Below are 72,089 nucleotides of genomic sequence, written 5' to 3'. Positions count from 1 at the left end.
TATCGACCTAGCTTGTGGCGTAGGTCCTGTAACTACGAACACATCAGGCGGAAGTCTTCTTCTCTTTCGTTGCTCGTATCCTTGCTTCGCATTATCGGAGTAGGGTGTCGTCAACGGATTTAGAGGATAAAGAAGGCTATCTTCCAAGTCGCCCCGATCTTTTAGGACGGGGACCTTACACTCCAGTAGGCATTTGTATTATAGATTCTCCCATCAAGACAGACTTGGTACAATACAATCTTTGTGTTCCTTGTGTTGGGCCCTGGCTAGGGTGGATGCTCATGTGAAGCATTCATAGTGAGTGTGTGCGAGTGTAAATGAGAATGTACACAATAGAGAAAGAGAATGCAACCTTCTATTATGTAAATGAGAGATTGAGTTACATGCTTGAGAGCCTTCTCTTATATAGGCTTATGATGGAAGGCCTAGAATGTTCTAGGGATAGAGATTGTTCCCGCATGGTTTAGGTAAGAGTGTGAGTGTGAGGTTGTGTTTATACTCTTCAATCTCCCCCTTAAACACATGCTTACACACAAGCTAAGGTTCTCAACAGGAAGAAGTTAAGAGTCATGATGGTTCTCAATTGGATTCATCATTCATGCTCTTTACAACATAGAGAGATGGATTCAACACTTAAGGTTCTAATGTGATCATGAGTGGTTCTCAATTGGATTCATCACTCATGTCTACAAAGATACAACATAAGAGGTTCTCACATGAGAAATGCAACTTCACAATTGAGATTCAACATAGTGTGTTTAGGGTAGCATCCGTCTTTCTAATAAATATCATTTCCTTCACTGTAGCTATATTTGAGTTGGCCCTTAGCATGTTTATTTGAAGAAGAAATAGAAGTAGAGGGTGAAGAGAAAGCGGAAGTTACCATATTCACTTCATCATTGTCGGAGTGAGCTCTTTGATCTTCATCATCACTATCATCACTTTCACTTTGCACATAGTTGACACGTTTACCTTTGAAGGTAACCTTCTTGCCACCATTGTCACCATTGCCGCCATTGCCTTTGGTACAAAATTGAGGTGGATGCCCCAATTTCCCGCACTTCACACATTTTTTGATTTTGTAGCATTCGGAAGATAAGTGGTTGTACTTCCCGCAATGCTTGCAAGCCTTAGTGTGCTTTGAACTTGAAACATAGAGTGCTTTTGATGCATTAGTTTCATTGTGTGGGTGCTTGTTGTTATGGTCCTCTTGGAGAGAGTTGATTACACTTTCTAGTGTAGGGATAGGCTCTTTTTCCTTAAGTACGGTTACAATATTGTCATATGTAGAAGGAAGTGCTTTTAGAAGAACCGCAACTTTATCATCATCATCTATGTGACACTCAATGTATGAAAGTTGAGTGCATAAGCTTTTTAGCCTATTAACAAGACTAGATAGTGTTTCATTTTCATACATTGCTAGACCATATAATTGCATTTTGAGAGATATTTTAGAGTGCTTAGATTTTGCCCCAAATGTGCGTTCTAAAGTCTCCCATGCTTGCTTGGCCGATGTGGCTTCATCTAAGTGGTGAATGATATCATCCGCCACACTAGTGATGAGAATGCCTAGGGCTTTCTCATCCTTGGCTTGCCGCTCTCGGATTTGTTGTGCCGTGAGGTTTTGTGCATCAGTGGTTATGATACTCCATAGCCCTTTTTTCATTAGATAACCCTTGAGTTTCACTTGCCATGTGTGAAATCCGATGCCATTGAACATAGCTATCTCCTTGTTACCCATAATGCTTAGTGATATGTGAAAATGCAAGCAAGCGGGTCCTATTTCAAGACTCTTGAAATGGTGTCTACCCTTTTACAAAAGCATGTGAGAAATGGGAGATGCGGTAATGAAAAAGGGATTATGAATAAGCACAAAAATGACCAATATGATTACCAAAATATACTCCAAATGTGCCGGAGTAGATGGGGATGATATAACTCAGCCTTGCCTTGAGATTTGATGTTGAATTTGGAGTCAAATCTGAAATTCTATTTGCTATTTTGAACTCCACCAATAGTTGTAGCCAAAAGTGCCTTCAAAATGCCTCCAAAATGAGCTAAAATGACCGCAAAATTGATGTAGAATGACACCAAATGAAGCACCGAGGTTGCCCGAGCTTTGATAAAGTTTCTCGAGGCCGTAAACCACCAATTTGTTGAGCTAATGTGGGCTGGAAATTTTCTGTTATGAAACAGAAAATTAAAACATGTACTTCTTGATTTGACTAGTTTTGTGGTACTAGTCTTCACCGCATTGCCCGCAATGTGTAGAGAACTTATGGTAGACTAATGATGGATTAATGATGAGATTTTAGTGATATTATGAGGCTGAGAATGCTCAAATTACAGCAGCAAATCTCAAACTTTGGTTATGAGAAAGAGTTTAGAGAGAGAAAATGAGAGCTAGTGAGGTAGGAGATGCATTGAAATGATGTAGGAAAGGGTGGATATGAGCTATGGGCTGAGTATGAAGTTGAGAAAGCTTTCCATTAAAGCTTGAGGAGCTAAGGAAGAAGAAGAATCAGCCCCAAAGCCCCACGCCTAGATTTGGGCACCCTTGAGGAGAGAGAAGAGAGAGAAAGTGGCAAAAAGTCAAAAGTAGGTAGAAGAGGTGGCAAGTGGGCATGTGGGCTAGTGCCCAACTTTTCCTAAAGGAAAGGGAGAGCTGAAAAATCGTGGGTTTAGACAGAGAGACTCCTAGAGAGAAGGGAAGTTCACATGAGTAGGCCAAGGATCATTCAAAGCTCTGATACCAGTTGTTGGGCCCTGGCTAGGGTGGATGCTCATGTGAAGCATTCATAGTGAGTGTGTGCGAGTGTAAATGAGAATGTACACAATAGAGAAAGAGAATGCAACCTTCTATTATGCAAATGAGAGATTGAGTTACATGCTTGAGAGCCTTCTCTTATATAGGCTTTGAAGTCGCGGAGCGGAGCGTGGGTCGACTCTCTCTCTCACACACACACACAGCTTACACAGTACACAGTACACAGAGATCTGTTAGAAGGGTTATCTCCCAAATCCTTAGTATTCACAAAGAATATGTTAGTATATACAAAGAGTTAGAGGTAAGTGAGTTAGGCGGGCGGCCGGCCATATCCGCATAAGAGGCCACTTGGGCTTTAATCCCAACAACCTCCCACTTAAAGTCCAATGTGGCACTTTAAGTACCTGTAAATCTATGAACATAAATGTACAAAGATTTACATGGCTGCCATCTATCCAATGCCCAATAACTCACGACAATGCACAAAGCCCTCTCCTGGAAGTCCCTTTGTGAGTAGATCAGCAGGATTGTCCTTGGTGTGGATCTTCAGCAGTTGTATCTGCTTGTCTTCAAGTACTTCCCTAATGAAGTGATACTTCACATCAATATGCTTAGTCTTCAAATGGAACACTGGATTCTTTGCCAATTGTATAGCACTTTGACTATCACAATATAACTCTGGCATATCTGCATTGATTCCCAAGTCTACAACCAATCTACCAAGCCAAATAGCTTCTTTGCATGCCTCATTTGCTGCAACATACTCAGCTTCTGTAGTAGACTGCGTAACACAATCTTGTAATCGAGATCGCCATGATATGGCACCTCCAGCCAATGTAAAGACATAGCCTGATGTAGATCTCCTCTTATCCAAGTCTCCTGCATAATCTGAGTCAGTGTATCCTCTGACACTCAAATCCTGACTACCATAGCATATGCGCATACTCTTTGTATGTTTTAAGTATCTCATGATACCTTTCACTGCCTCCCAATGTTTCTTGCCGGGATTTGACATATATCTGCTAACCACTCCCACTGCAAATGCAATATCCGGACGTGTAGCAATCATTGCATACATCAAACTACCCACTGCAGACGCATATGGAATCTTATCCATTTCAGCCTTTTCTTCCTCAGACACAGGACAATCTTGTTTGCTAAGTTTCACATATGGTGGCAATGGAACACTCAATGCCTTTCCCTTCTCCATATTGAAACGTTGCAAAACCTTGTCAATATACTCTGTTTGAGATAACCAAATCAACTTCTTTGATCTGTCTCTCTCAATGCGCATACCAAGTATATGACTTGCCTCACCCATGTCTTTCATGTCAAACGATTTTGCCATCTTTGACTTCAAAGCTGAAATTTCTTCCAAGTGTTTGCCGGCAATCAACATGTCATCCACATACAAAATAAGGATCAGCCAACTGCCATCCTTAGCCTTCTTTGTATATAGACAGTGATCGAACTCACTACGTTTGTAGCCTTGAGAAAGCATAAACTGGTGGAACTTATGGTACCATGCCCTCGGTGATTGTTTTAAGCCATAAAGACTCTTTAACAACTGGCATACCAAATGTTCCATGCCTTTCTCAACAAACCCTTCTGGCTGCTGCATGTAAATTTCCACATCTAAATCACCATGCAAGAACGCTGTCTTGACATCCATTTGGTGCAACACCAAATCCAATATAGCAACCAATGCAAGAAAGCATCTCAATGTAATCATCTTGACCACTGGAGAGAAGACTTCATCAAAGTCAATGCCTTGTTCTTGCTTAAAGCCCTTGGCAACAAGCCTTGCTTTGTACTTTGGCTGACTATCATGAGCGGTGATCTTATACCTGTAAACCCATTTACAAGGTAGAGCCTTTTTGCCCTGTGGTAATTTAACCAACTTCCATGTCTGGTTTTTATGCAGAGCTGTCATCTCTGACTGCATGGCCAACTGCCATTTTTTCGAGTCAACCACTTGTAATGCTTCCTTGTAACAAGATGGTTCTCCGCAATCTGTGAGCATGACATAATTTAGAGATGGCACATAACGATCAGGTGGTTTGGAGACACGCTCAGAACGTCTCACCACAACTGATTCTGCCTCTCTAGCCACTATAGGCTGTTCTTGAGCCTGACCATGCTGTCTTGATGTGCTAGCACTAGGTCCATCTTCCCTAAAGACAACTCTTCTGATCTCCTCTGTCTTCTCTGGCTTAGCGTGAAACTTGGCTTCATTGAAATGCACATCATTGCTACGAATAAGCTTTCTGGACTCAGGATCCCAAAGCCGGTAACCCATCTCGCCCGATTCTCCGTAGCCAAGAAATATACACTTCTTGCTCTTTGGTTCTAACTTATTTCTGAACTCCTTAGGAATATGGCTATAAGCTTCACAACCAAAGACTCTGAGATGCTTATACGAAGGTGCCTTGCCTGTCCATAGCATCTCGGCCACTGCACTCTTATCCAGAACCCTACTAGGAGACCTATTGATCAAATGGACTGCTGTAGCCACTGCTTCCGCCCAAAATCCATCAGGCAACTCAGCATTTGACAACATGCTTCTGACCTTCTCTTGTATGGTCCTATTCATACGTTCTGCAACCCCATTCTGTGAAGGATTATATGGTGCAGTAAGTTCCCGCTTAATCCCTTTTGCTTCACAAAAGTCTTGAAAAGCTTTGGAAACGTACTCTCCACCATTGTCAGTTCTCAAGCACTTCAGCTTCTGACCACTCTGATTCTCCACCAGCTGCAAGAATGTCTTAAAGACCTTGAGCACCTCATCCTTGTGCTTCAAGAAGTAAACCCATACTTTGCGAGAATAGTCATCGATGAATGTACAAAAGTACGCTGCTCCCCCTAGTGACAAACTAGGCATTGGTCCGCATAGGTCACTGTGTACAAGAGCTAACCGTTCGTCCCTACGATTCCTCTTTGATCTGTGCGGTTCCTGTGTTTGCTTACCATAAACACAATGCTCACAAAACTCGAAATCTTGAAATGAAAAGCCAGGCAAATAACCATAATGAGAAAGTATTTCCATTCCTCTTTTTGACATATGTCCCAACCTACGATGCCACAGTGACACACTTGGCTGCTCAATCACATTAATTACATGGTTTTTAACCTCTGAAACATGTAAAGTGTACAGAGTTCCTGACTTGCTGCCATGTGCTACAGTCATCGAACCTTTGGAGATCTTCCAAGCGCTGTTCCCAAAAACTGTCACATAACCCGCATCATCCAACTTCCCTGTACTAATCAAGCTCTTTCGGATTGCTGGAACATGTCTGACATTCTTGAGCCATAAAGAAGAGCCATTCTGAAACTTCAACTGCACATCTTCCACTCCAAGTATGTCACAAACCTGCTCATTGCCAAGTCTGACATAATCTTTAGTAGCCACATATGATGTAAACCACTCTTTGTGCGGAGAAACATGTAAAGATGCCCCTGAGTCGATAATCCAATCACTCATAGCATGTCCATCCTCTGCAGTCAAGAAAACAGAATCAAGATTGCTTGTAAGGAAGATGTCACCAGCTGCTATACCAGAATCACTGTCTGAACCAGATCCTGTGACATTCACCTCTTCAATCTTCACTAAACTCTTCTTTTCATCTTGCTCAGAACTCTTTGTTTTGCCTTTTTCTTGTTTCCACTTCGTACAGTCTCGCTTCATGTGACCCTTCTTGCCACAATGGTAGCATTCTATGTCATCCTTTGACTTTGAATCACGAGACTTACTTCGGTTTTGTGCCTTCTTACCCTTCTTCTCTTTAAACTGTTGTCTCCCTCGAACGACCAAAGCACTATTGCCTTTGCCTTTGTCAATGTTCTTCCTGTTCACTTCCTCTGTGAGCAAGCTGCCTTCTACATTGGCACTTGTAAGACCTTCTGGCACGACAGAATTACTTAACGCTGTACGAAAAGTATCCCAACTGTCTGGCAAAGTGATTAAGAGAAACATAGCCTTCACTGAATCTGGAAAGACTATCTCCTGTGCTGTTAACTGGCTGAAAATTGAGTGAAATTCATTCAGATGATTTGACATGGCTGTCCCTTCCTTCATCTTCAAATCCACCAATTTCTTGAGCCAGTAAATCTGAGAAGCAGCACTTTGTTTCTCGTACATATCACATAGCTTTTGCCATACGCCATACGCTGTAGTCTCTTCTGCTACGTTGAAGTAAACATTTTCTGCCAGTGTCAGCATGATTGTGGAACAAGCTAACTCGTCAAGCTCTTCCCACTCATCTTGAGCCATAAATTCTGGTCTCTCCCCTTTGAGCTTCAATGGCTTCACTTGTTTTTTCTGCACCAAAACCTGTCAAATCTGCTTCTTCCAGAATGGAAAGTTTGTGCCATCCAGCTTCTTTATGTTGTAAAGAGTCTCACTGTGAGAAGATGCCATATCTACCAAACTGTTTACTCCTGAGAAAAATCCGGCAGAGTTTCCCCTGTAAACTGGCCTCTGTACACAGTAAACAAGCTGTAATCAACAAGCTGAACACCTCTCCTCAGGAACTGTCAGTATTTTGAAAATTTTTGACAGAGTCTCCCCTGTAAACTGAGCTCTGGGAACCAAAAGATAGCTCAAAAAACAATCATAAATAGCTGACCAGTGACAAATCCTGTAAGCATACACTGTCTCCTCTCTGGGCGATGACAGAACCTGTATCTGTCTCAAGACTGAACTCTGAACAATGCCTCAACGGCCTGACGCATAAGATGCAATCCAGTGTCTACACAAAGTCATACATCCTAAGGGATAAAAGTCGCCGAAGAGGATGCGTGTAGAGGGGAACTCCAGCAACCTAATCCACCTCACACTGGGTAACCCAGCCCCCAGTGCTTGGCTTCAAAAAACCTCACACACGACCCTCTCAGATGGCTCAGCAAACTGCCCAGAACTAGCATACATCCTATAATAGACCAATCACTGTCCTATGACCGCTGCGGCGGTCTGTCTGCTAGCGTGACTCACAACTAGCAGACCCACAATCACAGTACATCAATCTGCAATACATGCCAATGGTGTCAAGCCGTCGTATGGCCACACCTCCCCTGGAACCTGGCAAGCACAAGAAGTAGCAATGCAGACTGCAATATATATATCTGATGATATATATGTGTACCTGGTCTATAGATGATGCTCTGAAGACGAATAAGTGATGTATGTCGATGTCGATATTGATGTCGACCACCTCCTGCTTGCCAATCTACACAAGACGGATTTCTTTGCGGCTGAAATCTATCTTCTGTTGTAGTGCTCAGAACGAAATTCTGAGGGCATCAACGGCTTCGAAAGGGGGGTAAAACCCCAGGTCGCCTGATGGAAACGCTCCCGGAACGCCGAGTGTGAATTTTCGAACTCCGGATCCAGAATCTACCAGAAAAGTGCGCGCGCGCGCGATTGCGCAAATCCGCACTGAACCAAGGCTCTGATACCAATTGAAGTCGCGGAGCGGAGCGTGGGTCGACTCTCTCTCTCACACACACACACAGCTTACACAGTACACAGTACACAGAGATCTGTTAGAAGGGTTATCTCCCAAATCCTTAGTATTCACAAAGAATATGTTAGTATATACAAAGAGTTAGAGGTAAGTGAGTTAGGCGGGCGGCCGGCCATATCCGCATAAGAGGCCACTTGGGCTTTAATCCCAACAGGCTTATGATGGAAGGCCTAGAATGTTCTAGGGATAGAGATTGTTCCCGCATGGTTTAGGTAAGAGTGTGAGTGTGAGGTTGTGTATACTCTTCACCTTGTGACCTAGGTGATGCAATTAATATGGAAAGCTTCATGCATGATGATCGTAACATAGACTTTGTAAAAAACATTAACTATTTCAAGCCTCATCCCCAAGACCTCAAACACCTTTGAAGGTGGAGAGAGCTAGCTGGGAATGAGGGTAGGGAAGAGGAAGAAGAAATAGTTCCTCACTTATCATCACTCTTTTTTCTAGAATACATAATAGCATACTAATGAAGATGGAGAAGAAGGTAAGCTTAAGCATTGAAGCATGGATCTTGGTTGGATTTGCATTCCATAGCCAAGAGTGTTGTGTAGTCTCTCAACGTCTCAAAGGATATGGAGTTGCACTTTGCACTTCACACAATGAGATTGTGTGAGTGTGTGTGGGAGAGTATACTCCCCAAGCAACCCCCCTCCTTGGTTTGGTCGACCCCATCTTCTAGCACTACCTCGCATATGATTGGACCTCCTTATGCTTGGCCAATCACAAGCTTAGTGCATATTAAGCAAAAAGGGTAGTCTTGGGACAAGTGTCCCCCTTTCCCCTTTGAGAGAGAGGACTTGATAAATACAAAATCAATTAATTAAATCAACTAAATTATCAGTGGACCCCTTGGGAGGCTATCCAATAGGATTCAAGCACACCTTGAGGGCAACATGGGTAGGGGCTTGACATGTGTCCTTGCTACATCTTGAGGCTTGGGCTTACCTTGTGTGTGTGTGTGTGTGTGTGTGTGTGTGTGTGTGTGTGTGTGTGTGTGTGTGTGTGTGTGTGTGTGTGTGTGTTTTCTCTCTCATCCCCCGTAGCTTTAGGGATCACCCCCTCCTTTGAAGGGACTTTGTTGACTTTTGGAACACAAGCACCTTAGTCAGCAAGCACAACAAAGCACCTCAAGCATCTTAGCCATCAAGCACGACAAGCACCTCAAGCTTGGGCAAGGTTCCCACCTCAAGCTCGAGCTTACCTAGGTTGGTAACCTAACAGGACATAAAAGTGTTCTTTCAAGGTTTTGAAAAAAGCCTCCAAAACCATAGTAGATCCACCCATTTTGTAAAATCCTTTCATGAGGTTATAGTTCAAGGCCTACTACACATGGAAAAAATAAGAAACTTGTAAAATTTCTCATCTTTTGGTCACACCAAGCCTCCAAATTGATGAACCAGTACATTTTTATCAAAACAGTCATTTCTTACGTTTTGTTGCATAAAAATAAGATTAGGGATTTTTGTAGGACTTGAGATAAATTCCCTATTTAACTTCAATGGGTTGGTGATAAACTTCAATGGGTTGGTGATCAGAACATATGATTGCTCCTCACTCACTAGTTTTTGTTTTGCCAAAAGAAATAGCCACAAAAATGTTGAATTTTTACCATTCTGCAAACCTATCATCAAAGTTTCTATAGCCACGCTCAATACAAATAATATATGCACGTTTTTTTAGTTCCCTATTGTCCTTTAGGTTCATAAGGAGCCATGGAGCATGTCAAAAGAATAATACATCTCTTACCAAGGGGAATCTTGGGGACAAAGATGAAGTGCTAAATACAGCAAACATGAAAAAATTGGGTTCAACATTATGAGTTGTAGAATCCCATAGAAACTATTTAATATCTAGCCAAATTTGATCCTTATGACTAGATGTGGTTACTACCTACAAAATGCATGTATTTTTCACAAGAAACTAACAATATTGAAAAGGCTATACTTGATATACTAGAATGTTTCGTTTTCTTCTATAACTGAAAAAATCAACCATCGTTGTCTACTATGCAAAATAGGGTATTAGGTGCCCCAAAACTCAAGGAATATTAGCCTTATGTTACAATATGTGACATAGAAAATCAAAACTGCATTTGGATATTATGAAAGCCACCAAAAAAATCATAGAAGAGCTAAAATTGGCTGAAAACCAGGATTTGACAATTTTTGTAATTTGGTCATAACTTACAACTTTAAAATTTATTTATCCCTAGAAGCATCAAGACATGCTTAGGACTACTAAAGATAGTTCTCTAGCATTATAAACCTCACAAACATGAATTCTAGAGTGGTATAGTTGCAAAAAGTTGAATAAAGCCAAAAACAGGACCTGTTTTTTCACACAGTTTAGGTTGTGAAATGTTGTGCAAGGACAAGGTTAAAGATGGAATTGATATTCCAAAAAAATGTCGAGTTTTTTTCAGCTCATGAGACAACTTCTTAGACAGATAGCACCTCAAAATCCATTTTGAAACTCTTGACATAATTCAAGGAAAATGGTCACTTAACAGGACATAAAAGTGTCCCATTACCAACCTAGTGTTAAAGGAATTTTAACACTAACCATTGGTGGTCTTTAATGAAGCTAACCCTAAGGTATTTTAAGTTCCATTAGCTAGGTTTCTCTTTGACAGATCATCTCTCATTTGGACCCCTTTACCATTGGCCTTGTGTTGAGATAGACCTGTAAGCAAATGTCTATATTCTAACCCTTGTTCCCGTCTAATCTCCCACATTAAATGATCAGTTTAATATGAGAAAATAATTTGGGTTGGTTAGATATTAGATTTTATAACAACTCCAGTGATGAGCCATGTATTTTGGTCAAGAGTAGGTGGTAAGTTGTCTATCATCCCCACCGCATGGTAGGCTATCCTTGTGAGGACTTCTGATGCCCCAAGTACTTGACACATGCACTCTTTTTTGTGCTCTTGAGTGCATTGAGGACATAGTTTGCATGGTCAAGCGATATCGTTAACTTGGTCTTAAAAACTGTTGTAAACGTCAAGGCCACTGCATGGTTTGAAATTGTATACATGCTTAGCTTCTTTGCTGTGAAATGGAAATGCTGAGTGAAAAGACGAGTTGGTTCTTCATCTAGTTTATGGACCATATCGGAAAATGTTGTTGCTGGTGTATTTTTGGAGAAGAAACCTATCCTTTTCTTTTTCATTGACATCAAATGTGCGCCTAATGCAGGTAGCTTCAGGGCTTTTCCAATAATCTCCTTGTGTGATTAATAGCTACGTTCAATTTTTGTTGACTTTTTGGCACTTTGAAGTTATGGGGTGTTTGGTCATGATGTCCCAAAGCATTGAATGTAATTTGATTATTTTTTGACACATAAGTTGTATTTTGTGTCAGATTTTGACTTTGCACCGCATTTTTTGGTCTTCGAGTCAGTGAACAAGTGCTTTTGTGTTTTTGGCTTGAACTCAACATGTGAAACAATGCTAAATATGAAAAGTGAAAAAAGATGTCAAATTTAGCCTCATACCTATTAATCGTGATGCTTGAGTGCAATTTTGATGATCCACAAGTTGTCACATAGCCTTAGCAAGTAATACTTAGCTCCTACTTGGGGTTCTTTTGATCTACTAGCACCTCTTAGCACTTGATACTCTAACTTTGGTGGTTCTTGGGCCTTGAATTTTGTGGCGGTTGTTTCTGCACTCCATGCATAGGGACCTTCCCATAGGTCATCCTGACTTAACCTGTTGACTTTCGTCCAATTTGGAGCTGATTTGTGGCCATAGGTCAAAAATGAGACTTTGTGACCATCCAAGCCGATTTCTCGTATTTGGGGCATCAAACGAGCTTTGCTCTTGGTTCCATCTAGGTACATTGGTTATAAACCTATGGGGAAGCCGTTTGTAAAGTCAAAATGGAATTCTGACTCTGAATCAAAATTGAGATTAATACCTATAGACCCTCCCCAGACCTTGGTCAATTGGTCATCTAGTTAGATGGGAATGTTCTATAGGTATTTGCTCTGCCCCATATCACTTTTGGTCATATATGGTTGGTCGGTATGGTCATTTTTGCACTCACTTTGTTTGTGGGGATTTTACTAACCTAGGGGTTTTTTTGTATTTCTCGACCTCAAGGACATGAACAAAAATAATCGTTAGTAGGTTAGGAACTTACCCCCCATGTTGCGTGTGAGATGATGTACTATGTTGTCACTGGAAGTCACAGAAGGCGTGCACCAGAAGGTCTCCCGAAGCTCTCTCTAACTCAACAAGTGAAAATGAGACTACTTTTAGCCTACCTTGACTATACATACCCAAGCTTCCTGACTCATTTCCCCCCAAACTGCCCATTTAGTCCTACTAGACCTCACAGTATACTTCCCTTTCAAAAAATTTGAATTTGGATTTCGGTTGTCCCATTTCCAAAGGTTTTGCAGAATCAGGCCTTATGGACCTAATTTATGCTTTCCGTCGCCATCCATAGGATCGTACAAGATTTGACATAGTTGTACATATCTGCTTCCTATTTATCATGGTTCCTTTCACTTTTCCATCTGAATTTGTTTGGCATTTATTAATTATTTGTGACCTTTTTATTAGGGAGATTAGCAAAAATCAACAAAATCACTCTAGAAATAGAATTTCAAACCCAAAAATACAAAAACATACCTAATTTCAATACTTGGCCATATTTTGTGGATTACTCCATTTTGATTGTATTTTTGGCCCAAAAACACACAAAAAGAGTAAAATTATAATATTTTTTGCTTTTTTGACATGTATATACAATAAATACACATGCTTAGGGGTTATCATATTACCTTCTCCCCTTTATCTTAGTTATTAATGCATTTTTATCTGATTTTTCTAGAAAAATTCACACATTAACACACAATTACTTCAAACATTTCCCTTTCTCTATCAATTCATATGCTTGGGTCCATGTTCATAATTCCTCTCCCCCTCCTTTTTCGAGTCCTCTAGGATGATAGAGTATAGCCTGGGTTGTGCAATGCATGGGTGATAAAATCGTGTTTATCCATGACCAAGATTGGCCTTATCATGCTACTGATGTCAATACAATTAGAAAAACTAAGGGGTGCAAGAGGTGAATCTTGAGTAGTGTACTCAAGGGTTTTGTGTAACGAGGCCGTCTATTTTTTAACTCTCTTGAAGTCTAAATCCTGTAGCAGTTTAGTTTGTTCTTTGATAGTGCTATATGTGCTAGTCACAGCCATTATACTAGGATTGGTTGACTTTCTTGGTACTGGTGGAGTCGGGTACCATCAGCTTGTTGGAGTTTGATTTTATAGTGGTTGTTAAGAAGGGCACCATGCATTAACAAAGCAGATCACCTATCACATATCACCTCTAGAGAACCTCCCAAATGAATTGATGATGACTTCCTAGATGCATATCTGTTCTTGATCGAGATGATTTCTAGATGGTCCAAGGATCTAGTCACTCTGATGACTATAGCCCAAGTATATTCATAGATACCACTTTCTATAACACCATGACTAATTAAGAAATCGGCCATGTATCACTTGTTGGTAGGGAGATTGTATCAAAAAAGCAAGGGTAGAATTCTACTTTTGTGCATGAGCCTAGAGAAACAAGTTAACTACTTAAATCATGCTCGTATAATAGTAGTGGATACTGGTGGAGTCGGGTACCATCACCTTGTTGGAGTTTGATTTTATAGTGGTTGTTAAGAAGGGAACCATGCATTAACAAAGCAGATCACCTATCACAAATCACCTCTAGAGAACCTCCCAAATGAATTGATGATGACTTCCTAGATGCATATCTGTTCTTGATCGAGATGATTTCTAGATGGTCCAAGGATCTAGTCACTCTGATGACTATAGCCCAAGTAGATTCATAGATACCACTTTCTATAACACCATGACTAATTAAGAAATCGGCGATGTATCACTTGTTGGTAGGGAGATTATATCAAAAAAGCAAGGATAGAATTCTACTTTTGTGCATAAGCCTAGAGAAACAAGTTAACTACTTAAATCATGTTCATATAATAGTGGTGGGAATCCATTTTGTAGAAGGCCAAACACTGAGATGACTTATGGGGCTAGGAATTTACTAGCAAAACATGAAAAGAGATGTTCATGCCCATGTAGACAATTGCTCCCAATGCAGAGAGACAGTAGTAACACCATATGCTACCTTATTCTAGGTATCTAATGCACCAAGATGAAGTAGATGTCTAGTAGAGTACTTTTTGAATATAATAATCTCTAAATACTTGAGTAAACAAAGACAAAGAGCGATCAAAGTAGAGCCACCAAATTACACCACGATCGGCCAATAGCTATATAGGAGAGGAAAGGACCAATAGTTTTGATTGTGTGCAAATGAAGTTGAGTACTCTTGGAACACGCACATGGGTTTCTAGCAAGGGGCCATTTTTCTTAGAGACTACAGATAGAGCAATACTGATGGCTGGCGCATATGGTGGCCAACTCTATTTATAGATGCAAAAGGATTTGTTAAATAGATGTTACTCTTGCTAGAGATCTAAAATGCTCACTAGAATGGATAGCATGCCATTGCGACCAATGATGGGAGAGAGAATTTGCTAAAAGGGGTATAGACTTTGTTGGTCCTATATAGCTACCTGCTTACAAGACTCAATCATAATATATTATTGCAACCAATGATTATCTTATTAAGTGGGTGGAAGCTAGAGTCACTAGGAAGAATGATGCACAAACCATGGTGGAGTTCTTGTACGAAGGCATATTTATAAGATGCAGACATCCTACTGAGCTCGTTAGCAATTGAGGGACACATTTCCTCAAATGAGGTAATAGAGAACTTTCTTAATAATTTTATGGTTATCCGTAACAAATCCTTTCCCTATCATCCTCAAGCAAATGGACAAGCTTAACATACAAATAAAATCCTTATCTTTGTGATTACAAAGATTATAAGCTAAATAAGAACAGACTGGGAGATGAATATTCATTCATCTCTATGGGCTTATAGGGTTTCATACAAAAAATCTTTGAATGGCACTCCATTTAATTTGGTCTATGGACTGGACGATATATTGTCAATGGAGTTTTTACTGCCAACCCTTAGAGTTTCACATGAAATCGAGTGGACGGGTCATGAACTATCAGAGAAACTACAAAATCTTGAGCAATTAGATGAGCGCACACTATTGCATACATTTATGCTTACAAAAGAAACACCATCTCTTGATAAACATCTTCAAGCAAGGAGATTTGGTATTAGTCTTCCTTGAATCACCACATCCCTAAGTTTAAAAAAAGGGACATGGTCCTTTTGTAAATGAAAGTGTTTCACCAAGCGGGGCTATTGAATTGGCGACCTTGGATTGCAAAATAATAGAAAATTGGATTAGTGAATGCCATTTGCAAAATTATAGTATGCCATTGGAAACAAACGTGGTCGTTGTTGCTACGCCATCGCTATCCCCCCCCCCCCCCCCCGCTCCCCCTGCCCACCTGCTTTCCTTCTTTTCGGTAGCTTCCTACAATTTGGCACCTACATCACTGATTTTTTGGGGCAGTGCTCGGTGCACCCAGTTGCAGAATCTCCCCGCCTCCCGTTCTTACGCCACAGCAGTAGACACAGATGGAGGCTCCAACTCCGCCATAGAGGGACTCGCCCGAAGCCCCCTCGCCCGACCCTGCTGAGCCTACCATTCCACTTTCTCTTTCGTCGACAAAGCAGCGAGTCTAGCCACAGAGGTAAAGCGATTGCAGGTGACCTCTGTCATCTGAAATATTCTCGGCACCCGACCTAGCAGAGGAGAGCTGCGTGACCTTCTCCATGCCCGCCTTCTCACAGAGGTGGGCAAGATCTTGGACGCACAGATTCTTGGACAAGGTTACTATCAGATCAAGTTTGAGACCTCCGAGATGGCATCCAAGGTCATCACCATGAGTCCACTGACCATCCAAGCAGCACGTGCCCACTTTCGACAGTGGATACATGGTTTCGACCCTGCTTCGGATGTTCAAGTAGAGGAGGCAGACATCCCCATCTCGGTCTACTTTTCGGTTTTGCGGAGGGAGTACTTACCACTTTTATCCATGATCGGCTCAGCCATTGGGACTGTCCTGGAGACACCTCGTACAGCAGCCTCAATAGCTACCAAGGTGGCTGGCATTCCCTCAGTTTGAGTTTTGGTCAGAGACACTCACACACTCCTAAAGGCTATTCTTATGCCTCGGGTGAGTGGGGTTGGTTTAGACAGAGTGTGGAGTATTCATGCCTCCCGAACAAGTGCTTCATTTGTCGACAGATGGGCCATCTAGCGAAGGCCTGTCCACGGAGGAGGCATCGACCTACGCCACAGCCTCAGCCCCAGCCTGCAAGGGTTGGCCAGCAGCACAAACAAAGACACAGCGTACACATGCAGAGCCACCCTTTGAGCCTGGGCCTCCAGCGGAGGAGGGATGACAGGGACCACAGCGTCATCCTGGCACTAAAAGTGGTCCTCAGACGCCTACTGAGCAGCAGTGTGTTCCCACGGGGAACTGTTTTGGTCCTCTTGAGCAGGAGGAGGTCCCTGCTCCATCCCCCACCCTAGCTTCACCCTCGACAGCCCCTTGCCCCCCAGAGTTCCCCCCCCCCCCCCCCCCCCCCCCCCCCCCTTCCTCATCCTCCCCCCCCGCCTCCTTCTCCCACCGCCTCTTCCGCCCGCCCCTTTGCCTCTGTTGCCCCCTCCCACCCCTCTTCTCCACCACTCCCCCCAGCTCCTTCTCCCCCCCCCCCCCCCCCCCCCCCCCCCCCCCTCTTGCTCCAGTTCCACAGTCGACCTAGGAGGTAGGGCTTTCTCTAGCGGCTAGGGGATCTCTTGGCAGTTCCTTTGCCAAGAGTTGCCTAACGAGAGAGAGTCAACCTTTGTTACGGCCCCCTCTACAGGTACAAGCATCTTCTCTTGCAGCTATCCCTCGTGGTCCAACGAGCGTTGACATCCGGCACCGATGGGACTTCTTCGACTACGTCTTCACTCATTTTCTCGGTGACCCCTCAGTAGACCATGAGGCAGCCTGCTTCAAGGTCCATGTTCTGTTCCTTGCTGCTAGGGGTACAGAGGCCTTGGACTCAACATTTGGTTTCTCCTTCCCCCTTTGCGCGGCAGGGCCCAGACAGAGTAGACTCTCGACTCAGTGTTGGTATGGTTGCACACACAGGTCCTAGAGTTCTCTCACCACATGGGAGAACTAGGAGTTACAGACATGCTCCACACTTTGTGGCCATTGGCCAAGTTTGTGGTGACACCTCCAGACTCAGCAGGATGTAGGCACATTGTGGTTTACTTCTTTGCTGATACACAGTGCTTGCCATGCTATGTATACATTCATGAGGACTCTTGGACAGAGGAGGTTGCTTTACGTATGGCTCGCTCTGCTTGGGCTTGGGACAGACACTCGTTGCAGTCACGCCTATCTAGAGGACGCTCGGATGCGGATTACTCCGCATCCAAGCCAGCCTCGAAGATAGCCCGTCTAGCTGTTGCGGCAGCATCTGTTCTCTCTCGCTCCCCATGAGGATCATCTCATGGAATTTGCAGGGACTAGGGGGGCCCAGTTTCAGCGTCAGCAAGGCCAACCTTGTCAAGAGCTTCAGTGTTGCCTTGTGGGAGGAGAGATTGATCTCCTTATGCTTCAGGAGCACCATCTTTGTGAGAGCCGAATTAGACATTGTCGTTAGCTCTTGCGTGGACGATATGATACTTTTTGGTCAGCTGATGTTGGACTTGGAGGTATCCAGGGTGGGGTATGTATGACTATTGCGGACTCATTGCAATAGTCCATTGTGGGAAGAGGGATTATTGTGCCAGGCAGGGCTCAATGGATTACTATACAGCTTCAGGGTGTCCTAGTGGGTTTCCTGAACATCTATGTGGCCAATGTGGCGAGTGCTCGTGCAGAGTTTTGGTCACAGATTGTTGAGTCTCTACCGCAGGCAGAACATTGGTGCATAAGAGGGGACTTCAACATGTTGGAGGACCCTTCTGACAGGATTAGTGGTAGCCATGCTATTGTGCATGGAGTTCAGTTGGCAGCTTGGAAGAGGTTTTGTATGACTATGAGGGTCTCGGATGCGTGGCAGCACTCTGGTTTTGTGAGGCCCCCAGACAATCTTGCCTTCTCTCGATCGACTATAGAGTGGGAGGATTGAATCTATTGCGGATAGATCGCTTCTACACTAGTGACCACTTCAGTGACTTGGGAGGGTCAGTGGGCATCCTCGTAGGGACCTCCTTCTCGGACCATGCACCGGTGATCCTCACAATGGAAGACAGGCAGAGGAGTAGGAGCACGATGCTTCGCATCCTAGAGAGGGTCTTGCTGGACTCAGCACTCAGTGAGGGGGTAGAGGCTCTCTGGACAGAGGGCTTGAACATGCAGGATTCTCCTGCTGACATAGTGGCCTCAGGCCTAGCTTAGATTAGCTATTTTTTTCTCCAGGAGTCTCTGGCTCATCAGGCTGCAGCAAGAGAGGTGGAGTAGCATCTCAGACGGGGCATTGCTTTGTTACAAAGGATGCAGGAGTAGCATCCAGAAAATCCTTGGTTGGAGGAGCAATGATAGCAGGCTCGACAGGAGCTTGCTAGCATAGAGGAGAGGCAACATGAGTTTGCTTTCCACCGATAGGCATCTCAGTGGACCCAGGTGGGTGACAGAGTGACTGGTGCTTTCTTTGAGGTAGTGGGACCTCGGCACTCGCATGCCAAGGTCAGTCAGTTGAGGAGGCCCGATGGGTCAGTTGCTTCTGAGCCCGAGGATATGCGTGCAGTTTCTACTAACTTTTATTGTGAGTTATTGTCTACAGAGCCCAATCAGAGCATCACGATGCATGGAGGGAGTAGGTTTGGCCACAGATTCCTTGTCTTGTGACTAAGGAGATGCGTTAGAGGCTAGAGCTACCACTTTAGCTTGAGGAGCTGCACACGGCTCTTAGGGCCCTCCCCCGTGGTAGCTGTCCAGGTGAGGATGGGTTGACTCCGAGTTTTTTCTTGGAATACTGGGACTTGCTTGGCCCAGATCTTTGTAGTGCTTTTCAATACATTTTGCACACAAGAGAGAGTGAGGGCCTGATCTACCTCATTCCCAAGGAGGGTGGCTCCTTCGATGAGATTCCAGAGTGGCGCCCCATCACCATCCTCAACTCAGCCTACAAAATTCTTGCAAAGGCTCTGAGTTTGAGGATTCATCCACTTCTAGAGAGACTTATACATGGGACCCAGACAGGTTTTGTCAAGGAACGCAGTATCCTTGACAACATCTTTACTTTTTGGGAGTCTTCAGCCCTAGCACAGCTCCGTGGTGAGCACCTCGTGATTCTTCTTCTCGATTTTGAGAAGGCATATGACAGAGTTGACTGGGACTTTCTAGAGGGCACTCTACACAAGATGGGCTTCTCAGATGCTTGGATCAGAGGGGTGTCAGCCTTGTACAGACAGGCTCATAGTCAGGTACTTTTGGTAGGAGGTAGAGGTGATCGCTTCATGCTTACACGCTCGGTCAGACAGGGTTGTCCTCTTTCCCCCTTCCTCTTTCTGTTCTATGCAGAGGTGATGACCAGGTTTTTGGTGTCGTAGCAGGTTGTTCTACAGGGCTTAGCACTCCCTATTTGGGGAGATGAGCTATTGGACGCTGAGTTTTTCGACGACTCAGCCTTGTACTTAGATGGCCAGGAGGCCAACCTCCACAGGTGTGAGCAGGCTCTGGAGACCTTCTGTTGTGCATCGGGCGCACTGATCAACTGGAGAAAGACAGTGGATTTCTCGGTTGGTAGTGCTCCTGTGCCAGATTGGATGCCAGGAGAGGGTTTTAGGTGGATTCCCTAGGGATTTCAGTTCGGTACTTGGGCTGTCAAGTTGGTTTGGACTTGTCTCTTGAGCAGCAGATTGATCCCCTTCTCCTGTCTATCACGAGAAAGTTGTTACATTGGCGCTCAACACGACTTTCTTTGGCTGGCAGAGTAGTAGTTGCCAACCAGGTGTTGTTGGCAACTATTGAAGGGTAAACACATGTTGCTCTCACTCTCTACTTAGCCGTGCGAGAACACTACCTAGAACTCTCTAGAACTCCACCTCAAACCTACATAAGAGGACCTCCTCTCATGCTTGTAACCAATTTCCATTTTTCTCATAATCTAAGCTCTGTAGCTCTATTTACTCATACGTGTATTTTTCTCTCTCTTACTAGTCTTCATGCAATGAATGGTTCTAGTGTGTATCCACCGTAGAAATCCCTACAACTGGTATCAGAGCCATAGGATCAAGGCCAATCTAAATCCTCATCATTAGATCTAAGAGTAGGTGGCCTCCTTTCTCTCTCTCTCTACCTTTAGTGACTCCACTAGTCAAGTAAGTAGGTGGCCTCCTTTCTTTCTCTCTCTTCACCCACTTTACCTCTTCTTCCTTGGCTGAGAATAAGCCTCAAAACAGCTCGTGGGCTGCTCTAGAATCTCTCCATTGTTGCACTTCATCCTCTCCATTTTCTCTCAACCCTCTCTACACACTCTACTAGCATCTCTACTAGCTAGCGACCCCATCTCTTGCATCCGTGAGCTACATCATTGAAGAAATCTCAAATCTGGAATTTATGTACTGTTGCAGACCAGCAAGCTTTCCATTAAATCTTGAGGTCATTCATTGCCTCCCCAAGCCCTCATATGCACTAGGAAGCCATTGGCAACGGACTAGCTAGTATTACTAGCTATTTGCCTTGTTCCATTGAGCCTTCTATAGCCATTCTCAAGGTCACTTTCATTTTCAGATCTGGAATTTCAGCAAGCCAACCTTGGAGTTTTGAGGCCATAGCTCATCAAGAAAGGTGTTTTTTAACACCTCCGGCAAGCTCTCTACTACTAGCAACTAGTCTACATCAAGGAAGGAGCTATTTGAGGAGCAAATACACCATTGAAGGACTGATTTGAAGAGATTTTTCAGCACTCGAGAAGGCAAGGAAGCTTCAAATCAAGAGGGAGCTTCAACTCAAAAAAACCAAGCTCACTACACAAGGCATTCAAGACGGGTAACTTTGCTATCATTCTCCATTGTCGCATTGCCATTTGCTTCATTGTAAAGGGTTAGACACCATCAAGAGAGTCTCTTGATAGGACCTCCCTTGCATTACAAGTTCATTGCCACACACATCATGGGCAAAGACAGCATATGCATGTTTCATGGTGTAGGTTTTCATACATGGCAAGTCAAGGTAAAAGGTTATCTAATGAGAAAGGGCTTATGGAATGTAATCACCAAAGAGGGGGAAGATGAAACTCAACTCACTCGTGCACAACAAAGGGAATTGCAAATTAAAGATGAAAAGGCATTGGGCATTCTCCTCACTAGTGTAGCGGATGATATCATACACCATCTAGATCAAGCTACCTCTTCTAGAGATGCATGGGAGATTTTAGAGAGAACCTTTGGTGCTAAATCAAAGCATTCAAAAATATCTCTAAAAATGCAATTATATGGGCTTACTATGCAAAATGATGAGAGCCTATCAAGCCTAGTAAGTAAGCTTAAGAGCATTTGCACTCAACTTTCATATATCCAATGCAACATAGAAGAAGAAGATAAGATAGCCGTATTACTTAAATCACTCCCATTGCATTATGATAAAATTGTAACGGTGCTTAAAGAAAAGGAGCCCATTCCTTCTCTTGAAATCATAGTACATTCACTTCAAGAAGAAGAAAAGAAGCACACAAATCAAGAGGTAATTGCTAATAATGCACTTTATGTATCATCTACCAAGCACACCTCTCCATGCAAGCATTGTGGCAAGACAAACCATTTGTCCCCCAATTGCTACAAAGTCAAGAAGTGCACCAAGTGTGGCAAAACGGGGCATGCACCTCAATTTTGCAACACCAACACTCGAGTCCCCAACACCAACAATACCTCCAACGTCAACCAAAGAGGTAAAAGCATTCCCAACAATCTCCACTACACAAATAGTGGTGATGATGATGAAAGTGATGGCGACTATTGTAATGAAGGTGAACAAGTCAACTTTATTGCTCCCATATCTACTTCTACTTCCGCATCCTCTTCTCCAACCATCTCTATTGCTTCTACTTCTAATAAAAAACATGCTAGAGGGAGTTCCAAACACGGCTCATTGAAAGTCTTTGAATATGATGACATTTTGTAGTTTCCCAACTCCTATGTTGGATCCTTGTATTGAAGTCTTAATCTTTTGTGAACCATCATGTTGTATCAATGTAGATCATAGATGTTGTATCCATTGAGAACCATCATCACATTTGAACCTTGATCTTGTATCCAATCTTTTGTATCAATGTTGGTCATAGGTGTTGTATCCATTGAGAACCACCATGAACCGCATTTCTTCTTGCAAGTGAACCTTAGGAAGTTCAAGCATGTGTTTAAGAGGGAGATTGAAGGGTAAACACATGTTGCTCTCACTCTCTACTTAGTCGTGCGAGAACACTACCTAGAACTCTCTAGAACTCCACCTCAAACCTACATAAGAGGACCTCCTCTCATGCTTGTAACCAATTTCCATTTTTCTCATAATCTAAGCTCTGTAGCTCTATTTACTCATACGTGTATTTTTCTCTCTCTTACTAGTCTTCATGCAATGAATGGTTCTAGTGTGTATCCACCGTAGAAATCCCTACAACTATGTGGTACATCACTTCTTGCTAATCTTCTCAAGTTCTTGTATCATCCAGGTAGAGAGGCTAATCAGGAACTTCCTTTGGTCAGGACGTGACACTCAGATAGCCCGAGCCAAGGTGGCTTGGCAGGTCATCACTCTTCCTTGTTCAGCACAGGGAGGGCTTGGGATCATTGATGCAGCACAGCAGAGCAGAGCCCTTCTTGGGAAGTTCATCATCAGAGGACTTCTTCCAGGTGAGGAGCCCTGGAAGGAGTTCTTGCTACAGCGGCTTCATGCTAGGGTTCCTCGGTCAAGAGGCCCTTGGCAACCTTCGACCAGATGGATCTTTACAGAGATGCGGAGAGTTGGTTTGAGCAGGAGAGTGGAGGACCACTTTGCTATGAGTTTTCTTTGATCTTCGGAGCTCTTACGGCGTGGCCTGGAGCAGAGACAGTCTACGTGCACAGAGGAGCGCCTACAGCATCCTGTTGACAGGTCAACCTTTCAACAACGCTTCCACAAAGATTCCATGAAGATTCCTCAAATATTCTCTAAAGATTCCAAATAAAGATGCTGATGAAGTTATGAAGACAAAGATGGATGCTGTAATGTGAAGATACAAGCTCATGGACATCATCGAATATCCCATTATTATTATTTTGAGCCATTACGGCCACTTTTGTAATGTTTACGGGAACTTCATATTTTAAGTCGGCAATTGTATTTTGGCCAAAGATGCTTGTTGGATGAGCAAAGCCAGCTCACAGTGTTGTAATTAAGCTCTATAGAAGCCTAGAGACAAATCAGGTCATTTTGGTCGTACATTAGGTTTTCTAAGGCTTAGTATATAAGCCAAAACCTAAAGCTTTGTAAGGGGACTTTGAATAATCTGATCTACTGTCTGTGAGTGAGCGTACTGTGTACGAGAGAGAGTGAGAGCTTCTTCTTGATGCTACGTGCATACCAGTGGTTGGAATCGAGTGCGGAGAAGTGCAGCGTGTTGCCCCCGATGAGAGCTACGCGCCAATACCTACATTGCGCGCGTACGGTCCGATTTTGCGAGCTCCATCTACGAGCTTCATCTGGTGATTTGGTGAGCATACGTTCTCCGTTTCTGCATTTCAACACATCCACGCGTTTGCATTGAGTAGAGCTACACATTAGGCACTTAAGCTTTTGAAAACGACGACCTGCAAATTTTGGTCAGACATCCTACACGATTTTGCATCGGGTGTTTTGGGTTGACATTTTGGTTCATGGACCTTAGGGAGAGCGACCTATTGGTGTTAGTAGGGTCTCCTTCAAGTTCGATGGCATTTCAAGACTGTTTGATGGTTTTTCACGTGCGTTCGTCTGTGTTTTGGCAGATTCACCCGTGAGCTACTTTTGGAGTTTCGGTGAGTAAATGTTGTCCGTTTTTGCATTTCAGCATATCCACGCGATCAGAGCGAGTAGAGCTACACATTAGGCACTTTAGTTTTTGGAAACGGTGACCTACATATTTTGACCAAACATCCTACGCGATTTTGCACCAGGTGTTTAGGGTTGGGATTTTGGTTCATGGACCTTAGGGACCTATTGGTGTTAGTAGGGTCTCCTTCAAGTTCTGTGGCATTTCGAGATCGTCTAATGGGCTTTTGGCTTGTGGTAGCGGAGACTCTCACATTCACAGAACCGATGGCATGTAGATTTGATATCTCTGTAGAAAGTAGTCACATTAGTCGGTCGAGTAGAGGTTGACACCCTTTGCTTGCTTCCACGCGCCTGCGGGTCGAGCTCCGTCCTCAGTTGACATTATATGTTAGGTGAGTTCTCGCTATGCTGCCATCCGTCGCAGCGTATCCATCCAACACAACCCCTCGTCTAGAACCCCATGGTTAGCACTCAAAGAGGCCACTTGGTTGGTAGTCGGCCTTATGTTTCCTGGGGTCCCATGGCAGCAGGTCCAGTGCGCTCTTTAGGTGACTGGCTAGAGTTCACATGTTTGTCAGAGGAGGCGGAGGGGCTCCAGCTCTACAGGGCTTGAAAGGGGTGCAAAGCATGTGTCAGGACATCTCAGAGTTAGTTCAAGCTGAGTGGCTCACGCCTCTTGAGCCAATAGCACCCCAGTGGATGGGAGCCTTCACACGACTAGAGGTCCTCATATCAGTCAGGGCCTGCTCAGAGACTGTCGCAGCCCTTGTCTTCGAGCTTCAGGGTGGGGGACGCCTACAGCGAGTTGCAGTAGAGGCCCCGCAGGTAGCAGAGTGCTATTTTCAGAGGATCCGAGTAGTGGACATCTGTGGGAGGACTTGTGTCATAGACCCTGACCCAACAGCTCTTGAGACTGGACACTGAAGGTTGTGGGCTTGGGAGTGTTGTCCACTGGCACAGGTACAGTGGGATCCTGGTGAGTGGCTATGGAGGGACCCCTTCTCTTCTACAGACCACCCAGTAGTCCCGTTCTTTCAGTACACTATTCGACTGGGATGTCATATACTAGCAGCCCAGAGAGAGGTCCGCCCCGCTCTGCAGCACCTCATTAGCAAGAGGAGGGTCTCACAGTTAAGTTCTTGGCAGCCTTTTGGGAGAGGTTGTGGGACTCTAGACAGCCGAGGCAAGTCATCTTGTTTCAGTGGGGGTTGGTCGCACACAGAGTTACAGCAGTAGGGAGCTGGCTTGCATAGTGGTCTCTCGGCCGCAAGTGTAGCTTGTGACCATTTGGTGGAGATTCAGCGTCACTATCTTTGGGACTTTCCCTCAGTCCAGCAGGTGTGGCTACGAGTTCTTCGGTTGATGCCTAATCTCTCTACGGCTCGACAGTACACTTGGGGGGTAGCGGCTTGGTCCACCCTCACGGGCCCAGCACTTCAGTTTGAGCTATCTTCCACCAACAAGATGAAAGTGATGCAGGAGGGGTGACATATACTCCAGCTTGCTACAGAGCTTACTCCAAAGGAGTGGTGTAGTGAGAGAGAGGAGTGTTCGAGCTCATCAGTGGCCTGACACTCTGGTTCATCTGGCGGCCCCATTGCTTCCGCATCTTTGACACTCGCCCTGTGCCACCAGCAGAGACTGTTAGTCATTTTTTGCTAAAGCTGATCCATACTCTCAGAGGAAAGCTTGAGGGACTACAGGGCAGCTCCGACTGCATGCGGGAGCGCCGCGAGGCTTTCCTTCGACTCTGGCGTCTGGGGCCTTTTTACACCATAGTTCAGGGTGTACTCCGATGGCATTACCAACCACCTGTGTGGCTCTTCGCTCCCCCATTCTTGATTTAGCCCCATTGTACATATACTGGTTTTTTCATTGGGAGAGTCTCCCACCATGGTTGTCGTAGCCCTCTCTTGAAGAGGTGGTTGTAGCCCTATGGGCAGTTTTAGTAACTAATAGAAGGATCTTTTTCTCGAAAAAAAAATATATATTATGCTAATGACTAATGATGTCTTAGAGAGGATGCATGCAACAAAGGTACGCAAGGTCAAGCAACAACAAGTCATAAAAGTAACTCAAGAAGCAACCAGACCTTGAAATAATACCATCAAATATGCTTCAAATTCAAACTCTACATTTCATTTAGGCTTTAGTAGAAGATAAGATTAAATTAGACGATGAATGGTCAAATGTACTATATATGAGGATTAAGATTAAGATAGACGATGAATGGTCGAATGGACTATATATGAGGATATTACTAACCTTGAAAGATCAATTCAAAGTCCAAGCATTAGCAAATATAGGTGCCATGATAAATTGCAATGGTCAAATGTGTGGGTGACAAAATACACAAAACTCTATGCTACAAATGATCAAATCCACAGATCTATATCCGTGGAGATGCATATACACACAATATCCAGAGCAAGGCTGATATGAGAGAGAAAGAGTGGGAGAGAGGAGAGAAGAGAACGTGCAAGTGCACTTCCTAGAGTAGAGTGCTACAAAGGCACAAAGTGAAGCGGGGTGAGAGAAGAGAGGAATGGCATAGAGCACTAGGTGCAATCTCCCCCCATGCAAGAGTTAGCATTCTTCTCTTGCACTATTTATTTACAGATTTTTTGAATGCTCAAAATGACTATAGACTATCCGCCTAGATATAATGTGACAATAGCACTTTAACAATGAAATATCCATATACTTGCTATTGCATAGTCCATAGCTTTTGCCACTTTTTACTTTATTAAATACATATTTATCCATTTCCATTAGATACCTCTCCATTAGAAAAGAAAGTCCTTAGTTTCTATGTTAGCAATTGTCCTCAGTTTCTAAGTTAAGAATCTGCAAATTATAGTTGTCAAACATAATGGTTAAAACTCATTATCAAAAATATCATGGAACAAAATAAATATTCATAACTTAAAGAAAGGCTTTTACTTATGCATTTTGTCATCCACATACTACATATTTTAGTGTCACATACCACTAGAATAAGCAGTATATGTCATATCGTGATGTATCAAAATATCATTGGTCACATTCATCGTTCAATAATCAATTATCATAAATTTCAAATCCAATGCCATACGTAGTGTTTCATCCAATCATCATAAACCAAATCCAAATCATTTTCATTATATATCTCAAGATAATAAAATCATACTAGGGGCAATGATGACCATCCATTACAGCATGATTTTGTAATCATTGTTGCCTAAATTGATGAATTAACACCAATGAGGATGTTGCCTTGCAAATCTGCACTTGTGCTACCTATAGTAGTAAATCCACGTTGATATTGTTTAAATTAATGAATTTAGTAGTTGTTGATGTGCTTCCTAAATTAGTGAATCTGCAAAATTAATTGGTGTTTCCTGAATTGAAAAATGTATGCCAAGGTGAGCATATACACACTGCCTAAATTGGCAAATATGTGTGCACATACCAAAACGGACTAGGCAAGGCATAAAAGACAAAACATTTACTACCTATCGACACAAAATTGAAGTATGTTTATGTAGAGAAGTACTTACAAACTATTGCTCACTGTCACAAAGAACCTTAGCTTATGTGAATATCTATATAGCTTAAAAACAAATCATCTCAAATAGAAGTTCCGTTCAGTGCAAGACAAAGGAAAGAATCTCTTGCATCTAAAAATCCCATTAGAGGAAATAAGTTTGAACACATTGTCATTGAAATATATATTTTAAACATGGCATGTTGCAAGCCTACAGTCACAAATTTTATGAGAATTCTTATAAATCTTGAGGAGAGAATAATTTTAAGCACATTGTCACTGAAAGATACATTCTAAACATAACATCTTGCAAGCCTATAGTCACAAAAGTTATGAGAACTCTTATAAACCTCAATGAGGGGCCTATCTATTGGAAAAATTATTGATGCAAGTTCCATTAGTTTTAATATCTAAAGAAAAAAAAAATGTGTGTGTGTGTGTGTGCATAAGACAAGGATCAAAGGAAGGTGAGAGATAGAATATGACAAACCAAGTGTAGAGTCTGAGAATCGATTGGATATGAGTTGGATATAAAGTGTAACATACCCAAGATTTTTTTATTAAAAAATATTTCTATTACTTTGCAAAATTATTTAAGGTTCCCAATTTTTAGTAAGTCATAAAGAGTTTTAACGGAACAATTGGATCAAAAGTCGAACTTCGGAACTAATAATTATGGCCCTTACTCACTTGAGAACAATAGGTTTCTATGGGAAATTTAACGCTTAAGACTATCTTGGAATATAAGAGTTGATCCTTAAGAAAGAAAGAGAAACTTTTGACAAAGTTTTAGGAACAAAGGAGCATTTTTAGGAAAGAAAGGCTATTTTTGGAAAAGAAAAGAGTGTTTTAAAGAAAGAAGGAGTCTTTTTTAGCGGAAGAGTAATTTTGGAGAAGCAAGTCAAGATTACAGCTTCTTTTCTTCTTTTTCTCAAATTAGACAAGCTTCTCCTAAAATTAGACTCTCCAAATCGTGCTTGATTGCGGCCTTGATTGTTATTTTGATGTTGTGCTTGGTAAGTGCCCCTTCCTTGGCATCATCCACGGCCTGTACCACATCCTCTTTCTCTTCCTCTATTGTCGAAAAGGTCCTATTCAAAAAGGATTCCATCCTGCATAGACGAGTCTTCCTCAAGTTCCTTCTCTTCCACAATCAATAAGGTGACACCAATTTTGAATTTTTTGTATTCTAGACCCAAACCTCGCAGAAAAACTTCTACTTTATCACCATCATCAATTGTAACATCAATCAATGCAAGTGACCCACATATGTTCTTTATCTTCAGTGATGGACATGATTTTCTTTGTCCTACTAGTATTTAGCTCAGTCTTCAGCTGCAACTTCCTTGCCATTGTGTTGTTCGCATTCAATGATAGTAAAGTGTCCCAAGCCTCTTTAAGGGTATGAGCATCGTGTATATGCCCAATCATAATATCATGCACACTCACTAAAAGCCCAGTACATGCCCTTACAAGCTCCCTGGTTCCAATCTTTAAATGTCTTTACTTGTGCAGCATTCACACCTACCTTTGGTAGTGGTGGCGATGTCTCATGTTCTCCATCAATGTAGTCCCAATAACCTTTGCCCATAAGGAAATTGGTCATTCTAAACTTCCAAGCAAGGAAGTTGTTCTTGTCTAGCTTCTCACTGACAATTTGGTTAAGCCCATGATTGATGGAGGACATGTTTCCAACCCTTCACCAAGTCTCTGAGCACTCTGCTAAAAATAGTCAGTTACCACATGTATCCACAATCTGCGTACATACACATGTTTCATTGTGCCAAACTGTATCTATGCACATTGCAGTTCCCAACCAAAGTTTTCTGCACCACAAATATGCAGATAGGTAGGACCCAAACCTTAGTGTTTTTGCATGCGAATGCACTCTAACTCCAAAACAGGTGTCAAAATGCATTCAAGATGGAAATTTGGATGCACAATTATAGTCCAAAGGATTGTTTAAAAACCTTGAAATTTACAATCTCCAAAGGAAGTCATCTCAATTGGAGACCTTTGACAATGTCTCTCGAGAATATCGAGGCCGCTTCCTAGGTTGCTCCTACTTGCTGCTCCAAGCTTCTCACACACAACCAAGCTCTGATACTAAGTCAACAGGTAGAGAAGGAGAGAGCTTAAGCTCTTGCACGCACACACACACACACACACATAAAGATAGAAGCAAAAATATTGTAATTATTCTTCTTTACTAACTCAAGATAAGAGGTCTACAAAACATAAGGGAAAGTACAACATAAAAAGGGAACTAGTACAATGGTCTAGTGTAAAACGCTACTAAGTGAGGTGAGTAGATAAGTGTGCCATCACTCAAGCAGGTAGACCAACTTGGTATAGTATAGTTGTAGTATCACTCATGAAGATATGTGTATCCACCAAGGTGCGCCCAGTGATTATGATTGTCTGTGGTAGTCATCCAAGCGTCATACATGTTGAGCTTGACATCTCAACACCTCATCCCTAGCAACGGCACCACAGTGTGAGCTCATTGGTTTCCAAGTTTCGTCATCTTATTGTAGAGATAGTGAGAACCATCACATAAATATCATACCATGGGAGGGTACCTTCTCACATGATTCCTCTATTTTCATTTTTCTTATATGTATCATATTTTATCTCCATCATCATGGACCCCATGTCATTATCATTACAAATTTTATGAATAGTCCATGTACTAGCTTATTTGGTCCTTTCATCATGTATATATTATATTCATCAATAATCCTTGTCCATGCATATTTTCAAGCCCTTTAGAATCTCTTAGGTCATGCAATGATTCATGGAGGGGCTCACTTATGGAACCATAAGAAAGTTGAAACCCAAAAGGTGCCCACTTCAAGACCTTTTGAAGAGAGAAAAGACACATGTTTTGGTGGAATTTTTTGTCATCCACTTTACATCCAAATTTGAAGAAGTTGTGACATGAAAACAATATTCCATAAGGTCAGCATTATGCCTAATTTTATTTCTTTTTTTTGGAGCTCATGGTTTTGAGATAGGATTTTTTTGGTGGATCTTTGTAGCGCACCGCATGCACACAAAAACACCTAGTCTTCTCTCTAGTCCTTCTACACTTCCAATCACACATACACACTCATCCTCTTCATCCCTCACCCACCAAGCCTAAAATCTTTCTACACTTCCAATCACACACACACACTCATCCTCTTCATCCCTCACCCACCAAGCCTAAAATCTTAATGCTTTCTCTCACCCTCTTCACCATTTCCATTTATCCCTTGCCTCCATAAATCTCATGCACCATTTCTATACATATGTAACTCCATATCTCTCTCTAAAGTACTTCCATCTTACCATTCCCTCTTCACCCATTCCAAAACTGCAAAAAGCAGTAAAAATACCCAAATTAACCTTTGAAAAGGGATAATTTTCAGCATCAAGCACTCCAGATTCTTCACCTCAATGGGACTTTGACAACAAATGTAACTATTTTGAAGTTGTCTACACTTACCGCTTTATCAATCGATGTACATAGGTGAAATTTTCCAGTTCTTTCATAGCTTTCACACACTCCATGTGATTGCTCATCCCTCTTGATGACTTACCCATTGTAAATTCCCATGTAATGCACCTTATGTGTATACATTAGTCATCTCACAAGCTACTAACCTACTGACACAAATATCCATTGATGTAACTATAGAAGGCACCTAGCCTCAAGAAAGGTACATGGTGAAATGCATCTCTCTCTCTCTCTCTCTCTCTCTCTCTCTCTCTCTCTCTCTCTCTCTCTCTCTCTCTCTCTCTCTCTCTCTCTCTCTCTCTAATTTTATCTTCTTCTACCATCAATAATACCCTTGTCTTGAGCTCACATCCATGACTCAAGAAGATAAGGAAGACCCGCCATATTTTGATATTCAAAAAATCCTAATCTTGGTTTGTTAGTTTATTAAACAGGATTATCAATGAGCTTAATGAGGGCTCTCCAACCTATAAATGGGACCCTCTAAATCCTTGCAAATCATCTCTCAGATAGCATCCCAACACTATATGTGTGAGAAGAGACTAGGTGTAGTCACCATATTGTGAGTTTCACGCAAAGCTACACATTGCAAGTGAGAGAGTGAGTACCACATCTCAAGATCACTATTGTACATGCTCTTCCATCATCTCAACAAAATTGAGGTTTGGTTCTTCAAAGATGTGATTTGGATTTTATATCTTCCTACATCTACTTATGCAGGGAACCCTTTGTAATGACCTCACCAAAAATCTAGAGGCCAATCATACCAACAATGGATCACAATCCATCACCCCTGGAGTCCAAATTATAAAAGATTGTAGGTATAGTCTCTAGACATAGTGTGTAGTTACATGCCAAAACCTCAAGTCTATCTCTTGCTATTGATGGATTGCAGTCCATCATTAGCAAAAATCTCAAGTCTATCTCTTTCTAATGATGGATTGAAATCCATCACCCTTATAGTGGTTTCTAGCGAGAAAAGAACTCATCCTATAGAGGACTATCATAGAGAAGTATGACTAAGAAGTTGATTCATTAGAGAAGCTTTTACACCAACATGATAAGTGTCCTTCTATTTTGTCACACTTGTGTGCACTCGTACACATACTCACCTATATACAAACACAAAAAATATTACCCATAGCAGGACACACACACTCTTTTCAAACATCATGATATACACCATGGAACATGATTAGCCATCAATCGACAGACAATTATACATGCACAAAAATGTTCACAACAAGCCTATTTGAACGGTTAACACTCCATAACAATCAATTTTAATTTTGAACAACGTTTAAAGACTATAATAACAAAACCACATTTTGGTATTAACAGGGTTTTAAGTACACAACTCAAAACAATGTAACTACAATAAGATAGATGTGGACCAGAACAAAACATTACAATATGCTAATATGGTGTCAAGGGTTTATTTCTCTAACATTATTGAGGAAATGTGAAATGTAGTTGTCCTCATTGCTAGTGTCATTGTTGTCATTGTTGGCTTTGTTGTTGTTGGCTCCATTGGTTTCTCCTCGCTCGTGCAGTAATGTATGTCATCCACACTTCTACCCAAGCCTCCACATGTTATTTGAAGGTTGCACGCTCCTATGGGGTGCAAAAACCATGTTCCTTCCAAATCAGGATTGCATTGTTGGCTAGAGTGTCAACTTGCTCAATATCCCCTTTCATTGGATGTACATTGAAATCAAGGTCTTGCTTGGCGTTGAATATGACCCATGCGGCCTTGTTGATTGCACGGAGATCATGTGGTCTCGTTGAGTGCATGGAGAGCGTCCGTGTAGTTGTGTGCACTTTGTGATGTGCATACAACATTCATAGAATATACATTATTGAGAATGTAATTAGCGTGCACATTGTTGATGGGGTCAACATGGAGGGGTGGTTGGACATGCTGATCACGTTGTCCGCAATTTCCCCTAGGCATGGTAAATATGTGAATGAGAGAAAAATAAAGGAATAAATTTTGAAAATAGATAACCTACTTTTTGCAAAAAAGCGCCAAAAACAAAAAAAAAGGAAGAAAAAGGAAAATTTTCAAAAACTAAACCAAGTGTCTATCTAACTTAATAAAGATTGTAAATGGCCTTTCTTTCCACTTGATACATTACAAGATTTCACAAGAAGCATTTCATATCAAAATTGATGGAGTTAAAAATATCCACACCTAGGAAATCCTTTATCTTACTTTTCAAAAGGGACCCAAAAATTGAAGATCTTACAAAATGATTGATACTAAGAGGTAGCTATAGTGAACACTCTTGTGTAGAGAAACACAAGTAGTTGAATTTCAATTTTGAAAAGTAATCAAGGAGTTTTCCTTTCGTAGTTGGTGTAGAAGCCTTTCAGGGCATGACTATGCTACATGAAGAGAAAAAGTACTATGTCTTATTCTTGTATCTACTTCTTTCTCTTTATCTACAGTTCTCTTGTCTTGTTGAGTGTTTGAAGGCTTGGGATTGAGATAACGATGTGTTTTGATGTGATAAAAGTAAAAGAGTTATGCTAATGGATCATTAGGTATTCCCAAAATGTTCATGATGTGATTATCAAAGTTGTATTAGTCTAATGACTCTTTTTGGGAGGTATTAATTCAATCCTTTTGGAGGGGAGGTAAAATCTAGAAAAAATTATCCCTCAATTTGTTTCAGTTTTTCTCTCTTGATTTTTATCAATGTGTATGTGATTGTGTGTAGATTCAAATGATATGTGTGTTGTAAATGGACCTACACCAATGTAAGTAAACCATAGGGTCAATCACTTAATCAAGTTACTTTTGTGCTATTATAATGTGAAAAAATAGAAGTTTGTACAGATCTTTGTGGCAAGATGTATGAGAGAAGGAGAACCAATAATCAAATCATCAATAGAGATAATGGTATGTAAGAGGAATAACTTTATTTGTAAGAAACTACCTTGGATACAATGTTGGTACCCTCGTGTACCAACACTGGTACTATAGATAACCAAACTTAGTACTATATTAATAGAATTTGAATAGTACCAATAATAGAGAGCTAATAGTACCAAATATATAATTTGGGACTTTGGAAGTACAAAAGTTTGGTACTCTTAAGTACCAAAGTAGGCACTATGAACCACTTAGATGCACAGTACTAGTACTGAGAGAGATATTGAAAGGATGATCCCCAAACCCAATGCTAAGGCTATAGAACCAAGTACAAGGAGTGTATCTCTTAACTAAAACACTATAGAAGATCTTATAATGCCTTACAAGGTCTCTCAGCTATCTCTCTATCTTCACTCTCTTTGTTTATCTCTGCAAAAACTAGTGTAGTGATACATTTTAATATAGATGTATTTCGCCATTTTGAGCATAGCTTGTGGATCCCTTTGGTAGGTATATTCCCCATGATATGGAGAACATTTTTTCTAAACAATTTAGTAAGAGATCATTGTTGTATCTCTTGGTAGGTAGCTCCCAAGTTGGTGTGTGGGCTCGTCTCTATAGTCTACTGCTCTGTAGGCAGCCAACTTGGCACCTTCACCAAAAATGGTAGGAGTGGAATTAGGATTAACCTATTGATCACATTGTAGTACATATTGGGTAGATAAACTTCTCTTTCTATTGCTCCAGGAGGTCCCTATTGTAAGTGGATGATATCACGCCTACAAATCTTCCTGCTAAACCTGTTGAAATTGCTCCTACCTTTTAGGAACCATTGATACTTTTGGTACTTAATTACCCATGCCTAGAGCTAATGATGAAGATGATTTTAAACATCCAAAGTGATGTCAAATCATCATGACAAACCTTCATTCCATCATGTTACCATTTTAACATAATCGACTGCCTTATTGAAGGAGATGTGTTGGACTTGAACTTTAACACCTTCCCTCAAGTCCACAAGAATATCTAATGAGAAAAATAAAATTGTAAAACCCAAAAAGGATTGAAGAAACCAAATCTCTAACATTGAAATTGAAGACTTTCTAAACAACTTCCCATATTCATGAACCTTCAATGAGGAGCCTTCCCTTACTATTCAACTCCTTCCCTTAAAGGAAGCTCCAGCATGCCAAGTGCATGTCTATGCTTGAATAAAATATCCTTCCCTAGATCTTTAGTGAAGATATCACAAAAATTCTCCTTTGTGTTGCAATGGAATAGACTATGTCTCCCGTTTTCACCTTCTCCCTTATGAAATGCTCTCGAACTACAATGTACCTGGTCCTTTGATGCATCATTGGATCTTGGCTAAAGCTTCAGCTGAGGTGTTGTCACACATGATAGTGTAGGTTTTCCACTTTCATAGAAACTTAATTCCTACAAGAATCTTTGCAATCAAATAGCTTCACAAGCTAATGTAGTAAGAGCTTTATATTCTGCCTTAGTTTGAGGAAAGGCTAATGGTGTTTTCTTCTTGGAGACCCATAAAATTGTTCCAATACCCAGAAAGGAATCATTTCCAAGAGGGAGTACCTTTCAAGTACCTTAGTACTCTCTTGGCTGAATTCCAACAAGATACCTTTGGTGCTTGCATGTATTGAGCAAGTGAGTTGACTGCAAAAACAAATGTTAGGCCTAATGATTGTCAAGTAGATAAGAGATCTTATGAGCTGCCTGTAGATTGCAGCATCATAATTTTATAGGAAACACCATGCTCATCCTTGGTGATCTTGAGAGTGGACTCCATGGTGTATGTGCCCGAAATGTACCGCACATGACCGCATTGGGAGTGTCGAGCATGCCTCGTGTACCTTCATGTGGGAATGCACTCTTAGTAGAGGGGATCTCAAAAGGTGTAACTAAAGGGGCATCGGGGATTCAAAGGGTGTTCTTATTTTCCTATAAAAGGGAGGAGTCCTCCTTGTACGCATCATTGGATGTTCAACCATTAACAGAGAACATGTCTTGGGATGTGTGGATAACCCTCTCTCTCATCTTCTCTCGCCATATCTCTGTGTGTTCTATTACTCATCAATTAAGGGTGTGTGTGTGTGTGTGAGCCCCTTACCACTTGGCGACCACGCAGTTGATCGAACCTCCACGACCTTTGGTGATGATGACCATTTCCGAGAGCAAGAGATTGAGGGGCCACCATGAACGACGGGCGCTGGCTGAATTCACAAGATATGCAGTGGATGAGCAATTGTGAAGGGAGAGCAAATACACAGTGAGATTGTGAGCCGGAGGTTATTGACAAAGGCACAGAAAGTGCTCAATGAGTTTCCTACACAGGATGTTGATCTCTTGGTCTGCACTGATTGCGGGGTTCCTTCAGCCTGCAGGGGTGTGCTGCATTGCGGGGTTCTTCCACTATGCGGAACTTTATGCATGGTTATGATATGACTCCCTCTCCAGATTGCGGCATTGAGGAGGTGCCAAAGAAGGGTGGGGAATCAGAGCGGTCTGTGTTACTGCTGCGAATCAAGATTGAAAAGCCGATATGCAGGGATGGCAAAGAACACAGGTGAGAAGAAGGCAGCCATGGCCAGAGCGGGCAAGAGGAGGAGTGAGATGTGCACCATGAGAAAAGGAAGCAAGAAGGGTGTTGTGCGAGTGGGTTACGCCAGAAAGGAGTTGATTGGGTTTTGCAGGGGCGTCCAAGAGGGAGAAATAGTGGGCATGTAGAGGGGATGACGAAGATGTGGCAGGAGCCGGTGAGATGAGACACGAGCAGTGGATGCAAGATTGTAGAGCCGAATGGGTCGGGAGTGAAGCAGAGAAGATGGTTAAGGGTCACATGAAGCAAGCAGAGAAGGTTTTTAGAGAGGGGTTGCTTGATCTTGTCCATGAAAATCCAAAGCGAGCCTCAAGGAGGTGTGATGATCTCGCATCATAGAAGGAGAAGCGGTGCAAAAGCTCGAGCCTGTGACTCACTGAGTTCTGCAACTCAACACTAGGCAAGAACCGCATGCCTACGATGCCTGTTGTGTAGGAATTATCGTGACTACATCGGGCAAATATATGTTGTGTGTGGTGGCTGCCTGTGTGGTGGCAAATCAACAAGATAAGTCATCAAAATAATCCATAATTACCTTTTTACACAAACACTTAACTATTAAGCAGGGATTCACACAGTTCTAGATGCGGCAATTAAATAAGCATTTCGCTTCATAAATAAAACATGTGTGCATGTCGACGGCAAAATGTGGAACAAGGCGGCAAGGGGTTCACAAAGTTTGCGGCCAATTACGGGAAACATTTTACCGAATCCAAGATGCGGGTAGATGAAGATGGTTTCTCCAGGAGCCGTCCAGGAGCAAAGAGCCAAACAGCCAGGAAGCGGCCTCGACGATCATTCTTGCGTCACACTTCTCGAATTCCAAACAAACCAATCAAGGGATGCACTTGTGGGTTCGCACAGTCCACCGTGCGTGCCAGGTGTATGTGTCCGAAATGTACCGCACATGACCGCATTGGGAGTGTCGAGCATGCCTCGTGTACCTTCATGTGGGAATGCACTCTTAGTAGAGGGGATCTCAAAAGATGTAACTAAAGGGGCATCGGGGATTCAAAGGGTGTTCTTATTTTCCTATAAAAGGGAGGAGTCCTCCTTGTACGCATCATTGGATGTTCAATCATTAACAGAGAACATGTCTTGGGATGTGTGGATAACCATCTCTCTCATCTTCTCTCGCCATATCTCTGTGTGTTCTATTACTCATCAATTAAGGGTGTGTGTGTGTGTGAGAGACCCTTAACACATGGGCGTAGAAACTGGTTTCGATCTAATCATGCCATGCCTATCAAGAATAGAGTGAAGGTACTTTTGTTGTTAGATAAAGATGTCTCCCTTTGTCAATTTAGAGACTTAAATGCCAAGAATGTAGAGTAATTCACCAAGTTCCTTCATCTCAAAATCCTGAAAGAGTTGAGATTGAAAATCCTCCTCCATAGATTCATTGCTTTCCTCTCAAAATAAGGTCATCCACATAAAGGATAACCCGAACAATATCTATGCCTTAAACCTTTGAATAGATAGTGTGATTAGCATGGCTTCTTTGGAATCCTTGGGAGTGAAGATGATCATCAATTCTCCCATACCAAGCTCTTGCGAATTGTTTTAATCCATAAAAACTCTTCTCAAGCTTGCATACAATGTCTTCCATACCTCCAACAACATATCCTTTAGGTTGCTTCATATAAACTTCCTCCTCAAGTAGCCCATTGAGGAAGGAATCGTTGACATCCATTTTCTCAAGCTTCCATCTAAAGATAGATGCTAAAGCAAGAAAGAACTTGATGGAGCTCATCTTGGCTACAAGAGAGGATTTTAGTTTTGCAAGATTCTTGTTTCATGCTTTTGTAATTAGTTTATTTTGTCGTTGTTTTGCTATGCAACATGGCCTAAATGAGCTTGTCCAAGACAAAAATTGCGCACAGATATAGACTAAAAGTAAACAATATGAATTTAGAACCAAATTTTCAATTACAAAAAACCAAAAAAATTTGACAGAGTTTCCTTTGTTTTAGCTTTAAAAATCCAAAAAAGTACCTCTCCACCTTTATCACAAAGGCCTCTACAAGAGATTAAGTACGTCCAAAAATTTAAAAAGTATGGCATATAGCCTCACCATGTGATTTAAATCCCTCTCAAACCAACATAGAGACATGCCAAACATAGTGGCACCAACCATGAAGTCACACATTGTTACCATCCAAAAAATTGTGACAAAGAAGTACATAATTCTTAAATCATAGAGACAAAATCAAATGTATAGATATTCTTAAAAAACAAACCCCTCCTCTTAGCTTGGCACGGGTCCACACACTATGGGAGAAAGACACCGCTCATAGAGTACATCATCTATCTCTAAACACATGCAATGTCTTAGGTCCTCTACGTTTGCCTTCCCCAAACCACCACACCCTGCAAACACATCTAGGACATAGTCGCAATGTGCTGTGAATGCTGCCAGCAACCACCTGACATAGAAATAAACACCATTACTCTTGCAAGTGGAAATAATGTGTCAAAATTAATACAAAGAACATTCAAATCAACATCATACAAGATTAGTGACTTACCAAAAAAACACTACTTCTCTCCGCACCACCTCTAACAATTTCAACATCAACTTCTGTGGGGAAAATGCAATCATCTAATATATAGCTTCAGTATGCTGGAAACAATCTCTCGTGAAATATTCTCCCCACTCTCTCTGTCATAGATAGGCATAGCTTTTGACCAACACGGTGCCAAAGACACATTGTAAGATCAAGCACCTATTTGGATATGCAAATTGTAAATATGACATTACAAGATTAAGAAGCTCGCCATAGAATAAATGAAAACAAGATTCACTAAAACATCAGTGATCTTACCGCCTCTCTAGTGACAAGATGTCGATATGCCTTGGAGTCACACATAGGTATCCAAGTACGATGAAGCACAAGCCCCACTCTCGATGCATCTACAAGAAACTCCCTATGTGCTCAGCTAAGCACAAGGTGACCAAGAAGCCCTCGTCGGCGAAATACTCACAAGCGAGATCCATGCAACCCTTTACCAAACCCAACGAGAACATTGTATTCCACTTGGGAAAATTCATGCCCTGTACAAAAATTAAAATTTCAATAGGACAAATTACGTCCCTTTTATCCTTTGAAATCAAAAGTGTATACTTACCCCAAGGGATAGGACCAAGGGAGTACACCAATAAGCCTGTAGGAAAATTTGCAAATATCAATTGAGCTACCTCTCGACATGGCACTCCATCTTTGCTATAAAGATGAGTCTTTTGAGTGGCAAAAAACTTCTTGATGCTATTTAAACAACATTCCATAGTCATGTACTGAAAAAAATACTAAATTTAATGTTTTGTGGTCGTTGCATTTACCTATTTATAGCAAATCTATCCATTTGGGTCACATCAACAAAGTAGAGCACGACAAAAGTTTGGTACTAAAATCCTCCAATTATTATTTATAGTGGTAACTTTCTAACAATCTTTACATGCAAGAAACTTTAAATTCAAATTCATTCAGGACAACTCACCAGCAGAACAAGTCATAAGTCATCTCTCCCAACTCTCTCGGCCTAGAGAGGACTTTGCAACAAATGAGATAGTAGGTGCTATAGAGACTTCAATCACATTCATACACTTTGGATCACTTGAGGTGCTAGGAGGTCCCATAAGCCCTTTACCTTTCTTGTCCTAAATGCTAGCAAAAGAGGTAGAATTAGCTCCAGTGATTGTTTGAGTGGTCTACACATTTGAGTGTGAACCTTGGGCAGTTTTTGTGGCATCCTTACTATCTTCAATGTCTGCACTCCCTTTGCTTGCTTGATGCTCCATAGAAGAGGGCATGGTAAGTGTGTCCAAGTCTCTACTACTATGGGTCTCTTGATTGAATTCTACAAGCATCATTGTCTCTATCATCATATGCATGGCTCCAAAATTCTTTTATACATTCATGAATTAATCATGGTTTTAAAAACCTACTCTCATAAAGATCCTTCTCTTGCTTTGGGATGACACCAATTGGATAATCGATCCACCAAGGACATAACCGTGCTTCCCATGGTGTCAAATTTTTTCAACGTCAAACCACTCTCTTGTGAATTCTAGAATTTCACCCAATCTTCCCTCTTCAACACATTGCAAAATCCACCTACAAAAATTCTCAAAAAACAAAGGAAACTAGAAGTATTAAGTAAGAAAAGTAACAAGAAGCCACAAATTTTTCAATAGAGTCTCCCTTATTTTAGAAAACATATCTCAAAAAATAATCATTAAATACACCCTATCTTGGGCTTCCATGTAGAATTTATGGCAATGTAATGATGGTGAAAATCAAGACATTTACTTTTTTTTATAGTCAATGAACATCAATCAATGAAGTACACAATACAATAATCATCATTAATAGCCTAGAAGTAATCTTCGATTCAAACCTATACACCATTCGTTTTGTTGAAAACACAAGCTCAGGCATCTTCTCTGCAACATCCAAAGACTTCACAAAAGCCATAAGATACACAAAATCTTGCATACATTTATCTCACAATTACTGTTCATGTAAACATATTCATAAATTCTAAGTTATCGTTCACTTTATGTATACCTGCACAACATGATTCTTCAAGCTTATCTTGAAGAATTCATCAAATGAATCCGGTAACTGTGGCCCTTCAACTTGTATCCTTTGGATTAAAAGAGAAGCTTCAGAGTGCAAATGAGCCCAATATGTCTCTTTCTTCATGTAGGTCCGAAATGACTTATAATCTTGAAATTGAGAACATAGGGAATCTTTTGACTTTGTCAAACTCATGAGCTGTAGCAATATTTTCTTCCTACAAATATGAAAAAACTTAAAGAGACCATTGAACAAGAACAAATAGGGACATATAAATGCATCCAAAATACCTCTCAAGAGAGATTTTAGAGCTTGTAAGGCAATCCAACTTGTCTCTTGTAATTTTACACATGCTTGTGTCCTCCCACTTTATGCCAATAAACACTTTGAAAAAATCCTCTCCATTGTGGGGATTTGCAATGCATAGGTACTTGTAGCCTCTATGTTTGAGCCGCTCCTTGTGCGCTCCTTGCCGCACTGTCGAAGCAAGGGACTTGCCAATACACCGTGTGCGAGCCACAAACGGCTCCAAGCACACAACAAGCCTAAACTAGCAAGCTCAAGAAAACAAAGCGTGTGTCACTCACCGCTCTACGCTCGCCTTCGTGGTGGATTCCTCGCCGCGATGAAGAAGAAGCTGCAGTCGTTCCGCGCTCAACCGCTTCGCCGCCGTCGTGCCTTCGTAATGCTCGATCGCACACACACTCTCCCTCTCTCTCTCTCTCACACACACACACACAAGGAGGTGAAGAAGAAGAAGATGGAGATGGAGCAAGAGCACTCTTCAATTGCACAAATGAGAGAATGAGTAAAAATTAGGTTTAGTTGGCTTTTATAGGAGCCCACCCCATTCACACTTGGGTGCCCATGCTTAACCAACTAATCCCTTGAATGTCCAAGTTAAAGTGCGCCTCTCATCGGCGATCACTCTACCTTTCCCTATTGGTCCGACAAGCCCGGTACCTGACTCTAAATAATACATAATACGCGTCCATCGTAGGTGATGGGGTGTCCGTGAGCCGTGAGGGTTAACATGCCCCCCTTCCTGATGTAGATTCTGTCCTCGGAAGCTATTAAGTTAAAGCTGGTTCGTCGAGGTGGAAGAGCATTTGAGATGAATGTCCTTAGCCTTCTTCAGTCACTGCAAAATCAAACAACATTGGCACAGTAATTGCATTCTCTTAAAAAGCATATGCAGTTTTAGGTAGACACATTGATTGGTCAAACAATTTGTTAGCAATGAACATTAAATTGCAATGTAATCAAATGCATAAACAGATGTAAAGGTAGAAAATTAAACAAGTCCGGGGTCGCTAATTTGACGGTCGAAAGGCACTAGAGATCGAATATTAATACCATGGGTAAGCTTCTTAATTTTCTGTGGTCAATTAAGTTGTTTAATCGCGAGAGCCAAGTATTCATGTTCGAGGGCTGACTAGAGGCTATATCTAGAAAACCTTGTAGTTAAGCTACCATAAAAGGAATTTCTCATGAAATCATCGCCTGTCTGATTACTTTTTCTTTGACTCCCCAAAGTCTTTTCACAGTGATTCAATTATGATGTGTGTGCTTATTTTGTATGCCTTGGGTTTTTTGCTTTTCAAGGAAAAGCGCCCACACTGGGAACCTCTAGGGCTCTAGTACCATAGGCAATCAAGTGAGTGAAGTACCAAATCAAGCTGAGATTTCTCTTCCAGCGTAAAATTTTACATTGTGGCACTTTGATTTTTTGTTTGTTCATTTTCATCATTTTAATTTTGTAACTTTGGGGGGTCATATAACACTGTTACCCTCCCCAGGCTCATCACATTAGTAAACTCCCTTTATAATACTTACGCTAAAGGTCAATAGGGTTAAGCCCACTAGAAAGCCCTAGTACATTTCATACAATGCTGCCTAAATCGGATTAAGAACCTAAGTAACCATTGCTTATTAGGAAGGCATTCCCCATGGTATTAAGAGAAGATTTCTAATATCTAGCTTGGTCAAACTAGCTTAGTCGGACTGCTTGATTTTTACCCCTAAACAAGTGACTATGACAAAACACTACATTGAATTAAATGTTTGATACTAACCAATGCGCTGAATATTATGCTACCAATCACAATCAAAGCAGACAAACATGGATGCAAAAAAGATAAGGGCAATGCTAATGGACAAGAAACACCTGTTTGTGTTGATGGTCGCGCTTGATTTGAAGGTTCCATGAAGGTCCAAACCCTATCAATAGCAACACGCTCCTGTACACACTATGAAACAAAAGGAATACCTCCAGGAGGCACATTAGTGGGAAAAGAGAACTTTGCTAATCACTCAACTCTAAAACAGAAACACTCCTATCGTACTAATCTTACCTACCCTCCATCACTCAAGTGATGAGGATCAAAGGTGTTTTATGGCATAGGTTTCTGTTTCACTGTACCAAATGTGACATGTGTAGGTCTGAGTCAATGTTTTGACTTTAATGTGCATACTCGTTTGCTAATTGCTCTTGCTCTTTTTTTTCTTTTTTTTTTGTGAGTATAAAGCTTTATATGTACATTCCCTAAGATTGGAATTGAGAGGTCAGGGAAAAAGGTTGAGAGGGAAACAAATGAATGATGACTGTCAGCAAACACTCCCCCCTTCCTTGGGTAGATCATACCGTTTGAAATGAGCTTGTCACCCTCTGAAACCAATTGTTCCAGTTGGTAATAGGTGAGGATTTTTGCCAGTAGTTTTCTATTACCCTAGGTGCCTCGTCAAGCTGCAAGGGTGGTAAGGTACTCTCCCAGGATCGAACTTGAAGTGGTTCATCAGGTGATTCTTGAACACTGGGAGGTGTGGATTCTTTTGTAGCTTCATGGAGGTCCACTACTATAGATGGAGGCTGTGTAGAAGCTTTTACCTCTATGGATGTATTACATGAGGAGCTAAAAGCTTCATGGGACTCCCCCCTTCCTGAGCTAGGTGGAACAAATGGTTCTTTCTTTGGCACCCAAACTAGCTCTGGACTAGGTGTGTAGCATTCTGTGATTTTTTCCTTTCCACGATCATTGATTTGTTTTGGAGCTACGGGATTGGGCTCACTTGGGTCAGGTGATAGGTAAGAGCACAATCTACGTTTTGGCACCCAGATTTGATCATTTCCTTGATAGTAGCCTTGGGCTTCCAATAGTTGTTTAGGGATCCATCGCAACATTTTCTTACTTTTCTTGGAGCGAGTGGTACGTTTCTTACAAGGCTTCTGTTTTTTAGCACTAGCTATGGTCACTAAAGAATCTTTAGGGACCCACTTGTATGTTTTCTTCTTTACCTTAGGATGAGTCTTGTCGGAAGCGATATGCATTGCTTGTAGCATATTTAAGGGTATAGGAATTTCATCCCCCTCAGGTGTTACCCAGGTCGTCCCCCTATTTCCCCAAGTGTCTATGGTTGATGCTAGGTGGACCCAGTCTACATTGTCCGACTCAGTCATCCCAGGTAGGATATCCATATAAGGAGAATCTTGGCCAATGTCTGTATCCTTCTTACAAGTGTAACAATATTGTAGTGGGGCCGAGTGAACTGTGGTGTCAGAGCGATGATCAATAATGATTTTACTCCCTAAGGGGTGTACCTTACCATTCACCAAATCCACTCTAAGGACAGAGTCTTGGAATTGCAAATAGACATGATTTTTAGACCAATCGTGAACCATTTGTGCTTCCCTCATGAATGGTCGTCCTAAAATCATTTCATATGACATAAGGTGTTTAGAGAAATCCATTACAATGAACGTATGTCGTACCTTGTGTCCTAGAACTTTGATCTTAAGATCCTTGAGCATCCCCATAGGTTTGGCTATGGTACCATTTGCCATCTTTACCACAATGTTAGTAACACTGAGGCGGGGTTTTCCCATTGATTCCCAACAATCTTTTGTAACGATGCTAACTCCCGCACCACCATCAAGAATTCCCTTTATAGTTAATCCCTTGGTAGTGATGGGTAGGGTCGCATTAGACTCGTCGCCTTCAAAATACTGCCCTAATTCGTTAATGGGTACCTCAATCACAGACTCGTGTCCATCTGAGTCAAGTGATTGCACATGATTTTCCTCATCAATCATAATCGAGTCAGGCCTATTTGGTTGCTCAAACTGCGGTAATCCCGTTCGTAGCTCTCCGTTAAGGAATGCTCGAAGTGCAAGGAATAACTCAGGATCTCCATACAGCTTTGCCACTAGTTTGGCAACATTCATTGGCGTTTTGCAGGGTGTAGGTCCTTGACTAGGAACTAGTGAGGATGGAATCTCATATTCCTCAATGGGATCAGGTATTCCTTCGTTAAACATCCTTTCCAACAAGAAAGGTGTATGCTCACTTTCTGATGTCCCGTCCTCACTCCCTTCTTGGATGATACTAGATATGGCTAACGGTCTATGGTTCATGTGGGGTGGATGAACTTGTGTGGGAAACACTGTGTCATGAATTTTGACCTGCATGGGTTCTGGTTCTAGTTTCCTTTGAGTCTCCTCCACTAAACCTCTTAGATGTTTCACCTGCTTAATCTCGTCTACTAGGTTTGGGTACGTCCCAATCTTCTTTTTACGATTTTTCCCTTTTTGCCCCTGCGGTTTATCTTGGGGGTCTTGGATTGGATTTGGAAACACTTGTGGTGTTTTCAGAGGATCTTTATGATTTTCTCTTATTCGGTTTTCATTTGGTTCCATGTTACGGTTTTCTTTGTCGGTCTTTCCCTTTGTGGTATTGGTTCTAGTCTCCATTGTCTCGACTGAATCTGAATCATCCTCGAGGTCATTCATATACACGGGGTCATCTCCTGTTCCTATGTTTGTTTTGGAACTTGGCTTTGAATTTTCCGTATTCTGCGACTTCTTCCTTCGTGCCTTCTTTTTCTTTGCTTGGATAACTGACGCAGTATCTCTCTCTTCGAGGATATGTCCTGGCCCTTGAAGCATGGACCGTGTAATCGCATAAGCAGGTGCGACGGGTGGTATTGGTGATGTCACACTAGCAATTTTGACCAAATTTAGGGGTGTGATTTTAGGCGCATTTGGGTTATAGGGGCATTGGGCAATCAAGTGATCTATGCCACAACGATTACATGTGAGTATTGGCATTGCAGACGTGCTCCCTTGATTCACTTGCATCTGTGCAGCATTCTTTTGCAACCTAATAGGGCACTCCGCTACTCGATGTGGTCCACCACACTCGTAGCATTGAAGAGGTGGCCTCCTAGCCTGGGTGTTGATATTTTGACCTCTGGATGCGAGAGCAGCAGCTTGATAAACCGGCTTGACTTGTCCCCAACAATCTTCCATGTAGTATATAGGACATTCTTCCAATGTATCAAGACCGTAGGCAATACTAGTGTCTATTTCCTCCTCACAACCATCTGGATAAGCATTAGATGGCTCGCAACCCACTTGGTTCATAGGGGCGACTCTTGGATGCGGGGGCTGCGGTCCTAGCACAGGAGGTGGTAGCGGTGTAGCTTGTACAACATTTTGAGGTCTAGGGACCATGTGTTGCGGTAGTTGCTTAACATGTGGAGTAGGCATCAATACAGGAGCTCGAGGTGCATCCGTCCAGGCTACAGGTGGTCTATTTGCCATCATACGTTTGATCATTAAACAATCCTTAGCTTGGTGACCATACCTACCACATGCGTTGCAAGTTCCATTAAATTTTACTCTAAACGTAGGGCACTCACTAGTGCTATGTGGACCTAAGCAAATGGAACACCATTGTTGCTCCCTTCTTGGATACATGTGACTATTTTGAGGGGGTCGATTATCCTTAAGAGACTCTTGGATTGCCTTGGTGAGGTCTGTCAAGAATGTCTCAAATACCTTTGGCTCATTGGCAATGGGCTTTGCAGTCATGGGTTCATACTCAATGGCTTGTGAGCTAGTGGATCTCGTGTCAGTAGACACCCTCATGCCTGCTATCATCAAGTTGTCCTCTAGTTGGATTGCATTGGCAGTGACATCTTCCCAGGTTGTGATACCTCTAATCACTAGTCCATTATAGATTCCTTCATTCCTCAACCCTCGAATGAATCGATCAAGCAGTTGGTTATTGTTGAAGCGCTCATTTACAGGGCAGCGAGAGTTTAAGTGCTTTAGACGACTAATGAAGTCCCTTACTGACTCTCCTTCCTTACGTTCGGCCTTCTGTAGCTGAGATGCTACACCCCAAAGCACACCTTCTCGTATGTACTCCTTTAGAAACAACCTTCGAAGGGTAGGGTAGATTGTTTTCTCGTCCACCCTTAGGGTCCTATACCAATCTCCAGCCTTCCCACTTAATGTCAAGCTTAAGGCATTGCACTTATGTAGTTCGTTGCGTTCCCCTAAGGAATCACATACTTGTTCAAACACTTCAATGTGTTTCCTAGCATCTTCGTCCCCATTGAATTGCGTGAGTTTGGCAATTTGTACTGCCTTACTTCTAGGCTCTCTATCAGATGCATGACGCATATTTTCCGCGATAGATCGACCTATGGTTTGAGCAAACGCTGCCAAGTCACCTATGTGAGGAGGCAGGGCCGGTGGAGGTACTCTTGGAATCATATGTGGGAGAGGGACGGGTGCCGGTCTTGGCATATGTGTGGATGATGCAGGATATGGAACATAACCGGGCATAGGTCCACTCGGATAAGAGCTAGGGAGCGGCACTCGAGGAGCATAAGCAAGTGGTACAATTGGAGGTGTGGGGGCCATGTGTGCATAAGGGGCTAGAGGCACATACGGTCGAGGCCCCATATTAGGTACTACAACACTAGGTAGTGGCACTGCGCTAACCGTAGATGTCATCAGTACATTCTCTGTCAGGCTTATCCCTGGAGTGAGCACTGGGTTTTCCTTGATAGAGGGTTGAGCCAAGTTAGGGAAGCTAAAGTTTTCGCTCGGAGGCTCAGATTGCATAGAGACCCCAGGTGAAATGACGTAAGATGGGTCCATGGGGCTCATTAGAGGAGTCTCCATTTGTGATAGAGTAGGCTGTTGAGCCTTGCTCGTATCCAGAAATCTCATGGGGCCAGTTGAGAGTATATTTACCCCTCGGTTTTGCCTTTCTAATTGAATAATGCCATGGATAACATTACAGATCATTTTCTGTTGATCTTCGATGCTCGTGGCACTAGAGGTGGATTGTACAATCTCTATCCATCCTACATGGTGGGCGTGGCCAGAGTGTAGATCCGTCAACACCTCAGTGTGGAGGTCGTATGTCCAATGATCATTAATGAACAATCCTTCTAGAGTCGACGTGTTAACGGTTTCTTGTGAGGTAGAAGCAATGTGGCTCCCCGTGGTTTTACTTGTCAGCAACGGTACTCTAGAGGGAACTTCTGAAGGAGGCAGCTCAACAGGGCCTTCTTGGTAAGAAGTTGGTAGGATATCCACATGGACACTCTTTGGGGGTGTGGGGTCCACGTGCGATGTGAAAGGAGATTCCACTTCCCCACCCCCTTCGTGTGCTTCATTTGCATCAGGTTCCGAGCGAGTAGCTCTACCTAATGTTTCCATGAAACGGCTAAACATACTAGTACTAGGCTGTGGAGCTTCGGGAGGTGCATGGCCTTCTCTCTCAGTGTTTTGGGTAGGGTATGCTTCCATGATTTCTGAGTTGGAGGAGGAATCACTAGCGGCTATTTTAGGGTCTTGGGTGGTGCTACCTTGTGTCCCCGCTGAGGGTCTAGAGCTTATCGTGGATGGGTAATGGGTGTCCGTATGAACAGAGGCACCCTCAATATGCTCGTGTTCTAGCACCCGCCCAGAGCGTAAGTGCATGTGCTTTTGATACCCTAAGGTGTCAAAAAGCTGCTCTAGGAGGCCTTGTGACTAGTTTTTAGCGTGTTTTTTGTTTGTTTTTTTGCTAGATTTTTTAGAGCGTGTCGTGGAATGGGCCGTGTGATAGCTCGAAACGAGCGTATCGGTCAGAGGGTCGTGCCGTGCTTTACAGCCCTCCGTTTGGTCACTCTATGCCCTCGGAATCCCTAAAACTGTCAATTTCCAGTAGGGAACTAGGCCCAAACTAGAAAGTCTAAGGGTGCAAGTGGGAAGAGAAAGGAGGAGAGTGGAGGACTTGTCCCACATGCTCTCATTCTCTCTTGAGGGAGTAGGGTATATATATAAGAGTGAGTCTAGTATATTTCAGAAGATTGAGGGCTGAGGCCTGGGCTTGGGCTTGGGCTTGGGCTTGGGATCTCGATCCCGATCTATCTTTTATACAAACCAACCCGTCCGTTTTAAAAGTCACGTTTTTTATTTTCGAAAAATTTCGCCGCCCGCTCACTCGCGTTTTTAATTTCCGTTTTTTTTTTTTTTTTTTTGAAAATATTTTTTTCCAAAAAAAAAATTTTCTTTTTCTTTTTGGTGCAGAAAATACAGAAATTGAAAACGCAGATATGCAAAAATTGCAGAAAACGCAGATATGCAGAAATTTCAGAAAACGCAGAAATTGAACAAACGCAGATATGCAGAAAATTGAAAAACGCAGAAATGCAGAAATTGCAGAAAATTGCAGAAATTGCAAAAAAAAACGCAGAAATTGCAGAAAATTAAAAAAACGCAGAAATGCAGAAAATTGCAAAAATTGAAAACGCCGAACTTGAATATGCAGAAATTGCGGAAATTGAAAAAACGCAGACAATAGCAGAAATTGAAACTTGACAGCAAATGCAGAAAACGCAAAAAACAGAAATCTCCACACACTCCTTCCCTGCCTTTCCTATGATAGAAATTGCACCACAAGGAAGCGTAAAGTGCTAACCGAGCTTAGTGTAGGGCATATCCCCGGCAACGGCGCCAAAAATGTGTGCTCCTTGCCGCACTGTCGAAGCAAGGGACTTGCCAATACACCGTGTGCGAGCCACAAACGGCTCCAAGCACACAACAAGCCTAAACTAGCAAGCTCAAGAAAACAAAGGGTGTGTCACTCACCGCTCTACGCTCGCCTTCGTGGTGGATTCCTCGCCGCGATGAAGAAGAAGCTGCAGTCGTGCCGCGCTCAACCACTTCGCCGCCGTCGTGCCTTCGTAATGCTCGATCGCACACACACTCTCCCTCTCTCTCTCTCACACACACACACACAAGGAGGTGAAGAAGAAGAAGATGGAGATGGAGCAAGAGCACTCTTCAATTGCACAAATGAGAGAATGAGTAAAAATTAGGTTTAGTTGGCTTTTATAGGATCTCACCCCATTCACACTTGGGCGCCCATGCTTAACCAACTAATCCCTTGAATGTCCAAGTTAAAGTGCGCCTCTCATCGGCGATCACTCTACCTTTCCCTATTGGTCCGACAAGCCCGGTACCTGACTCTAAATAATACATAATATGCGTCCATCGTAGGTGATGGGGTGTCCGTGAGCCGTGACGGTTAACACTCCTCCTTCGTCCTTGTGGCTTTAGCAAAATGTTTCTTCCTCTCAGCCAGCATCATATTTGGTCGGCATGCGAGCGTTGCAAGTTATCACAATTTGTGAAGCAAAAGAGGAGGATGAGGAGTCTCAAATATTGTTCTGGGAAAGTCTGAATGCTACCATGGCTCAATGTGCACAAGAACCGCCTGATTTTGCAAGGTTCATGCCAGATGAGGCAGGGGCAAACTGGTTGGCAATAAGGACAGTGTACAATGGAGGCCCGCATAATATTATGGAAGGTAGAGAGCTCTCTTGCCTTTTCCATCGGGAGCAGAGCTTGCAAAAGTATACTAGAAAATTTGTGCCTGCACCAATGCAAAATGAGCACATTGGAACGTGTGAAGCATGGAGACTCTCGACAACTGTAGAAGAGGCTACACTTCAAGCAAGGCATACCAAATATTGGTGGTTGATTCATGTCCCAAAAGAGAACTTAGAGACGCTTCAACGATGGTTTAAATGGTGGGAACAACAAATTGAGCATTGGGAAAAGTCAACAAGAATGTGAGTTATATTTTATCCCTTTCTGATCCAAGAAAAACAAATGTCCAATTACTCAACTACATTTTGTGGATAGGCTAATAAAAGTTCATGGGAGCAAGCACAAATTCCAAGTATAAACTTGTCTGAGAGCATCCATGCTAGCTAGTTGGTTGGTGAAGGGGGAAGAAGAAAGATTTCATTACATGATGCATGTGTTATTGATGTCTTAAATTTGTATATACAGTGTGCAAAGCATTTAGGATTCTTGACAGTCTCGTTATATAGGCATGGGTCCCACACTTGGATCTATGCTCTCAAGAGTCGAGGGACAACAAACTCCAAGTCCAGCTGTCATTGCAAGGGTGGTGCAAGGAGTTATTGCAAGCACCACAATGTATGAAGAGCCCACACTACATGGTGACCAGGAGACCGTGCAATGGAAAATGAGAGAGACAAGAAAAGCTATTAGTTCTCATCGTCCAGAATATGTAATGGAGTCAAAACAAAGCAAAGTTCGTGGTCATCCACAACATATCAGATTTGAAACCATGGAGTCAAGCAATAGTGAAGAAGAAGAGATTGAAAAATACTACATGCCTAAAAATGAACATTTGGCATGCAACACACAGTAATCAGTCTATGTAGAGGAACATGATGCTCCACGTGAACAATGGGTCTTGTGCAGAATTCCCATTCATTGTAATAGGAAGTGTTTTGGTGTTGTGGGTAGAAAAATTGTGGTAACACTCTTAATAGTCATGGTATAGGTTTGGTAGCACCATGATTTTGGTCAGAAAGATGCTACAAAGACAAAACCATAGAGGAGGTGAAGGAGGTATTGATAGCCCCTATGATCTATCCCATTGCAAGGGGGACAAAAGTCTCAAGAGAAGAGATCGCTAGTCTTACAATGGCAGGTTTTCAAGTGGCTGGTATTAGCACACCAAACTGCAAGGAAAATAGGGTTTCCTCACTATGTGGAGAAGGAGGTTCAAGTAGTAGGCGACCTCAAAAGTCATTCATTGTTTGGTAAGCACATGTATTATGTGTATGTGCATATCTTGGGTCTGCAACCTAAGGAGCACATGGTAATACATCAACCTAAACTAACCGCGATGGATGTTGCCTTCATACTTAGTCAACCCCGTATTGCCATCCCCGTGCTATGAACCCTTAACTTTCTACATCAAAAATAGGCAACCCCATTTTTCTGCTGCTTCTATTTAGTGAAGTAGTACGCTCTCAGGTTTTTTATCACACAATGTTGGCATGGTAATGCTTTTTATGTTTAATGATGCAACAATTTATATATACATATATATGTATGTATATATGTATGTATGTAATTTTGGTGTATGTATTTTTGGTTTCTGACACTTATTGTGTTGATAATCCGTTTGTTCTTTTGTGTATAAAATTACCGGGGGGTTTTGGACATTGTTTAGTACATGTATATTTATTCTAGAAAACGACTCTAAAAAGCTCAAAAAATTGCGCATTCTTTATAAAGCACAAAAATAAAAGCTCATTAAAAAATCCACTCGCTCTACAAGAGTGTATGTTTCATCATAGTCCACCCCATAAAGTTGAGAAAGACCTTTGGCTACTAACCTTGCTTTGTGCCTATCAATCTTCCCTTCTTTGTTGAATTTGAGCTTGTAAATCCATTTGCATCCTAAGGCTGTCTTCTTGAGAGTTAATGGAGATAACTTCCTCATTCTTGTGGAGAGATGCCATCTCCTTGTCCATGGTCTCTTGCCATTCCTTTTTGGTACTTGCCTCCTTATAGGTAGTAGGCTCTTTATGCTATTAAAAAAAAAACTAACAAGGGAAACATTGCATTGCTGAAAATTTGATGCATTACCTCTCTGATATGTCAACATTTGAGGTTGTGTTCTAGTCCTTGAGCACCTCCAATTCCTCTATCCTATCCTCTTGTACAGCTGATGATACTTCCCCCTTGATTGATGATGGAGAGCTAGTATCCAAATCTACATTTGGGGCTTAGTTAAAGCTTGCATTCTCATAAAATATGACATATCTTGAGATAAATGACTCCTTGATTGGATCATATATCTTGTAAACTTTTCTCACATCATTATATCCAACAAGTATGCATCTCAGTGACTTGTCATCAAGCTTCTTCTTCTTGGCATTTGGAATATGAGAAAATTCCAAGCAACCAAAGATTTTGAGATGATGTACCTTTGGATTTAGCTAGTGTGGTGCTTCATAGGGTGTGATTCCCTTCAAGATCTTTGTCGGAGTGTTGAACCTTAATATTGATGGGCACTATTCCCTAGGCTTTACTCTAAGGCTTTGTGGAGCATTCAAGGGTGCCTAGGAGGAGGCACTAAGGGGCATAGGGAAGTTCGTAAATAAGGTTTTTATGTTGTAATCTCCAGAATCAATGAATGAGAAAAATCATTGTGCCTACTCCTCCCTCTCTCTCACGTCACCACCACCTCCCCTCCTTGTGCATGGGAAACAGGGAATCAACACATGGTGATCCCTGCTGAGTGTCTCTTTGTAGAGATTGGACAAACATGGAAGCATCTTGGGAGAATTGGTGAGATGGTTACATCAATGGGTTGAAGTCTCTCGTGTGCATGGGGCATGCTCAAGTCCGCCATCGCTAAAGATTTTACTGAATTATTCATGCACAGACAAAACCCATTTCCTTTAGTAGCATACCATTGAAACCCACAATGCGGTGTTTACTCTACCAAGAGGTGCAACCACTTAGGTAATATTAATTCATGTTAAAAGAAGCATGTATCACTAACTAATTCTTTGTAATCTCTTTTAGCGTCATGTAACGTTGTTTTAGACTGCAAAAAGAGAAAGAAAATGTGCTCCTAGATAAGGTAGCAATGTTGCAAATGGATATGATACAATAGCCCAACGATGACCAACTACTTGGGTACCCACATTCACTGGAACAAATTGTGCAATTAATATATATGATGTTTTTCATGAAACATTGCAGGACGTGTAGATGATTCTAAGCATTCCAAGATAAGCACCAATTGTGCAGGTCATGGCCAACAACACAAGAGGCCAAAATAGGGGCAGTCCAAGGGCCTACAATGATTGTTTCAAAGAAGGTATTCAATAGATGAAATAACCTTGGATTGAGGTATAGGCAATTCCAGTGCACGATTTTGGCATCAAAGAAGAACATGGGAATGGTAGTAATGGGATGGAGATTGGAGCAAAAAGAGAGGACCCTATGAGCAAAGAGATCCAAGGAGAGTCCCCGAGGAGCTTCATACTCATATCTTGCACCATCAACCAAAGCATTGTGGGTCAAATTCCATCTATTTTTTATGGAGAATTGCATAATTTTGATGTCTTAAATTATGACAATTGTTTGTTGAGTATCATGAGATGGATCAAGAAATTAATGTTTGCAACTCTAAGGTAAATGAATCCTTTGATGAAATTTGTGATGAAACATTGAAGAAACCTATTAATGGATCTAAAAATAAACTCACTTTTATTGATGAGGAAAACAATGTCATCGATGTATTTGTATGTTCTATGGCATTGGAAGAAGATGCTTGTGTCTCACATGATGTTGACTAACCAAAATGATGTTCTTCTTGATGATAAAATTTCTAAACATGAGCAACAAAATGTGGTGAGTGTGAAGCAACCTATTTCACAAATTGATGGTATGCTAAATGAAAATTTTCTTGAGGCAATTTTGTGTGATGGGATATGTGTATATATCTATAAAATTGGTGCCTATGTAAAGCATGATGGGGCTTGTATGCTTATCCACGCTAGGAAAGGTGATGATGTTTTGATTTTGAGCAAAATAATGCTATTTTTGTGCATAATGATGTAAAGATATTGTGTATTTTCCTCATTGTAAGCCTAGAAGGAGACCATGTTTGTCAAATGTGGTGGCTTGAAGTCCAAATTTCATCAAGGAATGAAGTTTCTCTTTGCACAAATAAGATGAAACTAATGTTTTTGGATGTCAATATTCTTTCTAAATGCATACCTTTACAAATTGAAGTTTGGCCAAAGCACACAATGTTTTTGAAGAAGTATGTGTCAAAGCAAAGGATTTTTTGTTGAAGAATGTTGATGCTTGTTTGCAAAACAATGAAGCTTATTTTGAAGTCACTGGCTCAAAGATGGAGTCCACTCAATGGAATGGATATTTTCTCATTGCTTCATGGTTCTGCAGTTTGTGTTTTGTATAATCTCTCATGGATTACCAAGAGAACATTTCAAGAGTCTTCTTCATTCATGTGCCCAATTGAATGGATATTTTAATTTTCCTCCAATAGTTCTAGGAGTACTATCTTCTATTTATATGTTTCCATTATGGGTAGCATCTTAGAAAAGTACTCAGCATGTGAGGTCATGTGGGCGCTTGTCCCACTTTGGTTTATCTTCACTATGAGCTTCCAAAAGTATGTGGATAAGTTTTGAAAATCACATCTCAAAGCCACATTCTACAAAATGATAGACTTGCGGAACAAAAGCAACAATTTTGTGCTCGCCTATCTACGGAGATGAGTATGTCAACTCACAAAGACCAAATACTATTTGGAAGGTCATACATCCTACTATGGTTGCTTTGAAGATTCATTTCCAACAAGAGGGTAAGAAGGGCTCAAGGCCAAAAGAAGCCAAGAAGTCAACGGAGCCAAAGGGAAAGAATAATGCGACACAGAATTCTCTCAAGGCTAACAATAACAACAAAGGAAATGCAAAGGAAAAAGGCTACAATGGTAGAAATAAACTTTTTTTGAAGAGGTTGAACGTTATCGTGCAAAGATAACGAGTGTTTAAAGTGTGGAGAGAAAGGTCATATTTCTTGTGCATGTCCCAAGAGAAGTGAATGTAAAATGACCCCCCTAGAGCAACCATGGTGGAAGCTCTAAAAGAGGAAGGGCCATTGCAAAGGAGCCACACTCTCTTACGCTTGGGGAAAAGTAAGAGACCAAGATGGTGTTATATTGTTTGACTGTGGCTTTGCCCACAACTTCATTTCTATTGAGCTAGCTACCAAGCTAGGAATTCATGAGTTTGAGATGGGAGATGTGGTACAAATAGATGAAGCTTTCAAAGGGCAAGAGGCCTCAGTCGCTCCGTTGATTAGGAAGCTACGGCTCCATTGCAAAGCTATGTTGATAAAGAATATTTCTTCGTCTCTCCACTCAAGTATGAAGATGTTATCCTAAAGGCACCATGGTTTGATTTCATGGCTGCTCTGACAGAAAATTCTTTTTGCTCCACACGATTACTGTTGTAGCCCGTGTTGTAGGTGGCTGATATCACTCCTACAAGTCTTCCTACTGGACCTCCTGAAATTGCTCCTACCTTTTAGGTACCTTCAATACTTTTGCTACTTTACTACCTGACTACTTGGTATTTACTGTAGCCTCTTCCCACCCCTAGAGCTGGTGATTTAGATGATTTTGAACATCCAAAGTGATGTTAAAACATAATGTCAACCCTTCATGCCATCATATAGGATTCAACCCCTCCCAGATACATGTATTTTCTTGCAACAATGAAACTGAAACATAAAGCTTGGTTTCCATGTGGCCATATGTGCCTTCTTGCTTTTAAAAGGGCCTCCATAAGAAGAGGGGTAATTGTTTTTAAAATACCCCCTCCTCCCTCCACTAACGGATTTGCAAAAGTTATCCCCTCTCCCATTTCACGTGTGTGTATGTGTGCGCGCGGGCGTGCACTACAATCACATCAAATGCCTTGTCAATCACTTCTTGTGTTTTGTCAATCACTTCTTACCTCTTACCCTCTCACATGTGTAGTCTCTCTTAGAGCTTGCAAAGTAAAATGTGCTACTTCAAATCAGTGTGTGAATGTTTTGAGATAAACAAGAGTTAAAAGAATTTAGTTGTCGGTAACGTTGGAGCAGAAGTTGGTTTGTTGTGAAGTGCTCGGTCCTTTCTAATTTTCGTTGCTTTTTAATCAATTCAAGGTGAGCTTAAAAATTACAAGGATGATTAACCATAGTAGAAGTATCTCCCCACACGCACGCACGCGCGCGCACACACACACACACACATAGAGAGAGAGAGAGAGAGAGAGAGAGAGAGAGAGAGAGAGAGAGAGAGAGAGAGAGAGAGAGAGGGTGCCTCTACCTACCCTTCGCCCTCTCTTGCACTCCCTACGCACACCCAACACACAATGCATGGAGGGTATGAGAGAGAGAGAGAGAGAGAGAGAGAGAGAGAGACCGCCCAAGCTTGAGAGAGCAACAATGCACCGGCGTCAGCTAGTGTTCTTCGAGAGAGAGCGACAGAGAGAACCCACTCCAATCGGCCGCCACTTGGACTCCCGAAAAAACAACTACTCGACAAAGTGAGAGAATATGAACGAGATGCCATTTAAAAACTACTTTTTCCACCAGTGGCTTTTCTAAATTACTGGCCAAAGGAAGTATACACAATAGTAAGGCTCACTACTTTCGTATACAAATAATGACTTCCAAGGTGAGATGCACAATTTTGTGCACGCGCCTCTTGGTACAAATTGGTATCTCTTAATTGGGGTTTGAAAATATTATTCACTGTACAAAGAAAGGAGCAAAAGGTCTAGCACCAGCACTGATCGGTCTCCCAACTTCTGCCTCTACCTGTGGAGAAGGGGGAAGACGGAGAGCAGTAATTGGAGGACGGGGCGCTTGCAGGATAGGCGCTGGGCGTGCGTTGGAGGCGGCTCTTGTAGCCGTCCGACTGAAAAGCGTTGAGCGACAGCTGGAGGTCGTACTTCGCGCGCCGGCGGGGATCAGAGAGGAGTGAGTATGCGGCGTGGATCTGCAAGAATTTGGCGGTGCTGGCTTCCTTTTCGGCGAGGGGCGCCCTGTCCGGGTGATACCGGCAAGCTAACCGACGGTAGGCGGTCTTGATCTCGTGCTCCGTGGCAGTGGGCGAGACCTCCAGAACATCGTAGGAAGTGGCAGGCTGCGTGCGAGAGGACGGGACGGTGGAAGGGGCGGTTCCTACGCCGGCTGACTGGAATGCGCAAATCTGCAAGCGAGGGGTTGCTCTTCCTCTGCGCTCCATGAGGCTAATGGGCCTTGCAGCTGGTGGGAATCGATCACGGGCAGATGATGAGGGTAGGCAAAGTTGCCAAGCTTCATGTTGAGTCGTGCTGGTGGTGGGCGAGAATGACTTAGGTGAAAACGAAGCCATTGCTGTGTGTGTGTGTGTGTGTGTGTGTGTGTGTGTGTGTGTGTGAGAGAGAGAGAGAGAGGGGGGGGGAGAGAGAACTCTGTGTCTGTTTGAAGGGAATGTATTGTAATGGTGTATGACAAAATCTGACCCAAATCCTATATATACTCGCTCGAAGAAGACGAGATGGGTAGGATATGGTGCTGGGCTCTCTCTGCTGAGTCGTGCTGACTTTAACGAGCAATTTGAGATGTCAATGAATCGGATCGCCTATATAAATGGCGCTGATTTCACAGACTCTCAGCTTGCAGACGTGGAATCGAGATAAGGCTCGACAAAAGATACAATCTGCGAGGCACGGGTACAGGTGTCACATTATGAAGCGTTGTGTATTGGCCAGCCTACAAGGGGGCTCGCATCCATCGAACTTTCTTTATGGCTTCCAACATCCTAGGAATTCTTGCCCAATGCACAGAAAATCAGGCCATGGTCACACGAGTCTTAGAGCCGGGTCGCGTCTAATCCGGTGGAAAGAGTTTCATGCACAGAGTCACACCCCAAGTGCCAGTTGACGCAGAGAAGAACAGGTCAACAGCGGCAACGCACGTGTTTTGCTGGGATTGGCTCACGTACTCCTACGTTCAAGGATGAAGCAAATCCCCCTTACTATCGCTTAATCCCTCCCATTTTTAAAGTGTAGCTAGTGGGGTTACTCGCAGCATTCGAATTTCCTGCCACCCTTTTTGGAGTTTTTGTAAATAGGAAATATCCTCCCCTACTTCCCCCGTTCCCCCCTGGTGCGACCCGTCTCTTGGTTTCCAGTTACTGGGAACCAAGGCTCGTGTCACAAGAGGGCAGTGGACATATCCTACGTGGTGCACAATGACCATCGGCCATTCTAGGGCAGAAAAATCTGTGTCCTTCATTGCAGTCACACAAGGCGGCCACACTTCCAGAAAATTCTGACGAAAAACTTCTCGCTAATTGGCTCATGTGCAAGATAGGGGAGGGTGGGTAGCTCACACCCCTCGGACACCAAACCCATCAACGCGGTCGTCAACCTCGCTTCCACCTCACCAAGCACGAGGGTTGTCCACCGCCTTGTGTAACAGGCGACGCGCAAGGCAAAAGAGGAGATTGGCCCATCTCAATAGCGTGTATGGGCGTCTGGATGCATCTGATAGAGGCCTAATAAGCCCCTATGCTATCAGGCTCTGCAGACATGCGCATGCGCAGCAACAGAAAGGCAAATGCAGCTGGCACGTGGACGGACAACCGATTAGAGAGAGGAGAGAGAATTTCCCTTACATGCTACAGCCTATACGATGACGCTACCAGCCTACCCATGACCAGGGCTTGGAAAAATGAATTTATGGGGTTAGCTTTATCATTTTCACCCCTTTTATGAGCAGGTGCAAACCATGTGTCAAAAGGAAAATTCTACATAAATTTGAGAGGAAACGTGGCACGAATGGGCTGAGGTGGAGTCCCAGGTGCCAAATGGTGGTGGGGGTGGGCTGAGGTGGGCGGCCTGCACTTCATGATACCTTGTACGTCGCATGCATGCGGATGGAAGCCCGAGGATGGGGGGTGAGTGACTACGTTTAGGGCATTCAAGCAGAGGGAGTTTTGCTGCTAGCTGATGCGAGAGGGCCTGGGGGAGGGCCTGCATTGCGTTAGACGAGCCATCTGGGGCCTCTAGACCAATCTACACAGACGAAGATTGGAGCCAGGTGGAGATTGTGGCGCAGGTACAGATTGGGACGGTAGGCGAGATCACCAGGTATGTGTGTGTGTGTGTGTGTGTGTGTGTGTGTGTGTGTGTGTGTGTGTGTGTGTGTGTGTGTGTGTGTGTGTGTGTGTGTGTGTGTGTGTGTGTGTGTGTGTGTGTGTGTGTGTGTGTGTGTGTGAGACACCGCCCCAAAACCACCTCCAAGAAAATATGTTTTTATCGTCTGTTGCATCACACACACACACACACACACACACACACACACACACACACACACACACACACACACACACTCTATGAGCCCACGGACAAAAACAATTTTGTAGAGAACCGGGCAACAGGTTTGTGTGTGTGTGTGGAAGAGAGAGAGAGAGAGAGAGATGTGTCCCGATGCCTTCTGCTTCATGCATATTTTTGCCAACATGAGTCGTCCTGCTTGTCCGTTATGGTGCTTGCAAGCATGTTGCCATGCTATGATGAATGGTTGTTGGTGTTTCTTACAATAAAACGTTCATTGTATGGTGATCACCACTGGAAAAACTATGGCGCCAAGAAGGCCACATCAAGAGGTGTAGGCAAAGAAGCTAGTTGGAAAGAAGCATGGGTCAGATCTTGGGAGGGGCACGGGGGAGGCTTCGCCTGTAAAAGTTCCTCGTTGTAACCCTCGGCTAAGGGAGAAGGAGTTAAAGCAAACGGAGAATCAGCCTTCTCCATGCTCAGGCAATATGGCCCAAGTGGAGACACCAAAATCAGCGAATCCGCGCCTAAGAAAGAAGTTGGAAGGCATGTTTGAAGAGCCTGATCAGAATGAAAACGAAGTGGATGAGAAGAAGGCTGGAAGAGCTAAGGCAAACGAAAAGAACCTTGATAAAGAAAAAGTTGGTGAAGACAAGAGGAATCAGCCGTGTGTCGAGACGGTGGGCGACGGAGCGCAAAACAATATGGATTCTTTGAAGGGAGAAGGAGATAGATGCATTGGTGCATCCTCAGCCATGGTTGAACCCTTGCCATATGTTGAGGTCTTCTTGCCTGATGGAAGGCTTGCACGGCAATGTCGGGCGAGCGATCATTGCCCTCAGCAGTTCCACTTTGAGTTGGTTCGATTGCGGATGGAGAGGCATCTAAAGACAGAGCATGTGCTTGATGTGGTCATTCCCCTTCGCAAGGGAGGTAGGCGCTCTAATGCTGAATTGGGCTCAAGAGCAAAACCGCCAAATGCAAGAGACAGTGCACAATGGCACAAGCAAGCGAAGATGCGCTTCGAGGATAGAGATAGGAAGTTTGCATTAAATCTGAAAAAAACAGAGCGCCTTCATCGTCTTCGAGCAACTGAGAAGTGGGATAAGCTCAGGCCTGAGTTTAGAAGAGTCTCAAAGATAGATTTTGTTGAGAAGATTGTCAAAGAGCGCATGGCAACCTACCTCGCGTCCTCAAAAGAGCGCATGGATCGCATCCAGCAGCGAATCGACGAAGGCTATGAAAAGAATGTGAGTACCATGGCCACTCCTTCGAGTTTACATATTATTGCATCATGCTTTATTATTACATTTGGTGTTGCATGTTTGCTTTGTTAGTCATAGTTCACTTAAAGGTGGATTGTTTGCCAGAATGCGGTCCTAGTTTATTGAGACGGGTTTAGGTCCACATTGAGATTTCTCCCGTTAAATGGATGATTTAGGCATAATGACCTTGGAGATTATCCTTGCAAACCATTTACCATTAATGAGTTGAGGCATATGGCATGTTTGCTTGCCTAGTCCCAGCTTATCTTAAGGTGCATTGTTTGCTAGAAGTTGTCCTAGTTTATTGAAAAAATCATGGCGACTCTACCAAGTTTACATATTATTGCAGCATGGCTTATTACTACATTTGTTGTGGCATGTTTGCTTGCATGGTCCACTTTGTTGTGGCATCCTAGTTCAAGGTGGATTTTCTGCCCAAAAGAGGCCTAGTTTACTGAGAACAGTTTAGATTCACATTGCACTAGATCCCGTTTGAATGGCTAATTTAGGCTCGATGAAGTCTATGATTACTTGTGTTAAGGCATGTTTGCTTTCTTGGTCCGAGTTTACAAGGCAATGCATTAATTACTTGTGGTTGAGGCATGTTTGCTTTCTTCGTCCTAGTTTACAAGGCAATGCATTGTTTGCTGGTAGTTGTCCTAGTTTAACGGTGGCTTTCGAAGGGATTTTAAGCTAATTCTCGACGTCTTGATTGAAATCATTTTATGTAAAATTTCTTGTTTCTTACAGGCTTCTTGTGGTTTTATTTGGTGCTGGTTTTTTGGCTACATTCATTTGAACATGCTGGGTTCAATGGGGGACTAACTTGTGGTTTTATTTGGTGATTGAATGCAGAGGCGGCTCAAGGTTTTACCTCCTTGGTTAAGTGTCATGATGGATGACATTGAGGATAGCCAGCCCATGGACAACTTCAAGGGCAAGGAGCTAGAGGAAGAAGAGGAGGATGCGGATGATTTTCAGTCGGACCAAGAAGATGAAGAGGCTGGACATTATGAGTGGATGGAGGATGAAGACATCAAGGAGGATAAAGATGGCCAAGAAGACAAAGAGGAATGCAGGGAGGAGGAGGGGGGAGCAAGCAACGCGAAAGAGGACTCCGCTGACTCGACTTCCCTTGGGCTTGGAGATACACCGCCCTCACTGCCTCTTGAGATTGTGGACACAAAGGAGGTGCCTGCTGCAAATACAGATACATTTAGCCGGTTTGCATCCATGACGCTCAACGTTGATCTTGTGCACGAGGAGGTAGTGGGACATCTTCCTAATTGCAGAAGTGGCATGCATTATTTGGTTGTTATTCTTGGCACGTTTAGGGTGTCAAATTTGTTCGAATGATTTGGCATAAAATCTTCTTTTAACCATGTAGGGAATTGTGAAACAACATAGACCAAAGCTGCAAATTTGTTCGTCAATGAAGACCCGGGTTGTTGTTGATGTCTCATCCCCACCTGGTGCAGCGGCAACCACGCATGTGTCTCTGAATTTTTCCATACAAAATGGCCAGTTAAGAGTTATGGAAGAAGGGGGAGGTAGGGTTGTCACGACACGAGGAAACATCGCAGCTGCCAGGTGGGTACAAGTCATGAGCTAGTTCTTACTGTTTGTTTGCTTGCTAGTTTTTTGGGCCTCTTCTTCTTCTATAAAACTTGCACGCTAAGCCTTGATTGTTATCGCATGTTAGGCTTGGCTCTATTGCATGCATTACTTTCACCTCCGACCGGTTCAAGTTATCAGTTAATGTAGATCAGCGATTAGTATCTGACATATTGCGTGGCGAGGCCAGTAGTAGGACTATTGACTTGTTTGGCCAGTAAGTTCTCTCTTGCCCTGATCATTGTAAATGGCTATACGCACATATAGGATTGCCTGAGTTTTAATCTGGAAACTGAAATCTTTGCACAGGTGGATGGAGCACACCTTGCCTCCGACCATCCTAAGGAAAGTACACTTTGTCGATTCGCTTTGGTTTACGATGGAGGGACGTATTCTGTCCAATTTTCTTCAGCGGCAATTTAGCGGTGTTGACATGTCAGAGCTGGTCTTTTGCTTTTGGCCAGTCATTTGCAGGTATTTCAGGGTGACATAATGCTTTGTATAGTGAATTTTGAACTACTTCTCATTCGTAACACTAACAATGTGTGCTTGAAGGCATCACTGGACTCTTTTTGCTCTCTACCTGAATAGGGGAGCAAGGCTCCTCCGATTGCCTGGCAAGAAGCACTATCTGATTCATTTTGATTCCCTCAAGGGTTTGACAAACGCTTTCGAGTGCCTAGAGCAAGTGAAAAGGTTGGTTTTCATCATGTGATTGTTGTGCCCAACAGATGTGATTAAATTCAGCTAACTTGGTTTTTTGTATGGCTGTGCCTTAGTGGCCTTCGAAGCCTGGCAGAATTTGTACATGACAACGATATTCGACGTGCTTTGGCTGATTCCAAGGAAGAGATTGAGCTCAAAGTTGTGGATGTGCCTCAGCAGACAAATGCGATCGATTGCGGATTTTATGTCATGAGGATCATGAGGTGAGATCATGCTACATTGTGCAATAGTGTCGACAGGTTGTTAGGGAGGGTCATTGCATGGACTAACATACGGCACTGTTCAGCAGGGAACTGATTGCAGGTGGATTGGAAGACAGGCCTGGGCGACATTGGTTTACAAAGGATTGGTTCAAGGACGTGGACGTATGCACTCTGAGGGTGCAGCTGCATGATTGGTGCTTACGTTGTTTGGCGGAGGTCTAGAGACGCATGAGCAATAGCACGCTCGGGGGCTGGTGTTTTGGGAGCATATCCAGCATATGAACTCAATTGACACTATACTTATACAACGGTGTACTTTATGGATTTTGAACCCTCCGTTTTGAGCGGATCTAAGTGAATGTTTTTTTTTGTGGATGGCTTACCTAGCTACGCATTTATGCGCAATGTAGCACACCCTTTGGATGTTTTAATTAAGTCTACGTAATGATCAGCCTTATGTTTCAATCTCATTGTCAATTGATCGGTTGTAGTGATGTTATTTTGTCAATTTACAATTGCTCATTATGGGTTGTGGTATGTGTTGGTACCATTCATGAATGTGGTTAAGTTGAATCAGCTGAAATGACCCGGCTTAGGTGTTGTGGTGAGATGTTATTGGTGGTTGTTAGTATTGCTAAGGTGTTTGGAGCATGCATATATTCTATTTTTATATCTCTTTAAGGGTGGTTGTTGGCTCGGATTGCGTTGTGGGTGTTGAGAAGCTCCATGAGTGGTGAGAGCGTGACATTGTCATAGCCTTTATTGTAGTCCAAGTGGGGTGTTTGTTGAGTTTACACATATGGATTTCCTTTGCTTCAGATTTAGCAAGCAGGTTGAACACATTTTAAGCTCGTCGTAGCTAAGTTTTGTGTACATCTGTTGGAATCTCTTTCTTGTCAGAATGTCAACGATTGAAACTCTCCCTCTCTCTTTGTAATGTTTTGATAATCTGATTGCTCATAGAGAATAGCAACTCTTAACTTCCAAATTTATCTTTGGTAGATTTATGTATCCTCGGAAAAGCAAAGGTGCTTGTATAAAAATGACAAACTGACAACCCTTTGTTGGCATACCATGTAGGCACATTGTGGTTGCAAACTTAAAGGATGATACATAGTATTTGTGTGCATTGGCAGAGTATTTATTTTGTTCAATGGATTAAATTGTCACCTGACCAATCAAACAAATGCATGGCCAGATTATACATACGAATATTGATTATACATACGAATAGTGCAACCAAGGAGTGAAGTTCGTCGCCAAGATGTTAGTGCTACAAGCCCATGATGCAGCACAAAGTTCATCTCGGCATTGGTGAGTGAAAAATGCATCATATAAATGCAAAGGCATTATTCACTACATGGCTATGACACAAAGCCTAACAGAAAAACATCTCAAACCTTGCACCTTGAATGGTCAAAATACGGTGAAAGTATACGAAGGAGCCACTCTTTGCAAGGGTCTATGTTGCCCAACATAAGTCACTGCAGTAAGCATTCACTTTCTCCAGCCTCTTAAGCATGAACCGGCTTCAAACATGCCATAATGCTCACCAAATCTAGTGGGTAACCAGCCGCAGTGCCCGAGAATGGTCAAACAAAATCAGCCTTCCATCCCCAGTAACGTAAATAGTCGGTGACCGTAAATGTCTTGATCCCTGGTGCGGCACAAACCTCATATATGGGCGGCAAAACAACTCACTCGCATGTATGGCAAGAATCCAAAAAACATCAAAAAATCAAAAAGGAAATCAACCCTCTAACCCAGAAACTGTAAATTGTTGGATGCCATAAATGCCATTGATGCTTCGGATACCAAAAACTGTAAATACTCAGATACCAAAAACGCTAAATGTTTGCAAGTGAAATCAGCTGAGAAATCAGATCAGCCTCAATGCCATCCAATTAGGCCAGCCCTAGTGCTCAGAGATCGTACACAATCGGATAAGAAAAATTGGCTGGCAAAACAAGACATACATTTAGCAACAACCCATCCATGACTCTCACAAAAGGTCAGTTTCAATGCCATCCACTTAGAGCAGTCGTAGTCCATAGAGATCGTACACAATTTACAGGAGAAATGCATCAAGTTGGTAGCTGAAATGAGCTCATGACTCACATTGGCAGAATAACTTTTCGAAACCCAGCTGTAACGCTCACGCACGATCAAGCAAGATGCCATCCAAAAAGATCGGCCTAATAGCCTAAACAAGGTAGATAGTCATCAACCAAACATATTGGAAGTCTGCAGATGGAATCAGCTCACAGCTTGCTCCCAAAACAACCCACCCAAGTCCAAAGATAGTTGCAAATGGGCTCACAAGTGCCTGCCAAACGCTCACAAACTGGTAATCAAATCAGCCCAGCAGACTGCATAAGGGAGAAAAAAGCTACATGTCTCTCATGTAGAGAGAACCATTCGTTGCTGGGACGCAAGGACTGCCTCGAGTATTGACCCATCAAGCAAGCAGATTGTGAAGCTTCTCTCTTCTGTGGGAACCTCGCCAACTTTGCAACAGAAAATCATCCCTTTTTGGATGCTCTCACCAAAGAGGGTGACATGACGATTAAGCAAGTTTGACTCTGCTCCACCTGGGGCATGTTTGAGCAATAACGGAAGGAGGGCATGGCATGTATGGCATGAAATGCTCTCCAATGGATCGAGCATGAGAGTTTTTCTGCAACAATGAGTACAATGTATTCGAGGCTTTCTTTGAAATCGGACTCGACTTCGTCCACGCTGATGCTTGTGTCGCAAAACACCAGTAGTTGGACCTTTAGATGGTGGCACGTCGGCCTCGAGAACCTGTTCCTTGCTGGCTCCACTTGCTTCTACGGGCATCCCATGCCCGAGTCAAGTTAGAGTAACGTGAGCTTGGACTTGCTTGATCAAGCCCTTTGTTGGTAGCTCAATCTTCTTTGGGATGATCAAGGCGGCGAGACTATTTCGTGAAAGATTTAGTTGCATTAGTATGGCTGGCTTCAAAGAGCTATCACATTGCACCAACTGCTCTTCTAGACTCTGCAACATGCTTCTCATGTCATAGATGCAGCTACCAATCTCATTGTCTATGTTGTTGACAACTGTCTCAGCTACATCGAAATTTTCATGCTCTAGTGCTATATTATCTTCCCCTGCTCCAACTATGGGTTGTAGGTCCACATGGCTCAAAGCTTGAACGCTATCTACGATGGGGAGAACTTTGTGAAGATGAGGAAAGTGCCTCTCAATTATCAGTCGAAGGCCATATAGATGCTTACATTCTGATCCCCAATCCGCACAATCGCAGTAGTTGGATTGCATGCTCACATGATACCAGTTTGAGGCCGAAGTAGTGCTAAGGACTTTGAATCGCATGTGTCCTTCCTCTATCACTTCGAGGGTGCTTAGATCTTCTTCAAATCGTTTAAGAATCGATTTGCCTGCTGCTAGCTTGGCTATATGTTGCTTGCTTGATCCAAAACGACTAAAACGCCCAGAATCAGCTGAACGGTTGTCAAATTGAAACAACATGAGCTCAACATTTGGCAACAGCAAAGGCATACTCTCAAGCGAAAGAGAACCGCTCTTACCAATCTCCTGCTTTTGCTTGAAGAATTCGAGAAGTGTTCCCCCAATATATGTCCCATGCACTGAATCGCCCACCAATGCATTCAACAAGACCAACAGAGACCTGTTTATCTGTGCATTTAGCAAGGTATACTTGACATATTGCCATAATCGCTCAACCAAGTTTGTAGTATCCACATTCCCATGCTGAAATAGACGACCGAATCTTGGCCAATGGCTTCGCCACATGCATGTGCTGCCACACCAGCCAGTGGATACATACCGTTGAATATTTTCATGTGCCTAATACACCTGCAATAGCTCATCGCACCTTGCATCAAATATATCCTCACTTGTTGCATGCATCAAATTTGACATGCGATTGTACACATCATCGCGCTTGTCCTTAGGGACCTATGCACAACAACGCCATGTGAGTACGACAGTCAATTTGTAGACATGAGCTGACACAAAGAACACATCAAAGAAATGACCAGCTACCTGGGGCAATAGGTTCTCAACCCATGCCTTCTTGACATGAAACCAGCATAGCAAAACTTTGCATGCGACTTGTTGCCGCCTTCCATCCTCGTCTTCTCTCCAGCAAAAAGAATCTTGATCCACAACCTTGAGGATGGCCTCGAGCTCTTGCTGGCTCTTATCAATGACAATGGCTGCGGGCCGAACGTCACCTAACCTTGCAAAGATCATCTTGAACGTGAGCTCTAGGGCCACCTTTTCCTGGCTGGTACCCACATCATTGCTGCATAACATCAGCCATATCGGAATCCCTATGCCGTTTTGGTTTGGCAAGACTGCACCATAGAGCGGTAGACCATAAATGTTTGTCTTGAAAGTGCTATCCACGGCCCATGAGTTCCGACGAGAGAAACGAAGAGCGACTTGTAGCATCCACTCGTCTTGAATGAGGAGGATGAATGGCCGCTTGTTCTCATCAGGGTTTTGGGGACTGTAAGGCTGCACAAAGATTGCCTGTCCATACGAGAAGTATACTTGAGGATGCATGCTCACCCATCCAGCTTAAGAAGTTGAGAATGTAGTATTACCTTCTTCAATTCTTGCAAACGTAGAGCCTCGGCAAGCATCGCACCCCATTCAGTACCTACAGAGCTACCTACAGTCAAAAAAAATGTTGGATCAAATGCTATCAAAACTCAGCAGAGAAAAGGCTTCTTAGAAATTCCAATGGCAAGCTAAGTACCACGAGTGCGCATTTGATGAAATAGCATTTGCACCTCTTTTGGTATCATAAAAAATCTGTAGATTACGCGATCCAGCTCAGATGCATTTGCCATGTGAAACCTTTCCTTGGAGATCGACATTTTGGCGACATGGCGGCACATCCCAACATCAAACAAATCATCCATACAGCATGCAACTACAGTTGAATGCACCGGCAAGTGGTAAAGGTCAGCACGTGAGCCAGGTATGTGCCCGGTGTGATCGCCATGGATTGTGATAGTCACCCTATCACCATCATGACAGTGTTGAACCACCAACCTAAATAGGCACCCACACCTCTTTGACTTTCGTTGTCGCCGCTTATCCGCACCTCTCCGATCTATGCTTCCACCTCGATGGCAAATGTATTCTTGTAGCCACTTATATGCTCTATGCCTCTTTGAAGATCTAACTAGGACCAGCCGTGTGTGATGCTTTATCATGATTCTTGTCAACTGTTGCTCGACTTGAGATGTTGTTGTCTCGATTGAAGAGGTTGGGCAATTTGCGGTTCTGCTACTAATAGACATCGCAGCTACATCACAATCAATAATCTTCTCTTTTAGTAAGCATCCACATGCAGTGATTGAGTCTTTTATGTAATCAAGAGGCAACCCATGTTGTCTCTTGTCTGTACACCATTCCTTCTGGACGGCCTTGAGAGTGGCAGCCACTCCAAGATGATTGTCATGTGTCAAAGGGCAATGGGCTGCATGAACAATATGTGCCCAATCATCCATAAAGGCAACCTTTAGGCCAATAGATTTCAAGTGCAGGCAGCCTATTTCCAGCCCTATACCTAGACAAAGCATCAAGGAGTCTTTCATCCTATTCCACTTCTTTAAATCAAACAATCCCCGAACATCGATCGCTTGAAGCATTGCTAGTGACATGGTCTCTGTCCCTCCCAAATCTTTGGCCATTAAGGAGTATGTCATCTCGTCGAAGGAGAAAAATGTTTTTGATGTGTATGAAGACGGATCTAAGGCAACCCAAGAGCATTGCGAATGCCAACATGCGACTGAGCTGGGACTAGCTCCATTGTTCTATGGCCAGTAATCCATGCCATTATCCTCGTTGATTGGCCAGTCATCTGACGATTCTCCTTCAGTCGTTGTTTCACCATTGAAATATCCACTCAATGGCCGGTCTTCGATTACATCGATGGGAGGCATCTAATACACAACATCTCTGTCTCTTTGTCTCTCTCTCTCTCTCTCTCTCTCTCTCTCTCTCTCTCTCTCTCTCTCTCTCTCTCTCTCTCTCTCTCTCTCTCTCTCTCTCTCTCTCTCTCACACACAAACACACACACACACACACACACACACACACACACACACTCACACACACTAGCTGGTTCAAATCCATGCTGCCTTTGAGCTTCCAATCTCCTACAGAGTCTTCATCTGATTACTGTCTCAGATACCAGCCTCCCCTTCTCCTGCTCTCATCTCACCTCCGATTATCTCTGATTACCCTGCATTCCCGCGAGGGCAAATTTGAAAACGGGATGCCCGCGTGAAAGTAATGCCATGTTGGCCCACCATTTGCCACTTGGGACTCCACCTCAGCCCATTCGCTCCACGTTTCCTGTCTACGTCGCCCTCCCGTCCGAGTTTACCTCCCGGCGCCCCCGTTTACCAAAACCCGTCCAAGTTTACTTTTTTTTGCCACGTGTAGCGCCCCGATGCCATCAATCACCGCGCCCCACTTCCGCGCCCTTGATCCCACCGCCTGAGCTTCCTTAAAGCTCCTGTGCCCCTTAGTGCTAAGGGGTGGAGAGAGCAACAAAAATCATAACACCTAGTTAGATAGGCATGAACAATACTTCAAAAGAGAGAGAAATTAATCTATTGACAACATTTGAGGACAAGATTTATATGGAGCCCGTTCCCCCCTCCAAAAGATTTTGTATTATAGGTTTCCCCCATCAAGGGAGACATTTTACAATACAATTCTTCATGTTCCTTCAATAACTAGCTAGTGCAAAAAAGATGGAAGCTTCAAGCACTAGCAAACACTTTAAAACACAACATTAATTCTCTCACAGTCTCAGACCCAAGACCTCACACACCTTCGAAGATGGTGAGAGCTAGTGGTGTATGAGAGTAGATTGAGAGGAAGAAGGAGTAGTCTTACGAGAAAGATGTACATCTCCTCACATAATCACTCATATTAGCATAGCATAGCTTAGTAATTAACATGGTAGAGGAGATGAGCATGCATTGAAGCTTGGCTCTTGGTTGGATTTTCATCACAAAGCCAAGAGTTGTTGGTGTAGGCCTCCCTTCTCACAAGCTTGGAGTAGGTGATGAGCTTTCAAAGCCTGAGAAGGAGAGAGAGAGTCTTCTTGCTTCACACATGAGCTGGTGTGAGTGTGTGTGGTGCCTTGAGAAATTCAGCCCCCTCTCTCTCTTGGTCGACCCCTCATGCTATTTTCTCTTGTTGGCTTCCCATTGGACCCCTCCAAGCTTACCCAATAGGATTTAAGAAACATAAGTGATAGTCTTGTGACATGTGTCTCCCTTTCCCCTTTTGTGAGAGATTTAGGTAATTAATTAATGCAACTAAACTCTTATTGGACCCCTTGGTCTCCTGGCCAATAGGAATCAGGCAAGCCATCGGGTTGTTGAATGCTCATTGGACCCCTTGGGAGACTGTCCAATAGTCTTTTAAAGAGATTAATTCTTATTGGTTCTTTTATTAAGTGTTTTTAAATGAATTAAACTAGATTTACTCTAGCCTAATTCTCATTGGCCCACCTCCATGGCCATCCAATAGGATTTGAGTGCACCTTGTGGGTATCTGGGCTAGGGAGTTGACATGTGTCCCTCATTCCCTTTGGTGTAAAGGAAGCTTGTGAGCGTGTGTGTGTGTGTGTGTGTGTGTGTTTCTCTCTCATCCCCTACTTGCAAGGCTCGCCCCCTTCTATGTAGGAGCTCATGAAGACTTTTTGTACACACACAAAGCATCCAATTTTTTTAAGCTTTAACAATTGGACACAACCCTTGATTTTTGGAACCTTAGCATT

The 72,089-nt window shown here is 42.8% G+C and overlaps 2 protein-coding genes and 4 pseudogenes across 3 annotated transcripts; 3 read left to right on the top strand and 3 right to left on the bottom strand.

Annotated features, from left to right (window-relative positions):
- The first annotated feature begins 36,662 nt into the window (after window positions 1-36,662).
- LOC147462096 (uncharacterized) lies at window positions 36,663-37,186 on the top strand. Its single transcript, XM_086509538.1, has 2 exons — window positions 36,663-36,814; window positions 36,976-37,186. Exons 1-2 carry the CDS (start codon window positions 36,663-36,665, stop codon window positions 37,184-37,186), a joined length of 363 nt encoding a protein of 120 aa, XP_086365664.1.
- A 1,909-nt stretch (window positions 37,187-39,095) lies between these two features.
- On the bottom strand, window positions 39,096-41,286 carry LOC147462095 (uncharacterized; annotated as a pseudogene).
- A 16,398-nt stretch (window positions 41,287-57,684) lies between these two features.
- On the bottom strand, window positions 57,685-58,734 carry LOC147462094 (chaperone protein dnaJ 11, chloroplastic-like). Its single transcript, XM_086509535.1, has one exon. The coding sequence runs from the start codon at window positions 58,509-58,511 to the stop codon at window positions 57,912-57,914; it is 600 nt and encodes a 199-aa protein (XP_086365661.1). The 5' UTR covers window positions 58,512-58,734; the 3' UTR covers window positions 57,685-57,911.
- A 2,030-nt stretch (window positions 58,735-60,764) lies between these two features.
- Window positions 60,765-61,861, top strand: LOC147462093 (uncharacterized; annotated as a pseudogene).
- Window positions 61,862-62,611: 750 nt separating this feature from the next.
- On the top strand, window positions 62,612-64,672 carry LOC147462092 (uncharacterized; annotated as a pseudogene). The gene is made up of 7 exons (XR_015187670.1): window positions 62,612-62,990; window positions 63,112-63,314; window positions 63,427-63,555; window positions 63,648-63,812; window positions 63,894-64,034; window positions 64,118-64,267; window positions 64,354-64,672. The product of XR_015187670.1 is annotated as an uncharacterized LOC147462092 (transcript).
- Window positions 64,673-66,470: 1,798 nt separating this feature from the next.
- LOC147462091 (uncharacterized) lies at window positions 66,471-70,541 on the bottom strand (annotated as a pseudogene).
- Between the last annotated feature and the right edge of the window lie 1,548 nt (window positions 70,542-72,089).

Source organism: Adiantum capillus-veneris, chromosome 3, assembly GCF_014529385.1.
Source record: "Adiantum capillus-veneris isolate H3 chromosome 3, ASM1452938v2, whole genome shotgun sequence".
In the NCBI taxonomy this organism is placed as follows: domain Eukaryota; kingdom Viridiplantae; phylum Streptophyta; class Polypodiopsida; order Polypodiales; family Pteridaceae; genus Adiantum; species Adiantum capillus-veneris.
Note: the sequence above shows the minus strand (reverse complement) of the source record. Positions and strands in the feature narration are given on the sequence as shown.

Coding starts and splice junctions, on each gene's coding strand:
- LOC147462094 (XM_086509535.1), bottom strand. CDS start 58,511: ATGGCTTCGTTTTCACCTAAGTCATTCTCGCCCACCACCAGCACGACT.
- LOC147462096 (XM_086509538.1), top strand. CDS start 36,663: ATGCGGAACTTTATGCATGGTTATGATATGACTCCCTCTCCAGATTGC. Junction 36,815..36,975: donor AGGGATGGCAAAGAACACAG/GTGAGAAGAAGG, acceptor GTGGGCATGTAG/AGGGGATGACGAAGATGTGG.